Here is a 71,027-nt window from a genome sequence, read left to right on the forward strand (position 1 = left end):
ATGCATCTGTAATCCTAGAAACTACTCCATTGCCTATTTTACATGTTTTAGAGCCCGTCATCCAGAAGCACACCAACCACCTCATTACACCGAGGCAGACAAGGTGCATATAGTCCAAAGGGAACTGAGACACAAACCCTATATTTAGCCCTGCCAAGGGGGGTGGTCCTAGATGATAATCATAGTCAGACATTTCAGCAAATTGTGTGTCACTTCGAAGCTGAGCATCATTTTCAGGGAAGGTCATTTTATTCGAAATGTGTTTGGCTATCTTTATTAAATGTACTTGTAAATTTTCATCATCACTTAATTAAAGCACACAGTATTATGTCCAGGCATATAATGTTCATAAACTTATGTCCTTCATGAGCTTAAAATAATCAAGCTGCTTGTAAACTGAAATATGACCTCCTGCGACTGTTGATAGAGGTGTTCATTGTTAACTGAAAGGGCAGTTAAGTGAAACCAGGGATGTGTGTGTTGGAGGTTATAATCAACATTTGGCTTGGTTATGCCTGTTTGGGGAATCTTGGTACTAACTTGTTGCATACAATTCTGGCCTAATGATTGATTGCCAAAGACAGTCAGTTACAACAACCTGACCAATTCTTAGCTGTGACTTCTATTATGCATCCCAGATGTCAGCTCCAGTGGAAGCAGGCAACCTTGGGTACCCACAGTTAACTCAGCCTGAGTGGAAAGGTTAACTGTGCAGGTATCCATTTGCTCAGATGCTCTTGACACTGAAGTTTTCCCTCTCTGTTGCGTCACTCAGCAAAACTTGAATTTTGGGTCTGGTTCATGGACAGCCTTGTTGAGAAATTGGTTGTATAACATATTGCACCCTTATGGATTGTTGCCAGCAGTAAGAATAGTGTTTGCTGTTATTTTAAACGTAGGTCATCCACAACTTGGTCAAATAATAATTACAAGGTACTTTGTGTACAGTCATTCCATGTGATCAATTCCATTGTCAACAATTTTTGACAATGTATTATGTAATAATTACATTTTAATTCGTATTTTGTACGGTAAAATATTAAAATCCTCACTCAGGATGTGACAATATGCATCATCAGCAACATTTATATATATGTTTTTCAATGTGTTTGCAAATGTTCAACTGGTTTGGACAGCATTTTTAAAGTGAATGTTGTCAGTATGGTGGAAATAAATTGCTCATAGCTGATCCCAAGTGTTTGATGTGTCTACTTCATGGAGTCAGAAACAGAATATTGTATAAAGACCAGAAATATCTAAAAAATCCCACTATAACCAAAAATTGTACTGCACTGCGAAAGAGTGACACAAGATGGGAAACCTTGCAGAAATTCTGAAATCATGAATCTGTATAGTACATTGCATATGTACTCTTCATGTTGATCGCCAAAATGAATGCCTGAAATTGTAATGGCAACTGAAGATGTGAAATGTGAGGCTGTACTTACAGAGACTGAACCAACACTGTGACGTGGCAACACTAACAAAATTTCAAGAGGTGTGACACTGTTTGGTATGACAGTGTATACATAGTATCCAAATGAGAGCAGTGCTCTAAAGTGTACACAAATCACTGTCCGAGGGCAACCACAACCATACTTGATGCTGATGGGTTTTAAGCCATGCCCCATTATAAGAACGAGTGAGCATAAATCAGAGTACAAGTAGCAGGAGCTACAGCAGAGTAGGTGAAAAGCTCAAGGAAAGTGAACCTGGCTCTCTCAAAAATGTTTTTTGGAGGTCCAACAGGTACACACTGAGAGGTTATCCCAGACTACCTGACAGCTAGTGACTCTGAATTCTGCTTTGCCATCATTGTTGCAAGAGCAGAATATTCTCTATGAACTTGCAGTATCTCCCTTGAGACCTGTGAACTTTCTGTCTCATCAAGTAAACAGCAACCCCAAAACTGTTCACTACAACTTTTGTGAATGTGTAGTTAATATTCATGACCATTGAGTATAAACTCACACAACAAAACTGAATTTATAATGGAATACTGAAAAACTAAGAGTGTTCTTTTAAGTGTAGAATTTCTGTAGTTAATACAAACATTCAGTTCAATTCATATTCAGAGAACAGCAACTCAAAAACAGTGTTTAGGGAAGTTGAAGTGATCCTTCAGTTGTTGAATTGCTTTATTACTTTAATGTTGAATTAAAATGCTCAAACTCTGAAAGAATTCTTTTCCTGGTTTGCGGTGTGTAATAAAACACTTATGAACCGGCAAAGTTTGGTCAGTAGTGCTCGTCCATGCTTCCTCAAGCCTGAGAGTGGGTCCTATATCCCCCCCCCCAATAGGACCCTCTTCTGGTCACTCTCAGTACCTCGGGGTGCACAGATGTGGGACACTGATGACCTGAGTGCCAGTCCATACCACCCCCAAACCATGTTATATTTATAGCAACCCACAGAATGGGACGTTGAACTAAAGCAATCTGTCAATTTTCAAACCAGGTCACACTTGTACATTACTCATTATTGTGGAGCTAAAGGCTTCACCATATAACGGGACACATCGATACTTTGTGCATGGAGGAAGGACACAGAAGGAGTTTGAACTGCCCAGGCTATAACATCTGACCAATCACTGCTTTCTGGCATGCCCGGCATGTCAATAGCCAGAGCGCAGCGACTGTTTGCTATGCACCACCTGTTTCACAACTGTAAGCTCCTTTTGTACTGCATGAGCATTGCCACAATTTTTCGCTGGTAATCTGCATCCTTAAAAGGTTCTGTACTGTAGTAAAGGAAGTTGAATATTTCATGCTATCATTGGTGCTTGGTATGATCCGACATCAAATTTAGTGCTTGCACAGTTGCTTTTATTAGGCTGTGTACCCAAAATTGCATGTTATGATCATATTGCATGCTGTGATATTAAGGTTGCTTTTGCGATATGATGTTACACTTTTATATAAATAAATTAGGCATCAGAATGCCTTTAAAATGGTCAAATGACAACTGAAAAATGAGACACAAGCATTTACAACGACTGCGTTAAAAAGCACATCGCAAAGGCTCTTTAATATTCAACTCATCAAAGACTGATATAAGAAATTCCCAACTTTGTTTTCAAGCAAAATAAAAACTTAGTGATCAGTGAGACAACATTTAGGGCCTATTCATTCTTCTGGTGAAGCAAATTTGATGTCGTGAAATATTTGCAGCGATATTTGTTCGAGTTGAAATGTGTTCAACTTTTGCAAATATACAGCACAAATATGTAATCTGATTACAGGTCTGAGTTTGTTTTCATGCGAGGAGCCTGGTTCCAAAAAAGAGCAAACTTTTTTTTCAAAAATGCAAATGGTGTCTACTCACAGAGCTATACATGTATACAAAAACTAGAGCGCTGATTCGTGTACAAAGTGATGCCTGCTGGGCGCATCCATGGTTGTGTACAAACCTATGGAAACTTGAAATTTTGTATGGCTTGTGTACGGCTTTTTACATACGTGCGTCTGTATTCTAAAACGACATGTCAACAAAGATGATAAGCAAAAAACTAACACACAATCAGTAAATGAGCGTTTCATTTTGCTCTGCATAAATAATGGAAACGCATGCATGTATACACCTCAGATAATTTTGCCATGACTTTTTAAATCGGATTTTAGCAGTACACCATGCGCGTGGCATTTGGAGTCCATAATTCAATATTCATTCTGTCTGATTTCCAATATTCCACAAGCACGCACATGGATTCAAAATGTCTGCGCTCCAGTAATGTTTCTATAGCTCTGTGTCTACTCAACAAGTGACCAGTGCATGTGGCCTATTTAATGCTGAGATAAATGTTTTGATCAGCCCCCTCTAGAATGTTGAATGTTACAGCTGATGCAATGTATTTGCTGGGTCACAAGCTTGTAAATGGCACAAGCTCATATTGCGTTTTATCAAATCGACTGCAGGTGAAATGTATTGTTCTACAGGCTGGGAAGAATGTTGGACAGCCTGGGTGGAGCCTTGCTCGTGGTGCATTCAACCTTCTCTGGCCTGTAATGCCTCTCTTGACTTGAATATATGCAGGGCATTATCAGCACCTCCGCACAGCAGCAACTGTCAAGAAACGGCAGATAAAAGCATTGTTCAGAGATTGCTGAAAAATGTGGCGGAAGGGACATGCTTTCTTACATGGATTCCAACAAAATATCCCATCTAGGGCTTTCACAGCTTAAGTGTCTTCCGCTCAACTGACTGTCTGGTAAGATTGTCTCACCTCTGATTTTGACCAATCCACTGCCAGTATTTTATCTTCACATCCAGACATGTTGTACAGAGGCGCCCGTGGACTGTAAAATCAAGGGAAGCAATACATTAAGCACATCACAGCGGATGAGGTAAAAACGCAGGGATTTTTTGTGCTCTGTTCATGCATGGTCCTTCAAATGCATCTCAGCAAATGCAGTTGCCAGTAATATCTACAGGTATACTTGTCCCCATGCATGAGTGAATCCCACTGTGTTTGTACCAGTGTTGTAGTCGAGACTACTGGTACTTAAGACCTTCACAAGACCAGCACATTACCAGCACAAGACCTCCAGTCTGAATTTAAGTCACAAGCTATTCAACTGAACTGCAATAACAGCATTCCTTTGTCATTGTTTATCTCGTTACTTGTGACTGGTCTTATGCATGGTCTCAACTACGACACAGATTTGTACACATACAAGGGCTGTAACTGGTATGTGGAAGTTGAGCATGTGTGCTGCCCTCAAGTGGCTGTGTGCCACAGCTGGGTGTTGTAGTAAATATCGTCTTGGAGTTTCAAAAAGCAATGATTTGGTAAGAAATCTGGAACAAATTTTCAACAGATTACCACCAGGTCAGTATTTGAAAGTCCAAATTTGTAAAGGACTATGGTCACTGGTATTTGTTGGGATATAATACCATCCACAGGTTGTCATGACACTGCATGTCTTAAACATCACATTGAGTAGACTTTCAATAAATCAGTTTAACTATCCTATTGCATAGCAATGCTAACATTACTTTAGCATTATGGTCCAGCATATGTATACTGTACTCTCCAAATTACTATGGAATGGTTGAATATGCCTCAATACAGTGCCTCAATAAGTGCATACAAATATTACACATGCTAGGCAGTATCTATTGCTGTTAAGCTGCATTGCTCAAGCTGTGGATAACACACCTTCTAGTGTCCCATAATTTTAAAGTCTTGTCGTAAGAGCCGGATATGAGGAGATTCTCATTGTCTGGTGACCAATCCACAGATGAAACCCAGCCATGGTGATGAGTCAAGGAAGACTTCACTAATACACCATCTGTAAAGTTAGAATATACCCATCCGCTGTGTATAATGTACGGCACGTGTAAATGACTATCTTGCCAGTTGCTGTTATTATTTACTCAAATTAAGAGGAGAGACAGAGGAACAACACCTGTCATATGTTGGAGTTTTAATTAAAGGACAACATACATGAAGTATACATTAACAAAAAGATGCTCGTTTTTGTTGTACACAAGTCCTTGTTCAATATTATTTCTTACTTGTGTGTGCCATCACTGACAAAAGTCTTCCAATGACAAACCAACACATCAAGGATTTTACAAAAACAGACAACATGGCAGAGGGAAGTCACATTTCTGGAGGCATTTATCAGTTGCAATCCAGAATAAAACACGAACACCAAACATGGTAACAAATACACTGAGTGACAGAATTATTTCAAAGGAGCTTAGTCCCACAATTAACAGTGAACCAAGTTTGCTCTTCCGCAAAAAAATTCCTCAGTTACTTCATGAACAACTGCAAATGTGAGATGGCACCTTTAAAGCAGAAAGATTTCCTCATCTCTAACCTTTCTGCCTGGGGTCCCACAGTCGTATGTGTCTATCTGTGCTTCCAGTAGCTAACAGTTTGCAATGCTGTGAGTATGACACACTCAGGAACACTTTATTCCCAGTCTGTAATGAGAGAGAGGAGCACGCTCAGTTGGAATCAGTGTGCTTGCTACACCTATTGCAGCATACTGTGGCTCTCTGGATGGATGTATTAAACAGTCTTGTCTTCAGTAAGGTGTAAAACCTGCAATTTCCATTCAATGCAGTGCCACCATCTTTAAAGTACTTTATGTCTTTATTTTGGATTCCAGTAACAACAGTGTTGTAACTGGGCCAATCGCAATTCACAATGAATGATACATGTCAATATGCAGTGTTATCTGCAACGTATGACCTCCAATGGGATATTTTTTAATCAGTATAACCAAGTCACAGGTTTGTCTCAACGATGTGGTGCCAGTGGGTCTACTTGGAGGGTAACAGCAGATGTTATAATGGGTCTTAAAGGTGCACATTACCGCTGGGCGATTAGTGAATTTTGCTAATCGATTAATCACACATGAACTAACCACGATTAATTGATTAATTGAGATAATCACCCAGCGGTAGTGCACATTAATTTTGTTCAATGAAGTCAGTTGTATTACTGCTTGCTCACATGTACGTTTTCAAAAAGTTTTCAATGCTACTTGAGAAATGCCAATTTTGTTCAACCACAATACAAAAAAGACAAAACAATGAGTAATGGTCTTTAGTCTCTTGTTAGTCACATGAGTTGAACAACTCATGTGATCTTACCAAAGTAGACACCTGCTCTCCTTGCTCGATATCCCATAAGCACATGGTGTGATCCCACGATGCAGTGCAAACACTCCCTTCATCCACCCACACCACTGATGAGATGCCCTGGGTGTGTCCATCAAACGTTCTCAGCGGAGTCTGCAAAGAAATGCTGCCAAACTCTTAATCCACCTGTGACTCACAACCACAGGTGTCCTCTAAAGGGAACAGGCCACGTGAATACTCATATGTCAGCTGCTCTGTTAAAATGGGTCACAACGCCATTTTGCAGGTACAGTAAACTCTGGCTAAGTCGGCACTCTTGGGACTCAAGAAATTGTGACGACTTTAATACGCAAATGCCGACTTGTGCTGTAAGTCATCATTTTGCCGACTTAAACGTACACATGTATTGCCTATGTACATTATGATTCCTTGCACTAATTCAATGGCTTTGATTTACCTTGGTTTATTTCTACCTCCATGGTCGATCAAAGCAAATTCGTTCTCAATTATTATCCTCATGAGCTGCAAATTTGATAATTGATCAATTGCCCCTAAGGATGAAGCTATACAGCAAGCTGCTTGCATATTACATCACGACTTGACAGTGCAGTACGTACATGGGCGTAATACAGTTATACGGTACAGAAAACATACACTCATCCGCACACGCAGTGGCTAAGTTCGTTCAATTAGTATGGGCAGTATGGGGCTTGTCACTTGACACTTCTTGGCAACCACAGCCAAGGAAACTGATACCGAAGCACGATTCTTTTTCAATGCCCACTTACACAAAGGAATTTTTGCGGTTTTGTGGAAAAGGGACCGAGAAAAACATGCTGCGTGTATCCCATCCCATGTAGGCAACGTACCCAATATGGACACTAGAACATGTCGTCAAAGTGAATTGGATCACACCATTACGATGTAGGGGTGTATCCTTAGAAGTGACCAGCAATTGACGCCTGTTATAATACCTTGACAATTAAAATGAATGAAATTCGATATTTCGATAATATCGATATAAAAAACCCGATATATCGTTATGGGTCAAAATACGATATCGACGGTGCCTGTTTGGACCTTCCCCCAGAGAAGTTTTTTCAATTTTTCGTTTTTGTGTAGGAGGTCTTTCTTACCCTTGTCCGAGGTTTGTGTGTTTCTGTCTTGGCTTTCTTGTGATGAGCATCAATTTCTTCATCTTCGTCACCTGGAACTGTGGATATGAAACAAAGGAGCATGGACAGACAAGGTGCAACAAGTTTGCTACCAACTGTTTAACACGGCCAGATCCATCCACATCTACTAGGACGCAGGGAGGAGGTGGACTGCTACACTGACGACAGTGAAGCCTAGCCGCTAGTTCATAACTCAGCCAACTGGCCCTGGCATTGCAGCTTGTATTTCACTGCTCCAAATGACATTTCAGAATTGTCAGGTAGTAAACGTTGGACTTGACCACAACACTGCCAAGAAAGTTACCCGTGGAATACACTTACCTGCTGACCAGACCTTTAACATCGAGTCCATGGACCCACTGGCCATCTGCGAGAACAAATCCGAAATGCAGGGAAAGATAAAAACAAATTAAGCAAAGGGCCACACATTAATTAAGCTCATAAGAGTAAGTACACTGGTCATGTAATGGTCACTCTCTACACTTCCATCGTTAACTTTTACATAATTGGTCTATAGCCCTACTCTCTACACTGCTAGCCTTGCTTTGAGTGTAGCGGGTCTATCATTCCAACATTACCTTTCTGACTGATCTTTAGACCTGCCCTCTCCACTGCCAACATTGCTTCATGTGTGATCAATCTACAGTCAAACTCCCTACACTTGTTGAATTACCTTTGTGTGTGACTGGTCTACAGCAACACTCTCTACACTGCCAGCATGACCTCGGCATGAATGCAGACATTCATGTTTCTGGGTTTTCTCATTCCATTTCCAGATTAATAACGTCTGGTCCATGGATCCACTCACTAGAAGGCTCTCTGAATCATCTGCAAAATATAAACTTGACAGTGGATTGTGATCTACAATACAAGTCTTATTTTAATAACACATTTTAGTACACTTTTTTTTTACTCATATGTCTGCGTGAGGAATGCTATTGTAGCAATGCTGTGGTAGCTGTCGTAACAAGTCTTTCTTGTGGGCCAGTTAAAGTTGTAAAGTGATGGATGGAGTTGTTAGAAAGATCACACAGTAAGACTACTGATATTTTAGGGATGACACTGTGAGGTTGCAGAGGTGCAGTTTCTTCATGGCGTCATCCATTAATGTAGTGAGAATTAACTCTTGCCTTAAAGAGCATCTGAAAATTCAGAACGGTTGGAACGTTCCCATTGGAATGCTGTGTTCTCATCCAGGAACGGTCGGCCGTTCCATTAGGAACACGATGTTCCAGATGGAACACTGTGTTCCTTTGTGAGAGCGGTCCGACGGAAACACGCATTCCCATCGCAACGTCCCCATTCGGGTAGCTTCATATTGACCTTGTACAAATCTTAGCCCATGTCCAAAAAACGGAGCCTGCCATAACAAACGAGCGTAGGTAAACCATTTTGCTTTTATGATAGGCCTAATTTTGAATAATAATCATAAGTAAACCTGAGATGGAAATGTGATGTGGCTAAATTTGTTAATGTGATGATGGAAATTTTGTTTTTAACTGAGATACAGAAGTGAAAAATCACTACGTGCTTACTTCATGCAGAGTACATGTTTGTGTCGGTGTGAGTATCACTGGGCTATAGGCTGTAATACCAACGTCGAGCTTAATTGCCTCAGTCATAATGTTGAACCTTTCCCATGATATTTGAAGACCTCACCCCGCACCCCTTCAATTACAGGTTAGGTTTTTCAATTATTTCTGATATGATGGAATACTTATGCGTGGAAACATTGTGATGATAAATCCCTCTATCACGCAAACCCGACAACGAATAAAACACTCGCAAGTACAGATGTTAACATTAACACAATAAAATTAACGGTGTCCAGATATACTCTAAAGTCATTGGTAAGCTATGCCATGGTGAACATGGAAAAAAAAAACAGGAGAAAATTTCACCTTCATGAGGAGTAAATCACAAAATGCTACGCTCCAGCTGCCTTCCTTCAAATACAGGGTCTAGGCAATGAATGCTAAAAATCTTTCTTCCCTACTGCAGGACTGTTCCACTGGGAACACTGCTTGGAACGTGTCTGCGATGCGGGCACATTCCGATGGAACACCAGCATTCCAGTGGGAACGGTCCAACTGAATGGGAACGTTTCCGATTTTTGAGACGCTCCTTATAAAACAATGTTCGTAGCTTAGAAGTTTGTTCTATGTGACATGTCTGAATTTCTATATGCCTAAGTTTAATAAATAAATGTACTGAAACTGACCTGAACTGAAAGATACCATCAGCCAACCTTATGACTAGAAAATGCCTGATTAAGCACTCAATAGAACACTGAACAAGATCACATCTTGTACTAGGTGGCAAACAAGTCAGGTGACATGAAACACCAGGATGGGAGAAAGTTGTGTAAACAAAAATCCGAACAACTAGCCACACGAGTCAACCCTGCCAACATCATGGCAAATCATCACGGCCCCATTTGAATATGCTGTGTTCCATCTATAAAAGTACATTGCGATAATGTAAATTTCTGACCTGTTTGTATCCAAGCCACTGTTTTGACTGGGTCTGAGTGATATTGCATAACAGCAAGGTTCTCTCCTTCTTGTGTCCATATCCTGACAGCGTTGTCATAGGACCCGGTCACTAACCTGTCAAAAACAAAGAAAACAAAGGGAGAACTAAGAAAACAACATCAAGCAGATCAAGTCTTTACCATGGACACTCTCTGTCAAAACTCTGCAGGCAATGTGGCAGAGCAATGAAAACTGATTAAAAATACTGATTTTGAGTCTTCACTTGCCCAATGATTAAAGCTGGGAATTCTCTGTGCTTTCCAAGGGCCAATGTGAACAAAAATGACAAAAATCATTGAAAAGCTCATGTTGGTGGACCGTTCACTTCCTAGTGTATTTGTCTTACCTGACAAGCATTGGTTCTGAAATCAGTGACTGTTGTGTTGCAAGTTAACTGAATGAAAACAGTCCAGCTTATTAGGGGCTGGTCACTGAGAAGAAGGACACCATACTAGTAATCTAGAGGTTGTGGATTCATTGCCCACCTGGGCTAGCTTGAAATGGCTTCATAAACTCAGAAGGATTGTCTACTTGTGTACCACTGTTGCAAGCCTACTTACATGGTGTGGCAATGGAACCTTTGGAGACTGGAAGTGATGCTAAATTAGCATATTGGCAGATGGGTGCTTGTGGTGAGTCGAGTGTGCACATGTATGACACACTCATAAATGAACAAGACTGTAATCACAACAAAACCCAATATCAACCCTAACCCTCTGAATGATTGATTTTTACTGGGCTATACTGGGTTACTGGAAATGACATCCCGGAGCAAAGTGGGTGATTTCAAGTATAATCTGGGCCCAAATTTTTTGTATAGAGGAGCATTATTTATTATGCCCTCAACACCATGAGGCTCAGCCCAAGACCCTGATACAATGCAACTACCAAAGTAACCACACATGTTTACCAGAGAGCTTAAATCCTTCAAAATTCTCTGCTTTAACCATTTAGCGCTGGTTGACCCCATATGGCTTCTGATCCACACAGCCGGACGGCCTCATGTGGGGACCGGACTGACTGCTATGAGTCACCATAGGCTGTAATCCTACTAATGTGAAATACAACGGCATGAAATACCGCAGCGCTCTAGGCCAGCCTGGCTGACGAACGCGTCACCCAGCCCGCCCATTTTTTGTCCTTCTTGGCAGGGCTGAGGGTGAACAAAGAAGCCATTATGTAACACCATAATAAACATAACAATCACGTTTTTTGAAAGCGTCCAGCCACCCTTCACTGCCTTCTGACTCTCATTACATGACATGCATTTCTTGGGTGATTTTTTTCCTATAAAAGTATGGTGAATACGAATGTCAAAAATCAAAATCAGAAAACACTGCCCGGCAGCCTGTAATTCAAGGGAATTTTTACCCGGCGTTAAGTGGTTAAAATGGGAAGATTGTGGAGAATTTGGGAAAATATAAGACTACAAAACAAAGTGACTGTTCCTGAAGACAACGACAATGTGCAAGAATTGCTCGAACCACAAAACATTTTCAGAGAAATCAAAGGACAGACTGACCTGTGATTGGCTGCTTGTACGGAGCTGACCCAATCATCGTGTAGAATGCTACCAGCTGGCTGAGGGGCTGGGTGCTTCTCCAAGTACTCAATCTCAACCACGCTCTCAGTGGAGATGGATTTCTCCTCCAAGTGCTTGCCCAAGGCCACACGCAGGAACTCCCCATTGATGAGGAAGTCAAAGTCAACAGCCACGGCATCCTCAGATTCTTCTGATGAGGATCAACATTTAGGAACAAAACTTGGTCACCGATTCTCAATCTCAATTCAATTCAATTCAATTCAATTCCATTCATTTCCTCCTCATCGCAAAATACAGATACTTACAACATGAGATAAATAGGCCACCACAGGTGGCAAACCTTGAAATCAAAGCTTGTGTAAGGCATGCCAAGCTTGTGTTCTCAATCTCAAATGGTGAATTTTGAGCAAATCATGAGAAGAATTTTTAAGGAACCTTTCTGAACCTGTGTAAGAAACCAATGGCACATTCTCTGTGTTCTTCAAGGGACACTGTACTAGGCCGTAACATGGAAGTAGCTTGGCTCCACATGACCCCCTTCCCCAAATCCTGCAGAGTACCCCCAAAACTCCAGGTACATAAACTTGTAATACAGGTACATGTCGCTAGGAAGATTGGGTTGAAGTGATCAACTGAAACTGAGATAATGTAGTCTTGCAGGCCCCTACCTCGACTGAGTAGTTTATTGATGAGGGCACTCAACTCTGTTACTTCCACGGAGGCAGGTACTGAGAATGGTGAGTCACCAACAGCGTAACTGCAACAAAACAAAACAAAAACATGTCACAGTACGTGGCACAAAAAATAATACATGTAGTAGCGTACAGCTACAGAAAGGAACTTGCTTTTTGGGAATTAAAATTTTTACTCTAACAAGTTGTCGTCTGATTCCTAAATAGTTTTACTCTAGCGGTATCACTGCATACAAGTTGATCGGACCAAAATTTGAGTACTGCTCAGCCATTTGGGATTCCCATCACAAACTTATGTTGACAAAGCCAAGCTGGGTACAGTTCAAACCAGAGTGACCGGATTCCCTGTAAGTGATTAGACTACAATCCTTGCTGACCTGAAGTGGGAAATACTGACATACTCTGGAACTAAATCTTGACTGACGACTATCTACAAGAAAACCATGGGCTAATTCTAAGCAGCATCGGAAGTTACCTTTAACCGCCAAATTTAGCAAGACAGTCAGCCCAAACGAGATCAAGAGAGGGCACAGTTTTCCTAGTGACCGTGGCTCCTCTAGTATGTCTGGTGGGACCTACACCTCGCCGGTTCACAAACAATTATGAATGCATGTGTTGTGGTCACATTGTCAACACCCACCAACATGGCTCATTTCAACTGATGAGGGGGTATTTCTTCTCTAAGTAGATACACATTGAGCCAGATGAAGTGGATCTTCCAGAATATTATCACCACCAATACGACCAACAGAGAGAGACTGTTATCACTACATGTATATCAGTAGTCTGAGTAACTTGGACTCTATGCATCCCTTTTTTAATCATTTGGACATGGTCGGGCGATAGTAGAGTCCAAGTACCTTCCATAGGCTTTTCATCATGTTCATCCCATTAATTCATTTCACTCAAAACAGCTCGTACCCAGAGTCAAAATCGTCAGAATTCATCCCCCAAACAGTCCTCAAACTGTCTTTTGTGCCCACTTTGGGATTCAGTGGGAATCAAAGATTACAATGAAGGTGGTAAGGTTAAATGGGATAAAAAGAGAAATTTTCTGTTGAAATCAGAAATGCTTCTCTTCGCATTTATAAAAAAATCGTTTTTTGGGAGTTCAGTTCTACCACGAGAATGCTCAGAGTGAAAAAATGCGGCGACGAGCGCAGCAAACAAATCTATGATTTCATAATGTGGCTCTCCTTCCCCCAGAGTTTCTTGACCTTGGGGCTGTAATAGAGGTTTTATAGCACAAGAGCAGAGAGAAACAGGTACAGTACACTACTCAAAAAAAGTCAAGGACCACTTTTTATTTTGTGTATACTTTTTTATACACGTTTGAGATAATTTACGGCTGAAAATGTGCTTTGATGTTTTGAAACATTTTAAACATTTTTTGTTCCAATGAGAAAACCATCTAGACAAACATAATATGAAAGAACTAGACCCCACTCATTGCTTGGAAGAAAATTACAAGTTAAGAAAAAAGCAGTCCTTAACTTTTTTTGAGTAGTGTGAGTTAGATGTCATTCTCAGCAAATGACCGAGGCCATCTGCTGAAATTCATCAGGACCTTACTTCGGTTCAAATTGGGACAGGTTCAGTGTTGATCAACACTGTCAATGTAAAAGTAATTCCCAGTCGCTCACTTACTGTACCTCTTTCAATTCACAATTGAGTGTGAGCAAGCACAGCACTCACAGCACTCACACACCGAAATAATGTAATAATTATTAAATTGCAGAGACGTAGTGTGACACCATCGAACCAGGCATCTACTGGATGCTCCCAATGACTTTTGTTTCAAGTTTGCCTGATATTAAGGAAGACTTCAACTCATGTTTGTGATGTCAGTAGTAATCTTTAATAAATTTTTACATAATAATTGCATTCGGGCATGGTCACTGACAGTAGAGCCCAACAACCTTCCATAGGCCTTGTGTACCATTAAGTGGTTTCACTCTAAATAGCTCCGAAGCCTTCCACAGATCCAAATTCCCAGATTTCATCCTCAAAACAGTCTTGAAACAGTCAAACGCATCAACAGATACTGTAGGATTCAGTGGGAGTTTAACATTCCAGTGATGGTGGTAAGGTTTACTTACATATTCATGATATTATTAGATTAGCAGAAAAATTTCCAGCTGAAATTAGACAGGCCATTTCAAACTGTTAAAAGTGGCAATTTGTAGAGTCCTAGTCATGTACAGTTTTGATGTGATCACTGCTACCAGGCATGCGGCACTCAGGAATCAGTCGTTGTTGGTGCGCATGGCTCAGAAATCAGTCGTTGTTGGTGTGCATGTGCTGACACGGCATGCTTTTGTGAATGGTCCACTGGGCCAGCGCACTGTGCCATCGTCTCCAGGACATTAACATACCGACACACAGTTTAAATCGCTATTTGAATATGATTTGAACAAGATGGCAACATCGAACTTGTCGACAAGGCTGTTCTGATTTGAAGGGGAAATTTCTCTTTTTTTCCCTAATGTGAGTAACCTTACTAATACCATCATTGTTGGAATCTCTGATTCTCACTCGGTCCGTAGCCAGGTGCATTATACAGTTTAAGGATCGTTTTGGAGGTGAATTTGGAGGATTTTTCGGGGTAGGAGCTATTTTGAAATGAATTAATGAAACTTGAAACACTGTGAAGCAAAAGCCTATGGAAGGTACTTGGACCCTACTATCGCCCGATAAGGTGATTTGTAGGGTCCAAGTTTATACTCAGACTAGTACTAGCCACATGTCAACATGACCATGACGACAGTCATCACAGTCTTTTAGTTTTACTTTTAGCCCTACCACCTGACCACCTGCCTACTATTACTAACCATTCTTGTTTCGTAACAAACTTGGCCTGAAGGTGAGAGCCGTAGCCACTGACATCCAACTTTGTGGCCATATTTCACGTATAAAGGTCAGACGAGATGCGCCTTAATTAGCATGACCTTGAAACTACGGTGTGCATTGATCCATTTGCTTGCTCTTGATCCAACCATAGAGAAAGGACACGTACATGTAGGCCTACACCATTTGTACAACTTTAGCTCTATCCATGCATACCACGTGTATGACCTCTCACCTTGACCTCATAGGGAACGCTAGTCTAGTTCCCACATCGCGCCGCGGAACATGATAGGACGACAACACGACAACACAAACGAAAACCAGTCTAATATGCTATTATTAAAAATGTGTCACACGAGGGCGCTGTTCTCCACTGAAGATGGTTAATTTGCAGGCCAGTTAATAAACTGTCATAGCCAACAGTAATAAATACACGAAATTCAAAAAATCGGGAAAAATACTCACGAGTTTCACGGGCGTTCGAGACGTACACCAAATTAAAGGTCATTTTATGATTGTTCATTTTCTTTTCAAACTTCCATTCATTAACAGATGACTTTTGAAGATATTTTTTCCCACGGAAGGTCACCCCTAAAAAAGAAGCCGTGAAGCACCTCGCCATGATTTTGAAATATCGATGCCTACACTTCTCCAAAAGTAGACTGTTTCAGACACCGATTTCTTCCAAATCTCACTCAGACACAAGCTAGTATTCTTTTTTGCTCGCCTAAACCTGCCTTTTCTACAAATCTTCAACTTCATAGGCCACAAAATGTTCATTTCGTAGAGAATTTGATTTAGCCCGCGCACTGTACTTTTCGGCCTATTTACTGGCTTGCAACCAGATGGGGTTACGTAATTTAAGTGTCGCACACAATCTACTGTGTTTGTCTGCTAGATGATAAGTAGAGGTCAATATAATGCTCAAACTCACGGTCTTGAAATTAAAAACTCAGGCTGTGGGCATCATGGGTGGTGATATTGATGAATCAAAGATAGTATAGCGCCGCGCAGCGCTACACTATCTTTGATCTGAATGACACGGACTTGTGCGCACGTGCAGAAAGTTTTATTCCACTAGTCTTGTTTCCAGTCATCGTAAATCTAACAAAATATAATTGCAGAGTCTGAAATGTAGATTTTGCTGCTAAGTTTGAGAATATTTGTAGAATTTGCTCAGAATTTCATAATTTCCTTAGAATTTCTTAAAATTAAGGGGATGTCCTCAAAATTTCCTTAGATTTTTTCATTTCCTTAAAAAATTTCCTTCGAAAGCAAAGATTTCCTTAAAATAAGGAAATTTCCTTGAAAGTGGAAGCACTGCGTGTTCGTAGATCCATCGTTCCCTGGCTGTGCGATTTCCTCTCGGGCAGGTGACAGCAAGTACGTTATAATAATGTCCTTTCTGATTATCGGTCACTTAAAGGTGGAATTCCGTAAGGTACTAAGTTTGGCCCAGAATAATAGACAAACATATGTTATATAATCAGTGCTCTGAATTATGTAATTGCCGAGCTTTCGGTTAACCAGTTACCGCGGTAATTGTAGAGCAAAATTTACCTGTGGGGGTGAGGAGCGGAGGGAGATGGTGTTGTGGAGTATATTGTGGATCAATGGCATGAAGTACACCACGCAGTGAGCGAGAGGGTGGAATCACACGAAGGTTTGCAGGTGATGGATGGATGGGACCGCGTTTGGATACGACAGCTGATCGATGAGACAACAGACCTCTTCACTAATAGTTCATAATTATGCACGCATGCGCACAAATGGCCTTGGCGGCAAGAAGTGTGAGCGGGCCATGAAAATGTACAGGGGTACGACTTTGATGATCCTTTTCTCTCAGATTTTCTGGCTTTGTTCAATTTTTTTTCTTCAGAAAATCCCATAGAATCGTGTTTGCTATTAGTTTCCAATTATCTGAGTCGAACTTTTAGTGCTCTATAAAAAGACTTTATAATTGTCATTTTTCCTGTGCGCACGAGATCGCCGTTTTTAATAGTATGGCCCCTGCTTTGGTAAGAAGTACAAATTACATTGTAACATCAGTGACAGAAGGTGGGTAGCCACGCTAACAGAAAAATCCATATCCTTACGACGTAGTGTGTACATGTTCTCAAAGTCGGTGGAGGCGCAGAAGTTGCATTTCACGGGACAGAGAATTGTCATGAGGCAAATAAAGTGAACTGAACTGACCTGAAACTAGCTGTGCGAGTCAGTGGATTTGTTGTGGACGGATGTGGTGAGTGAGTTGCCGTTGATGGACAACTTGATGTCGAGGAAGGTGACGGTTTCATTGGAAATTTCTGAGGTGAGGTGTAAGGCTGGGTGAAGGCTATCAGCATAATCAATGAATTTCTGAACATCTTCCCTTGTAGCACCGATGATATCATCAATATACCGTTTGTACAGCAACGGTGCCGGCACTGTAAAGTTGGGCATCATCTTTTCCTCCACATAACCAACAAAAAGGCATGCATAGAATGGACCCATTCGTCAGTGTTCCCATATGGCAACGCTTTTGGTCTGCAGGTGGTGTTTCCCATTAAAGCTGAAGTTGTTAAGGGTGGTAGGACCAGTTCAGCGAGCCAGAGGAGGGTACTGGTGGCGGGGTAACAGTCCGAACGACGTTCGAGAAAGTGACGAAGCGCAATTAACTAAGCTGTCAGCGTGAGGGATGCAAGTGTAGGACTATCCGGTTCGTGACTTCGTTACAAAGGCGGACGCGCCACGATTTGCAGGCTCCCATTGGACGATCGCTGAAAGTGCGCGTGAACTTCCGTTTCCATATAAACGGCGATCAATGCATGGAACTCTATGCTATGGGTGCACCCTGGTAATTAGGTCCTAAATATGTCCGCCGAGCTCATTAATAAAAGTTATACACTCAAAATATTCTATATTTGAGAGTCCTGAGAGCCATGAAATTGAGGAATTGGAGAAATACGGCACTGAACCCCTGGCCCGGACTCTGGGCATCAAATTCTGAGTAATTTGGGTGCAGTTGGGTCCGAAAATGGCACTATTTGGCCGTTTTGCAGAGGGATGGTTTTTCAAAATGGCAACTTTTCTGGGCAGGGACATTTTCTTCATTTTAGGGGTGGTCTGCTTCTGGTGAAAATTTCTCAAAAATTCATTGGTCAACCCCCCAAAAATTGAAAGGAAAATGAAAGGGGACATGTCGATCATCGTATTTCTGTGCAGCCTGGACACCTGTGAGAGTTGTGAGTATTTTTAAAATTATTGCAAAGTGTGGGGATTTATCATTGCAGTCTATGGAAATTTATTTGTAGTGGTGCAACCCTATGTGCATGCAGTGCATGTGCAGTGGGCGTGGTTTAAACTAAAGTGACGTCACACTTACGAACTGGATAGAGACTTAACGTCCATACTATACTAGTCTTGGTCAAGACGTTGGGGGCGCGCTTCATGATGAATGCCGCTTGACATCGCGAAGCTGGTACCACGGACATGTATAATAAAATCTGGACTCGCAATGCCCTTAATCAGCTTAATCAGCCGAATACAAAGCTTTCCTGGCAATGCCCGCCTTTGTTCTTCCTGACGTCAATAGAAGGGAGCCAACCCGCTGGTTGGCTTCTTTTTCATACAAAGGCGTTGCAAGTCCATTTTTTTTAAAATATATGTCCGTGGCTGGTACGTACATAAACAATTAACGGAATTTCTTTCTGTAGGGAGGTGCACCCGCTATCATTCAGTGACAACGTTTGACGAACAAAGGTCTTGACCAAGACTAATACTGAACAGGTAGTTAGATGGGCCAGTGAATGTGAAGTCGGCGAAAGTACAGAGAACGATATTGGTGTCCTGTAGAGGGCAGCCTTCGGCAGACGATGGTCGGAAAGTTGACGCTCCGACTCCAACAGGTCTGGACAGAGATCTTTACGCCAGAGCACCGTGGCACCAGCTTTATCAATTCTTTTGATAACAAAGTCGGCATCCTTGAGTGAACGCAAGGCTTGCCGCTCCGCTTTGGAGATGTTGGACTTAGTGTAGCGGGTGCGAAAGTCGATGCGGCGCATATCAGAGCGGCAATTATCAGTGGCCCAGTCCAGAGATTTGTTGAGACCTGTGGGTGGGCACCACTTGGACAATTTAGGGACAAGTGTATCAGTGGTACTGGCACCAGGACTGTCGTCAGAATGAGGAGTAGTAGATGTAATGTCTGTGTTTTTTCATGGGAAAATGCTTTAAGGCGTAGACGACAAAAAAAACCATACCAATATCTTTGTGAGTACAAAACTTATCGATAGACGCGCTGAGAGTGACAAAATCCATACTATGCCGAAGAACAGAACTTTGGGCGGCAGTCAGGTGTAAATCCGGGGGAATGGTGACCACCAAACGTTCCGTCGCCGAAGTTAGGGGTGGACTTCCTGAAGAAGGCTGGTTGGAGTTAGGGCTTAGGGACTGCAGTTTACTCTTCTTACCACACTTAACTCAACGTTAAGCTCCCAACTCAGGTCGTGAATGATTCCTCAAATCAGATATGCATGTTGGCCAGTGGAAAGAGAGTACAGTTGTCGACGGGCATTACTAATCTGAACATCGATGGTGCTGATCTAAGCGCAGAGAGTGTCTAAAGTACATCTCACGAGTTTGAGGGAAGAGGACGTCAAGATGCGATGTACACTGTCAAGATAACAATGATCGCCGGGGCGAGGCCAGATGGGTCACAGTTCAACTCAAACCCACCTGGGATCAGCTTGCATTTGATACACGTACTAACGAAGTTCCTGTGGCTGCAGAATCTTGTTTTAGTATAGATAGCGGAGTCAAGCTCAAGCAACGCCTCAACAACGACAGTCGAAGAATCAGGCAGGCTTTCCAAACGACGTTGACGTACTGTAGATGAAGCTTGGAGATCAAACGGGTCATAACAATGAAGGGTCTTAAAAGTTTGCAGCGGAGAAAATGATGACAAGTGAATAGAAGTGCTACGTAGCACTGTAGAGCGTCAAAGAAGCGTTAGCCAAAAAATTGAAGAAGTGCCAAACAGACGGAGTGTCTCAAGACAATTTTCCTAATGTCCAACGATCCTAAACTGCCAAAATCACCACAGCATTTTGGTCCTATATACAGCGACTTTCGCTTACTTCACAACCCCAATCCTGTCAAACCTGACAAACTTGAAAATAAGTAACCCAAACGCAAACGCTCTCACCCGTACAAACGCATAGCCTACATCTATGTGTCAGTCTATAACAGAGACCATTACTGAACAGGTAAGGCCACCATTTTCCTTCACATCATACAACTACAAAACTTAATTTTCTAAAAACGAGATTGCTTGGCTGAAAACAGTGGGGTTGTTTAAAGATATCTAAGGACCAACCTCCTGGGTTGAGTACTTCCTTCTGAGAGCGGGCTTGATAAAAGTACGGTTGAGAAATAGGTCCTAATTGTCTGAGAAAGTTGAGGGATGCTATTTGGTAATGGTTGCATGGAGGCTTAAGAACAATCACTTTTCGAGAGGTGTGCTTGTATCACAGTGAATACTTGAAAATGTAATGGGATATGTTTTCGCCAATGAAGCACCCTGCTATAAAGCCTTTTTGACTGTCACGAATAATATGAGAAAAATACTGTTTCAGCCTCTCCGCAATACAGGCAGAGGCAATTTTATATAGGGTATTCAACAAGGTGACAGGTCGCCAATTTTTCAAACACTGGCCGGGTATATCCCCTTTCGGTAACAAAGTATTGACACCATTTTCTGGTCTGGGGATTGTTAGCTTGACTCTCTGGAGCCTGAACCTTAATCCCCAGGGCTGCCATTCTAATCTTTCTAGGCCAAGCCATGTAAAATGTTTCTTTTGTAAGACTCTTTGAGTGAAGAGGGAATGTGCTAAGACTCTATAAATTGGGTAGATACTCTCAAGCCGGGTTCTCTGTTGACCATACCACCACGGGCAGGCGAGACACTGATAGCACAGATGATCCAGCTACTACCGGTGTCCAAGTCAAGCTACCTTGAGTAAAAACGATTGCAGTTACACCATGGATCAATATCTTTCTTGAGTATGTGTGGTTCTGAGAAGAACCGGGGAATAACTCGACGTTTAGGACAGTGTACTCTGTCTGTCTTCAGGAGACTGCAGGATTGCGACTGGGAGTGGAGCTTATATGGTGATCTAGATGTAGGGATTAGCTCGTTGAAGCGCTGGGGGTCCTGCCGGTCCTTGTGCGAGGTGAGCAGACGTGGAGGTATCTGGCCGTGGGGTGGGCTTGCGGTAGACCGTGCGGGCTAGGCTGCCATCCTCATTTCTGGTCACCTCAACATCACGAAACGAAATGTTGCCATTACGTTCTTGTTCCATGGTGAACTAGATGCTGCTGTGAAGCCCGTTGAGGTGTTCCAGAAAGAGTCGCAGAAAGAATCTGCTGCCTGGTGACGAAAGTGTCGTCCACGTATCGGAGCCAAACTTTGGGTCTGTGGTCTATTGAGTTGATGGCGAGCTGTTCAAATTCCTCCATGAACATGTCCGCCTGAACCGGGGATATAAGAGTTCCCATGGAGGCTCCAGCTGACTGTTCGAAGAAGTTGTCCCGCCAGCGGAAGCTCGATGAGTTGACACAGGTGAGGAGCAGGTCGTGCAGCTGTTCTGGAGTGAGGTCTGTGCGGTCCTTGAGGGCAGGGTCTGCTGCTAGTCTGTCCTTGGCGATGGTGGTGGCGTCGGAGGTGGGGACATTGGTGAACAGGGAGACGACATCAAAGCTGACCATGATGTCGTCTGGCAGGAGGGTGAGGTCTTGGATGAGGGCAGCAAACGGGTTCGAGTATTTGACGTGGTGTTTGGTGTTCCCCACCAAGAAGGGGCGAAGAATTTTGGCGAGGTGCTTGGCTGTGTCGTAGGTGGGGCCTCCTCTAGACGCTACAGTGGTGCGTAGCGGAACGTCTTCCTTGTGGATCTTCGGTTGTCCGAAGAACCTTGAGCACCTGGAATTGGAAGGCCAGAGCTGTCTGTAAAGGGGCTGAGTGATGTTACCGGTGCGCTGGAGGGAGAGAAGCTTTTGTTGCAGCCTCCTCTCGATGGACGGTATGGGATCTTTTCGGAGTTCTCGGTAGGAGGCTGAGTTGAGGATGTCCAACACTTTGCTGTCGTACTCTGTCTTGTCCATGATGACGGTGGCGTTGCCCTTATCTGCACGGAGGATGTGGATGGTCTTGTCCTGACGCATTGAATTGATGGCTGCCTGTTCCTGCTTTGAGATGTTGGGTTTGGCTGGCTTGTGTTTCCGAAGGGCTTGATGGACCTGCAGGCGGATCTCATCATATGCGGACTTGTCAAGGTGGCGGAGGATCGGTTCGGTGTGCTGGATGATGTCTTCAGTGGGTGACGATTGGGGAACTAGGGCAAAGTTCATGCCTCGTGACAGAACTTTGGTCTCGTCTGCGGAGAGGGCGCGCTGACTCATGTTGACCACGGTGTGACTGGTGAAGGACTCCTTGGAGCGGAGATGGGCTTCGTTTGGTACCGGTTGATCCATGGTGTAACCGCAATCGTTTTTACTCATATAGTTCTTTCACCATGTAAGTCTTATCAAGCTACCTAAATGGACCCGCTGGGCGTGGCCGTTCTTCCCAAGCTTCAAATCATCGTGCTGGCGCTCTAGGCTACGGCTCCATTGCCCGGAACTGTACCTGCACGGGTATGACATCTATGTGTCGTGGAGCCAAGTAGCACTGCGTCGCCCTCGGGACCAGCGGTCAGTCAAGTTCCCCTAGTTGGACGTGGACCGCACCTCGCAGTAGTCCTCGCCCACAGTCAATAGAGCAACCCAGTCTTCTGTGGTTTCCTATGTTCACCGGGCAACTTCATTGTATGTATATCGGCCGATACTTCATTTATTATAATTGTATAAATTTGTACTATATTTATTTATTTGTCGTCCAAGACATGATGGATGGAGCAGGGCGAAAAGCCTTCAAAGTATTTTCTTAATTAATCTGGAGAAACACACTTTTGTTAACAAATCTATTTGTCGTATTGTTAAAGAGGAAAACTGTACTTTGACTCGAAGTGAGGATGTCCTTGTAGAAGCGAGAGAGTTTTATAAGAAGCTTTATTCTTTTCGTGAAATCAATGTCGAGGTTGACTTAATGCCGATTTTTGTTGAGGAAGGGAGTGTTACGTGTGGAAAAATCAACTAAAAAAGCCCAATCCGTCGCACACGGCAGCAAAGTAATTTAAGAGGAAAGAACCAACAAATAAACAGGACCTTTTCAACAACCAGTAATTATCAAGGAAATGAAGCGTGACTTGCATTAGAAGAACTGAAAGTGCATTAATTTTAATAATGAATCAATATCAATCAACATGGGGAGATTAAAACACCCTCCATTTTAACCTGACGCAAACTGAGAAGCACCGCCTGTTTACTATTGAGAGCTTCCACTGCCTCAAGCTTTCCTTCACACACTGTATTATGCAAATCAAATTTCGCGCTCGGGTTTACGCTACGCTTTACAAGTTTCTTTTGTTTTCCAAGCAGGAAAAGAAATAGTCTTAGAACGAATTTGTAAAAGAAGCATTTCAAAAGAAAAGCTGATCATTAATTATGAACTGAATATTTCTGGGTGAACATTTTTAAGGTCATCAGGTTGGTAAGAAAAAGCTGCATAATCTTCACCACTTCCCGTATAGTACTTTTAACTAGTCCCGCATAAGCGGGATCAGAAAGCAAAGAATTGTTGGATTTCCAATAACCATTACCTCGTTCCATATTTAAAATCGAGATGGACATCAATTAAGGAATGATCTGACCTATAACCAGGCTTAATATCGCAGCTAATCAACTTGGAATTATATTCTGCTGAAATTAAAAGAAGTCTAATCTAGAGTGCTTAAGAGAGTCATGCTGTTTCCATGTTATATCTACGGAGGTCCGGATTATGAATTCTCCACACATCAACCAAATCCAAACCATGACAAAATTCACTCTGTTTCTAGACACGAGGTTGTTAATGTGCAGATAGTTCAAACAGTCTAAATTTACATCTAAAATCAAATTCCAATCCCCACATAAAATCATATGCGTGTTATCCAAATCACTTTTAAAATCTGAAACATGATCATAAAAAGCAGGCTCATCGTTGTTAGGCCCATACAAATTAATGAGTGTTATACAAGAATCAGTAATCTCAATATCAAGGGCCAATAAATTACCGTTGTCATCTGTCTTCGATTTATGAACTTTATACTCAAAGTTATTGTTAAACAAAATTGCCACTCCTCTGGAGTTACTTGCTTACGAACTGAAAAAAAAAACAGTTGAGACCACATTCACTTCTGACACGGGCCTCCATCATCTTGTAGACAACAAATATAGGAATTCTTATTTTTCAATGCGTAATATATGCTCTTTTAGCCTTAAATTTCGGAGCTCTCAGCCAATTTACCAAGGAGTTATTTACAGTTCATAGCCCTCTAACTGAACATTAAAAGGTCTCATATAAGTTTGTTCTGGTTTCTGCTGTAACGGTAGTCGTAGGAGACGTTAGCCAATGTTTCCCTAGCGGAGTCAACCACGAATAATAAAGAAAAACGGCCAAAGATCAGGGCTTTAGATTCCGCACTCCTTTAATACACGGCGGTAAACTGCAAGGAAAAATGCAGGGAACAAACCACTTTTAAAATACGAACAACGAACAAGGGTATACATGTGGAGTAAGATAATAAAACACATGAGAAAATACATGTGGGCTACATGGAGAAAATCGAACTTGCATCAAAAGCTAAATATGAATAACAGGTTTCTACTCACACAAGTGACCAGAAAGAGCAAGAAAAATGATAATAAATGGTATCTGTGAATGGCACCCTCAAGAGGCGAGAAGAAATACCAAAACACTCCCCGCCTAAAAATTGCCAAGGAAATTTTTAAGCTTTAACCGAAGAGTTCAGTGAGTTGCTAGTCAAGTCACTGAGTCGCCTTCTCTAAGATGATGAGCTCAGACGTGGGTCTAATAGGTTCGCCGCGAGCCACTGGAACAGACTAAGATGTCCGCCTTGCAGACTTTGCCATCGTCGCTGGGGTGAGTCTTGATCACTCGTGCAAGAGGCCACTGGTTCCTGGGAGCTTCTTTCTGTCTGAGCAGCACGACATCTCCTGCGCAGATAATGGGCGTGCTCTGGGTCCACTTCTGACGAGGTTGGAGGCTTTGTAGATACTCGCTACGCCACCTTGACTAGAACTGGTCGGCGAGATACTGGGCACGTCTCCAGCGTTGTCTGCCATAAAGATCTTGTTTGAAGAACTGGTCTGGGGGCGCTTCCAAGGGTTGCGTCTTCAGAGTCAGAAGCATTGCTGGCATAAGTGCCCGGGCGTCGTTTGGGTCTTATGAAAGGGTCGTGATGGGTCTGGAATTGACTATAACCGCAGCTTCTGCCAGGAAGGTGGTAAAAACTTCATGAGTTGGTGTTTTCCTAGTTGAAAGAACAAAGAGTCCAGGATGCATCGAATTGTCCGGATCTGCCGTTCCCAGATTCCTCCAAAGTGGGAAGCCTTGGGTAGATTGAAAATCCACTAACAGTTCTTCGTAGTCAAGTACTGCGTTATCTCTTCATGGTTCAGCTTGCCCTCAGCGCCAATGAAGTTTGTTCCTCGGTCGCATCTAAGGCGGGCAACTGGACCTCGGTTTCCTACGAATCTTCTCAGTGACGAGATGAAGGCGGAGGTATACACAGCTTCAATGACCTCGATGTTTACTGCTCTAGTGCATAGGCAGGTAAAGAGGACGTCCCATCTCTTGGCCTCGGCTAGGCCACCTTGTGTTTTCCTTGCTGTGACCGTCCATGGGCCGAAAACATCCATCCCAACGTCCGTAAACGGCGGTGTTGTTTGGAGCCTGTCAACAGGTAGGTCAGCCATTATCTGTGAGAGTTGTTTGCCTCGAAGCCTGCGGCAGGTGATGCCTTGGTTTATGATGCTTCGGACGATGCCGTGAGCTCCGATGACTCATTGGCCTCCGTTTCGGACTGCTGCGAGAGTCATATGACGTCCGAAGTGTTTGGTCTCACGGTGGATGTGCTCAATGATGAGCCTGAACACATAACTATTTTTAGGGAGGAGGAGAGGGTGACGTCCTCCGAGGTCTAAGTCTGCTCGCCTGAGCCTGCCGGCCACTCGGATGAGTCCATCTTGATCCAAGAAATGGTTAAGCTGGTGCATGGGGCTTGTTTTCTTTATGTGGATCTGACGTTTGGAAGTGGATGCAGACTTTAGACATGCATTCTCTTCGATGAAATGGGACACTTGAACAGCGCGGAAGATGACTCTTTCGGCCTGCTGTAGGTCGTCTAGGGTGGCCTTGGTGCGCAGTTGCAAGCTCTGACTTCGAGGTTGGTTGGAGAGATCGTCTTTACCATGCTGGCCTTTGTAGGTCCCTGCCCTTGCCACCAGAGTCGCCATGGCCCTTTTGAGGGAAAACCAAGTCGAAAAGCGTGAAACCTCTCACATGTCAGGCTTTGTGGATTGGCAGTGATGGATTTATGCAGTCGGTCGTCAGGGATACTTGTGGCAAAGACACTGGCTTGCTTCTTGATTTCAGGGTCGTCTTCGCTGAGCTGGGACCTTTCCTTGGGAAAGATTTCAATCACTTCTTTCGGGGTCGGGTCCATTCGCCAGAGAAACTCAGGTCCTTGAAACCAACGAGTGCTGCTTAGGCAGTTGGCAGGGACAGATCTTGACGCGATATCAGCAGGATTTTCGTCTGCCCCAATGTGGCGCCACTGGCTGGGTTGGGAAACCTTGTGTATGCTCTGGACCCTTTTAGCGACGTACACATGAAAGCGTTTGTGGACTCGTTTCCAATGTACCCAAGTACGACCTTGCTGTCTGTGTAGTACTTTGTGTCGTCAAAGGCTACTCTCTTGTTCAGTTCAGTGGTCACCGTCTGCACAGTCCCAAGTACTGATGCACAGAGTTCCAGTCGTGGCACAAACACGGCGTGGGAGGGGTGACCTTTGTCTTGGCCATCAGGAAGGAGACATGGGGCTTGCCGTCTTCGTTGACAAGGCGTTAGTAGGCGACGGCGCCGATAGCACGTTGGCTGGCATCGGAAAAGACATGGAGCTCCCTCATCTTGACTTGCCCAAAGTCTGGTGATTGGTAGCACCGTGGTATCTGGATGCTGTCCAAGAGATGAAGAGAGTTTCGCCAGCTTAGCCACATAGGTAGGTACTCTTCAGGAAGGGGCTTGTCCCATGTGTCCCGTGAGGTGTTGTTTTCTCCTTTGATTGCTGCGTTGATCTCGCAGAGTATGATCTTGCCCTTGATGGTGACGGGAGCTATGAAGCCCAGGGGATCAACAATAGAGCTGGCTATGGACAAGACTCCCCGCCGTAACAATGGCCTCTCGTGTAGGTTAACTTTGACAGTGAAATGGTCTGCTTCTAGGGACCAGGACACTCTGAGGGATCTCTGGGTAGGCAATTCCTCGTTGCTAAGGTCAAAGTTTTGGAGATCCTTGGCCGTGGCTTCTTCTGGCAGGGTGTTCATCATTCCTCTGTCATTGGAGGCTATCTTGTGGAAACGGAGGTTCTTTGTGGATAGAGCCTGTCTGGTGCATCAAATGAGGCTCAGCGCTGTACTGCTCTCTGGTACAGAAGTCAGGCCGTCGTCAAAATAGAAATCGTGGTGGATTAACTCTCTGACGTCTTCACCCTGGCTCGGGGCAGACTCATCAGCGATCATCCGAAGGCCGAAGGTGGCTACTGCCGGGAATGACACTTTACCCAAAAGGTGTACGTTCATTCGGTACCCGGTGATTGGCTTCTCCGGGTTGTTACCCTCAAACCACAAGAAGCGCAGGGAACAAACTTTAAAATACTTTAAAAATACGAACAACGACCAAGGGTAAACATGTGGAGTAAGATTATAAAATACATGAGAAAATACATGTAGGCTACATGGAGAAAATCTAACTTGCATCAAAAGCTAAATATGAATAACAGGTTTCTAATCAGAATTTTTCTCACATAAGTGACCAGAAAGAGCAAGAAAAAATGATAATAAAAATATAAGCAAACCATAAAATCACAAGTCAGAAGAAGTCCTACATGGACAAAAGTGTATAGAGTCTAAATCTGGGTATTAAAATAACATCAAAAGGCAAGTTCAAATGATCAGAAAATTACTTTAAATTTACTCACTTGACTGTGGTTCAGGTAATGGAAAATCTCGAACAGAGGGAGTAATGATGGCTTACACAGGGAGCAAAGAGTGTAGCAATGGGCTTTGAGAACAAAGGATTGGTGATCTTTAAAACTGCCCAAAACTAAACATGGTCTGCAAGTGTCGAAAATAGAGGGAGCATGATCCTACTATCCTTCGTCTTCTGGTCTCTGTGAATGGCGCTCTCAAGAGGCGAGAAGAAATACCAAAACAAAGTTAATGCCTCCCCATACAAAGTGTTACTTCTTGAATCCTTTGAATATAAAGTGTCCAAGATAATCATGAATAATTTGAATAGTACAAAACAAGATTTGCATGACTGCCATTTTGGCAGTCCAGTTCTTTTCTTCCTCTGAATGGACTTCTGTTTTCAGGACGCATGTTGTGATTTTTTGAGCGCCCTAATTTCATCGCACTCATTAGAAGAATACGCTTTCATGAGCAAATGTTATGCACATTATGTTTATAAGTATGAATTATTCACATTGATTTCAGGAGCAAGTAACCACAGTGTTTGCGCTTTTTTGACCTGTAGGCTTTCACAAAATTTTCGAGAGGGATTTGCCAATTTCTAGCAGCCGTTAGAGTGTTGGGGACGTGCAAATACAAATAAGTCCAACGATGCCTGTGCTATTCTTCCTAAACGGAAATTTCCTCTAGGACCGACCCCTCTTCCACCACTCTGTCCTGCCCCTCCGTCTGTATGTCGCCCTCTGGCTCCTCCTCTACGTGAGAAGGAAACAGCCATGCAAGAAACATGCAGGCAAAAGACAGGAACCCAATTCCCAGGGCGCCACCGTTATATGAGTAGCGATACCAGACATTGTCGTAGAGAGTGCATGCTCCCGGGCCATTACACGTCTGTTTCCACATCAAACAGGCCGAATCGATGATGGCGCCAAACAGGTAACCAGCTGGGAGAGTCACTGATGAAGAAACAATGGGAAAGTAGCTTACAAAAACAAGCTTCTAGTGGAGAGACAGAGCTCAGGACCCTAGCCACTACATTTTAATATAATAACTGTGCCCTTCAACCTTCAAGAACGAAACTAGGTCAAAGTTTGTAAGAGCTGCTGATTTCTCGGTATGTGGAGGTGAATACTGCTTTTCTTTCTCCAGATGTTCAGTTGGCGAAATGGTACAAGCAAAATTTTTGTTTTCGATTCCCATCAACTGTTGAATAAACTTCTGTCTCGCAGCCCATAACTGTTCGTATGGAAATATACAGAAATATTTTCCTCGTTAATTGGTAACAGGCTTTACCTCAAAATGCATATTGCATTGCCCAATTAGTTTTAAAAATAGTAATATGTATTGTTTGGTGTTTTTATAGCTGAGTAAGAAGTTTTAAAAGCCTTCATGAATAATATTGTTCTTTTGCTTTGGACGACAGTTGGCCGTATAGAAAACACCGAGAAAACAAATGAACAAAATGGCATAGGCCTATAAAAGTAAGGTATTAGTTTACCAATGAGGCCCGTCAAATGAAGAATCCCTAAAGCTACAGGCCTGTCTTCTGATGTGACGCATCTAAAAAGAAAACAGTAAAAATAACAAAACCAACCTCTTTAGTCGAGTCTAATCCTTTGTCGACACAGGGCTACCACTTCTATGCAGATGGATATAGACATGAATGCAAAGCAGGTTTTGCTACCCAAATAGCGCACTCTTGAAAAATGTTTCCGTAAACCAGCCTCTGGAGAGGATCACGTTGGTTTGGCTATGCGAGAAGGCTTTGTCTTGGCGCCAAGGCAGTGCGGTCGGGTGGGAGAGTGTAAGTTTCTATACTGCAAGCGGAATACTGAACGACACGTAACACTCAGACGGTTACATTCCTTAGAGTTGTAATGACTCCAGTAGATAACCAAACTCGATCCCGACTCGAGTCACAATTTTTGGCGAATCGACTCGACTCCTGAAGGGCAAATGACTTGACCGTAGCGTCACTGCGAGTAAAGGAGTCAAATCGAATCGTGTCTCTCATTAGATGATTTGACTCGAGTGAAAGTTAATAAAACTCGAGTGCAAAAAATAAATTTTTAACAAACTTCTTGCAAAAACAATTTGCATTGTCACACCTCTGTCTTAGATACTGTTCGTTTATTGGCCATGAACGATCACATGACAGGGCGATACTATACAAACACAGCATGGTTTGAGGGGTTCGCGGAGGGAGGTAGTCAAACTGACCTAAACCGAGGGACCAGTTATTCCCACTATTTTCCCAAAATAAACCATGTTGTATTTGTTTTACTACACTTCATAAATATTCCAACAGAAATCTCACGTTATTTGTACTCACAGACACCATTGCCGTTTCTCAGCTGCTAAATTTCCATGTTATGATAGTGGAGTGCAGATGTGCAGGGCTTCAACTGTCCGGTGCTGACATACGTTTTTGGTTTTACTGTAATAGTTATTAGGATACAACTCCACACTGGTTCTGTAAAGATTACATAACACATACCACATATTTACGCAGCGGGTTCCAGAGGTTTTTTTGATGCTATCAGAAAAAACTTCCGCACGGCAGCGAGGTGGATACTCACCGCTATGACGTCACCTGGTTGCGTATCATTTCTACTTCCCAGACGCTAGGTGGAATCGGCCATTGCAATGACGCGCTCCGATTTGCTCATTAATATTTTTGTGAGGTGTAGTACATTCGCATATTGCACTCACTGTGAGATACTTCTTTCTGCCGATAGTGCGTGCACGCGCACGCGCGCGAGACAGAAGAGCCTGGGCAAGTTCAAGAGCGAACATTTCGTCCCCTTTCGTCAGTTTTGCGTGGTACCATGATACGTTTTAATCGAATTCCCTGGTAGCCGATGTGCATGTGCATAGGCTACTAGGGAATTCGATCGATGATCGCGCTTGTATAACAGACTCGTTCCCGTCCCCGCAGGGTATAAGGTAATGCAGAGACCGCTAACCAGACCATATGTACTCACTGGTACCCCCACTAGTTTCACGTAAAAGATTACACAATTAAAGAAGGTCAGGGAACTGTTCATTTGCAGACAATATCGTTGAAGTCTGTTTATAGCTTAATTGTACAGTTTGACAGTAGGCCTACCGTCTACTGAAATCCAGAGCTTGTTTCTTTAGATAAAGTCTTTACGACAGAGGTATGACAAAACAATTGTTGACCACTTTGGTGTGGGATATTACGTTTTGAACACACTCGGGCACACATAGCACCCTCGGCTTCGCCTCGGTGCGCTATATATGCGTCCCCTGGGTGTTCAAATTATTTCCAGTGCCGGTATATAATGTTCACGTCATGTGTTGTTATCGTCAAGAGTAAGAAGTAGTGTGACCAAATGTAGAAATCAATAGGTAATTTTGAAAATGCCTCAAAGTGGCTTTTCTCTTGTTTTTATTAATCGCATTGTGTTCAAATATTGATGACTTGAATTGACTTGAGCAAAATATTTTAGTCAACTCGACTCGAGTCACTACGTTACAATGACTCGACTCGACTCAGGTCACAGAAATAAGTGACTCGTTACGACTCTGATCCTTCTTTGCTTGATAGGTTTGGGGAAACCTGTATCTTCTTCCTGTATCTACTTCCCTTTCAAACGTTGGGCGAAACTAGGAAAACAAATGATGAATCTTTACGAGGTCTACACTATACTATCTGTCAAAAAGCCTCGTGGACTCTGCTCAAAGATAAACTCAGGTATAAAGGTAAGTTGAAACGTACCTAATGACGACATTCAGACGGAGAAGTTGAGCAAACTGGGCAAGCAGTAACACAATGGTCAACACCACCAGGTACAGTGCACCGGAAATGCAGTGGGTATCACAAGCGCCCTGTACGGTCAGGAGTGTTCCATTTCTGATCAATTCGTCAGTTACGTTACCTGTCTGTGTTGCTAAGCAGGAGCAGTCTTCATAGCCCTGAAAATATAACGAAGCCCATGTGCCTGTCAAGCACAACAACAGCACGGAAATACCTTTTCCCGTGTTCATTAAACTATTTGGGAATATCGACTTTTACATCGATTAACAACTGAAAGGAGTTGGTAGAGTTTTCACTAAATGTCATGAGTGTGCCTAAACGATTTCAAATTAGGGGGCTCATCATGAATTTGCCGACAGACCATCGGCAAAATTTCATGAATGTAATGGTGGTCCGATTCCCCAACTTGACATTTACGTGTTCCCCCTTCCTTTCCCCATGCTTGCCGACAGCACCATGATTTGGTCGGCAAAACTGACTAATATAGGGGATGTGACACCCCCACTTTCCCCCTTTTGAAATGTCTCAAAACTCTCGGATTGTAAAGTTCACAGTGCTCTGTGGTTCGTAGCCTCTGATAAGGTTTCATCGAAATCTTGTGTTTTTTCTTAAACATGTCTTTAATTTCCTTAACAACTTAATGTGTGCTAATTCTGCGTTGATGACACGTTGAGTTGGGGTTTTAATGAAGAGGTGTTAGTTGGAATTCGTCCTCCTATACTGTCGTCAGTATTGCCTCGCGTTACATTAAGCTCACGTACCTATACTTCAATAAATTAACAGGTATAATGAAAATTTGAACTCAGTAAAAACTACCCAAAGTGTAATAAGTTGTGTTTTGACAAATACGCCGACACGAGTATGTACTTTGTTCAACATTATTTTCTTCGTAAACGTCGATATAATATACATTTAACTGTCGTTAATGACTACACAAGAGTATATGTATACCCGATCAGTGACGAGACGGCATCCAGCATGGCAAGCTGAGAAATAGGTGGTTCCATTGCCATCGCATACAGGCGCGTACATAGATAATGAGCATGCGCAGTCTGCGTTGCAGGGAGATTCCAAATCAGCACGACTGAAAAAGAACAACCGTCTGGGTCATTTTCCCTCACAGATTTCAGGACACAGGCTAAAACAACTTGTTGGCTTACGGGAGTCTTTACATAGGTACTAGGTACTACATCAACAGAGACAGGGTGTGAAGTTGTACCAGCCCTTGTTACCATGTGTGGCCATCCATTCATTTTTACCATGTGTGAAGGTAGTTTTCTTCAGGGTGGTGATGAGCATAAAGCCCCCCCCCAAGTGACGAAATTAAAGCACCTGGGCTTTAAGTAATTTCTGTATACTTTTCATGATATTATTTCCCCTCAATCCATTTCCTCTCAATGAACGAACCTTTCATTCTGTGGCTATCCTTGGCAGTCAGACCAATACACAGGCAAACTATTCCGCACATTTGTCAAATTCTGTTTTTCTTGTGTAAGTCAGCAGTGCTCCCCCCTCCCAAAGCTGAGATGTTATTTAATTAAGTTAGCTGGACCACCTCGCATTTGCGGGGAAACCCTAGCGAAAACCACCAAGAGCTTACTCATTTTCAGATCAAAAATTACTATATGTATTCTGTGTCATGAGTAAGTGCGGAAACAAGCGCGCATTCGCAACTTGTCGGCCTTTGTAGTCACCTCCGTTATGTAAGGACCTCCCAAATGGCAATGTCCAAACCAAAGCTGGGGCAATGGCGGCGTAGCAACAGCAGTGTAAATACACCTTTTCACTTATAAATTCATAACCTGTGTATGAAAACGCACTGATGTAGTTGTACGCATTCGATTCGCTGCTTCCTGCACTTGGGAAATCCGAAGCACCAGATCCCTTTCTCTTTAGATCTGCACAAACACGACAACCGGCTACCATTACTTTCGGTATTACTCCAAGCTATGGCCAGGTTCAAGGGTAAGCTATTACCGTTTTGTACAGTATTGTACATTGAACAACCGTACGTGTTTACAAATGCACAGGTTGGCTCCAAGAACACTAATGATGTAATTTATACTACTTAGGATGGATTGGATTGAATGGGATTTTTCTGAAGAAAAAAATTAACCAAGCCAGAAAACTTGAGAGAAAATGATCATCATAGTCGCTTACACCTCTTGCCGCCAAGTCCATTTGTGCGCATGCGTGCTTAATTACGAATTTATTAGTGAAAAGGTCTGTTACGTATAAAGTCATAATTTAGTGTCGTGTTTGGCTTTTGGCATTTCTGCTCTTTTCGTTTTGGTGTGTTAAGGTCAACAGGAGGGAGTCATTGCCTATAAGGTTAGTCTTATATTGGATTTCCTACTGCGCAGAACTCGGCAGCTTTACATTTTTGACACGTGCGCGAGATAAATTTACAAGGCTTTATTGAACTTTTCCTAATGTATGATTTGTGTAAAAATTGCCAAAAATACACAGCAAACAAAAATAACAACGAAGTATGGAGGCATACGTGTGCGGCAAATAAACGTCGTTGAGTTTTGAAAAGACTGTATCAAATGATACTTTCATTAGCATTTTGTTTCAGTCGCTTGTTGAAGCCGAAAGGATTTTTCTTTTACTGCATTAAACGTCCATCTTATTACACTAGACCGACGTTTTATAAACGAAAATTTTACAACTGTCTGCGGCTTGGACAGCCTGAATGTGTACTAGTTCTAGGAATGAGGAATAAGCTCTTTAGTTAAGCCGTATCCAAATTACTTCGCTGTGGCTAGAAGTTACACACGAGTCTATGATGGTGGCAACAGCCAGTGTCTATAGTCGGTGGTAATTTCAAGCCGCAGCCAAGTAACTTGGACGCTGCCAAATATTCAATATAATGTAGCTTTGAGCTCCAGTCGTCCATCGCAAATACAACCTATCGTGGCGAATTCACAACAAACCTTTGTTCCAAGTATGGCTTGAAAATGCCTGCAACACTATGATTCGGGCATCCAACGAACAAATTTGCGATGAAGCCGATGATGCAAATGGCGAGTGCAATGCACGAGAGGGAAACTAGACCTCGGTACTGAATGTTGAATCGTTTGACGAGTGATCCAGCCAGAATGTAGCCAACTGCGTATGCAGGAGCGAGAAGACAACCTGGATATGGAAGGAGGCAAAGTTTCAAAATGTCCAGCAACACGGGTTGGACTTAGGTATGGTCTTGGACCAAGACCACAATTATATACGAATATCTGTGTAGGCGTTAAAATCATGCAACTCCAGTCTCAGACCAAGACTAGGACTTTGCAAGAAACCAAAATGTAAATGAAACTGATATAGAAATATTTCTTCATTGTATTATGCTGTCTTAATTTGATTGTGGGTAAGCTTTCCTCCATACCTTATTTCCTTTCCTCCCACCTCTGTGGGCTCTATAAGAAAACCATTGTTTCTTGATGTTAACAAAATTCTATTCAGCACTTTTATTTTGTCATATCCCGTAAACTTGCTGGCGTATAAACCTTTCCGGATCTTGAGATTAACTTCGGAAAACGTTACGTAGATAGTAGGAAAAAAGGTCCAGCAATTTGTCTTACTTTACAACTGTCAGATTATACATTCTCCTAAACCTTGCAAGGTGAGCAAGCTAGGTGAACCTTATCACGACTCAATTAAATTCATCCCTGACAGAGAATACCCTCAGATGTTATACTTTTGACCGGGACATGACTAGACTTGGCCTCTCCATTTTGTACTTACACTACTTTCCTAGCCAACGCTGGAGTCATGGCCCAAAGGTGGCCCAGGGATGGCTACACCAGACTGAAACGGTTGGCCCAACCAAGGCTTGCCACAGCTGGCCCAATTTTAGCCAGCCTTGGGCCGAGTGCTGCCGGAACTGGGCCAGGTCAGTTATTGTTCACCCGGGCCAGATCTCTGCCAGATGTGGTATGTCAGTGGTGGCCCAGAGCTGGCAGCTGGTTGTCTAAGAGCTGGTTCATATCATTTCAGCTTGGCTAATATGCCACTATTTGATGAGTTCACATGTACATTTGTTACTTGTGATATCTATGACGAGCCAACAAAATTTCTCAGTATTTGGCCCGCTAACATTCCTTGCAGAACTCTATGTCCACCCAATTCAAACACTGCTTCAGCAGTCACTGAGTGCCTTAAAATAACTTAGTTTGCTCGGACATCGATCCTAAATCGTGAATGGAAGACAAATTGAGACCTAAAATAATGTTTACTCTGTGAAATGACAACATAAATGTGGTACAATTTTAGGTGGTCATTTCTACGTATTATGGTTATACATGTATAGCTCCATTTTGTAAAGGATAAGGAGGGATCCACCCCCTTCCATCTCTTTCTTACCGTCTACAATGCCTAGACTGGCCCAACCCTGACCAAAAGGTGACACCAGCTTCTATTTTATATGAAACGCTGTCAGCAGTGGGCCATCAATGGTCCAGGGCTGTCACAGCTGAGCCAACCCTTGCCGGATCATCCCAACTCTGGGCCAGGCCTGGGCCAACAGTTTGATGTTTGCTGGGCTATACTCAGGTTGAGGAGTCGAAATGCAACACCACTTCTTACCTGTCAGAAGATCGGCAAGCTGGGTTTCCATCTGAAACTGCACCTCCAAATACTTTGGAACGAAGAAACCATAGCCATAGATAACTAGAATCGCGCCTGCTTGGGACAGACATGCAAGGACGCAGTCACGGTTTTTTATAACTTTCCAAAACGTCTTAATACTGTCTGTTGGGAAAATGTAGCAATTGAAAGAAACTATAAGTATTAAAATATAACTTGTGATTGATTCAGCAGGAGAGCTATAATATTTAAAAAACCACTAGGTTCAGCCGTCATGTCGGTATGGGTCATTACAAAGCCTGACTGATTATTTTGAGACAACTCACCCAAATGGACAGAATTCAGCTGCTACTGAAATGAAAAAGGATTGCATTGTTTTTTGAGTGTTTGAGCCAATTGAGAGCCACTAAACTACCAAATCAGTGTATACAGATGGACCACACTACAATACTTGCATGACCGAGGCTGACAGAAAAAACTGTACAGGTCTAACAATTTTGTTACCTCTGACATTTTGTTACCTCTGACATTCACTGTCATCGGACCCTTTGTGACTTTTTCAGTTTCTTGGTCGTCATTGTTGTTACCACTGACAAGTGTTACGCCTTCGGCGTTTGTACGAGACCTTCTCAGTGCCTTCGGAAATCCAAGAAAAGGCACTGCGGGTAGACTATATAAGACTGCACAGAAGATGTACCCCAGCCACCAAGCCCCCACCCAGGCCCGGTCCCCTGGTGCCAGATCAATGGCGGAGGGGAGTCTGTAGAAGTCTACCCAAAGACCAAGGCATGCTGCTGCCACGAAGATGCCCACAACGGGTGAGAGACCACTCATGGCACCGAATATTCCTGTGGAGAAAACAATATACTCCAATGTCAGAGCACGAAGTACATACCTTCGTCAAAAATATAATTAAGTAACTTTACTGCAGCATAGGGACCATAACGGAGAAACAACTAGTTAGTTATTTGCTTCAGGCCCGTCTAAAGTTTAGTTGGGATAAAAAATATGTTTTTCCTGTTTCCCTAATCTACCCTATTTTGTTTCCGAGACAGTAGTTTTTGGGGGGCAAAATTACGAAAAAGTGTCATACTTGGAATAAAGAAGAGTTAGTTCGAATGTGGTGCAAACAAAATTCAATGGACTAATTCGTAAGCGCAAGTGCTGCGCCTAAAAGGCGCCTTTCCATAATTTTGTACATTTTTGGTGCGTTGGGTACACGATGCGATCATGTCTTTCACTTTCACGGACACAAACATCGACTCCATTAACAAAACACATGTGTGCGTTGCGTTCAGCCTTCAAAATCACCCGGGAGCGATTTTGACGGATACGCAACGCTTTGCGCAAGTCTTAGCGCACATATGGAAAGGCACCCTAAACATTTGCTTGAAACTAATAAGCATTGTGCAATTTAAATTTGAATAAAATAAGGTACCCTGAGGGATCTGATTGCACATAAACATATCGACTTGAATTCTCCACATATGACGCTGATGTTATACCTTGTGATTCGGGGCAAGTATTGACATAGCGGCCATCATTTCTAGGACGGGCTGGTTCCTTTGTGCCTTTCTTATACATTGAAAACAGTGTATTGGTTCAAGGCGTCTCTTATGTACCTAAGAAAAAGCTTGCCCCGAATCACGAGGTATAGCAACAGTGTCTTTGGTATGGAGAATTCACATTGTTGTGTTCACGTGAATTCAAGGAACCCATTGCAGGTTTTGTTCCAATTTAACTCGCAAAAAGCTTATTTAACTCGATACCTCTGCATGTTGTTTTAACCAGTTACTGCACACTGAATCGGTTTGCAAAATGTGAAAAGAGTCCCCAGATGCCATGTAAGAGGAAGTGAATTATTTTGCCTTTAGGGAAACTAGATTGTTAGCGTCATGGAATTGAAACATACCTGTGTAAAATGCGGTGGCTCTTCGGGATGCACAATCTGAGATGTATGTTTGGGCTAAAGGAATCTCGATCATTACGAATATGCCTTGAAACATCGCGGAAAACAGGAGTATGAAGTAAGCAACCCGATTCGGAGACAAACTCTCAACGGTTTTCTCATTAAGGCACGGTTCTGCCTCTAACGCTTCTGACAAACACACCAGCTGTAACTGTCGGAATTGATTTGTGGTGTCGTTGCTAGACTCAAATCCTTCAGGAATGTAAGGATCTTGAATGAACTGCGGGATGGTTTGGGTGAAAATTGCCAGGCTGCACATTAACGCACCGATCCCAAGGATACGGGGTCGATTGGTGTCCGGTCTGCTAGCGAATAAGATCAGCAAGCCAATTCCGATTATGCCGCCTACGCAGAAGGCTCCAAGAAGCATGCCTGCCTGACTAAGGGTTAACTGGTAGCGATGTTCAAGGGAGGTCAGTGTTCCCTGGATCACACCGACCGTGAAACTGTCGGCAAAGAAGAACACACTAGCAACAACTACGAAGATGCCTGGCCGGGCAAAGCGTTGAAGACACGGTGGGCTGATGGAGAAATAACTGCACGAAGGAGCATCATCTTTGTCAGTAGTATCCTTCTGTTCAGAATCCTCGGCAACCTCGGTCAAGTCTTTGTATTTGTTAGAGACCAGTGTTGACGCCATCTGTAAGAAACGTTGAAAATATAATGTGGAGATGTTTTCAGAGACAAAGGCTTTGAGGGATCTGTACATGAACATCGTGAGGGCGAGGGTGAGTGCTTCCAATCCTCTGAACAGAATTACGAAGAATGTTAAGAAGGGGGAAGGAAAAAGGAGAGAAACAGAGCAAGGAGACGAGGAAGAAAACTGGCCATTTCCACGCAAAAATGCCTTAGAATGCACCCATCCGATGTTGTAGGTGTTAGTCTGATTGAATGCTTAGTCCTCCACCATGGTGATAGCAATGTCCACTTCCTGGTAATATCCATAGTCCTAAATACCCCCTCACTTTGCACAAAATAAAACTGATGACACAAAATATCACAATCAATCCATATGAGGTTAACATAACCTAGCTATGCTCTCATGCACTGACAACGAGCTATCTACCAAGTAATTAGTGTCCATACAGCTCCTCAACCAAAGGGTCACATTCACAACTCCCACTCAATGCATGCTGGTCAAACACTAATCTGGATTTACCGATTCCTACACACCGCTACGACTCTGAAGACGCTGTCACAGCGACCATTAGCCTCTATAGCTTCCAATGCATCTAGCGGCTACTTGCCGTACCAGTTCTCAATAGATACAAGTTTCGGGAAAGGTAGCCACACGCATTTTCTTGGCTGGAGGCCCAACTTCTGCCATAGTGACGTCCTCTTCTTCTGGGTCTTGCGTAGCTTCTGTGCCAGTTGGTTTTACCAGTACCACACAGGGAATTTATGTCTCCTCTGGGTTATCTTCTGAGGAACTCTTCTGGACTATAACTCCCCCTTTATTTACAATACTTTTTGGACGATAAGTTCGGCCATCAGGAAGCTTCTCTTTTTCCCTTGATTCTTCAGTCGCTCTCTCATCCAGAACGTCAACATAGTCTGAGTCTCTAGCGGCTCCTGTACCAATGATACTTCAGCCATCTTATGCCAACACTTAAGAGATTTTAAGGTCTTGCAGTCTATGGTTTTAGCATATTCTGATGCATATTAAAAAAATCCTTACTTTTAGGCTTCCCTTAAATCTCGTACGTCTCATTTGAAAGTCTCTTGAACACTAAGAATGGCCCTTCCCAAACAAAACTCTAGCTTTGGGGAATTCTTTGTTTTGTTGAGCAGTCAGTCAAAGTGGTTTCCTCTGGGTTTATGGCCTAATGTGTAGCATTTATGACTTCCAATCAAGGGACGAGGGCTTCGAAAAGAGCGATGAGCATATGTTGTGACCTTAGGCAAGTCACTTTTACCCATTTGCTTGTTTATACCTAAGACAACATCATTAAATAAATTACTCGGGAGAAGGGAACGGAATAAAGTTTCTACGGGTGGTAGACTCCTGAGAAAAATGCCTAAGCTTACATCAATATTTTGGCACAATGACCTTTGCAGCTTTGGCTCCTGTACTTAGGTAACTGCGTCTGCCTGTTCGCCCTGGGTCAGCATTTTGTCAGCAACTCAACCACCTGGTCTATTTTCCTTGACCGAGGACCTGTATTTTCCTCTAGCTTCTTAAGACGACATTTATTCTCAAAGTCGACAATCCTTGCAAATTTTGTAGGCATTCTTTAGGTGCTCCACTCAATCTCAAGTTTCTCAAAATATTTGGTCTCTAAATTGGCCTATATCTCTTTATCCGAGTCATGTGTTTTCGCAACCTGACTAATTACTGTATCTACAAAGTGGTTTGCCCCACGGCCCTCTTGTGCCTTTTCTAGGGGTTTCAGGGTTACAGTAGGCCTTCACGTCAAACCACGGACTGCCTGGCCTAACTCCTATAGAGGTAGGTTTCTGTGGTACATAATTACTGCCTGTTTGGCAACATTACCGTAAAATATTCGGTTGATCTTCCCTCACACGCCTGTACCAGTTGAACGTGCACAAACTTATCTAAGTGTATTAAAGTAGAGACAAATAGCTATCAAGAATTTAACTGACTGATCCTCACGCCCAGGCGTAATCATATGAAGATTACCAAAAATGAGGTTTTTTTCAGAAACGTCACCCAGCAACCACGACCTCATATGAGTGGCCAAGGGTCTTCTCTGAGCAAGTCTATCTCACTTAACAATGTAAATCGATTTCTCTGCATGGCAGTGCAAAACTGAGCAACCTCATTCCTAATCAAAATCAACGTCACTGTTCACAATGGGGTTTGTTCAAGGACTTGGTAACCGAGTTAACCTCTCGAGAGATGTACTTCCCGGATGCTTACTCTATCTCTGAACCAACTAAGGTGAGGTATCAACATTGGGACGTTCCTGTACGAGGTGCATTTTGAGACTTTGTCAGGAGAGATATTTATGTATTTCAAAAAGTGTGAAACTCTAGTCTCCTTTAAAGTAGGATCCTCCAGCTTCAATGCACTTGCATCACTCCAACAACTTCCTGAAGGCTCCCTGGAAGTCATCAAAAGTGAAGGTGTCTAGAATCCTTGTCACAGCCTCTTTCATCTCTTCATTTTCTTCATAATGATGGCCCCTGAGGCTCTCTCTCGGCTTTGGAAACAACTTAAAGTCACATGGAGCAAGGCCTGGGCTGTAGGGAGGGAGTGGGATAGTTTTGATGCCCGTCTTGGTCAGTCAGCTGGTCACCATGATGGCATTAGGGACAGGTGCATTGTCCTGGTGCAGGTGCCATTGCCCAGACTGGAAGAGTTCTGTACTCTTTCGACGAAATCTGGAGCCTTGTGCATGTTCAGATCTTCACAAATAATTCTGTGTACAGTTGCTACACCAACTTCAAACTGTATAGTCGTCTCTATAGGTACACGACGATCCTCATCCAGGAAATTGCGAACTTTCTCCACCAGGTCCGGCGTTCTGATGGCCCTCTCTCTTCCGGACCTCTCATCATCCCTCACTGCCTCCCTGTCGTCATTGAACCTTTTGTGCCACCGGAATACAGATGCTCAGCTCACACGGGCTTGTCCATAAGCAGTCTGGAGCATTTCAAAGGTTTCTATGGCAGCTTTTCCCAATTTGACAGGAAAAGTAATGGCATAACGAGCTTCCAAATTGCCCTTACGTCTAGATTGCATTTTGAACCTTTTAAAATAGCTGTAACAAGGGGCATGTAGAGGGGTATATTCAATGGGCTATTCCATTCGTCTCCTTCTACCTGGAATAAAATTGGCACGTGAGCTCATAAGAGGTATAGTTAAAATATATTATGATTACAAGAATACAGGACAAGTATGGACGTAGGTGCCTCTCCTGACAAAGTGTCAAAACGTCTGGAATGCACCTCGTATCTTTTATGAGACATACTTTGAGGTGTCCGCCAGCGATCTTCGAATCGATTTGAACAAGAGGGATCCGTGCCCGTTGGAACGCACTCATACTACCTGTCTGAGAACTTTATTTGAAAGCCCGCAACTAAAAGGAAAAACGACCCCGCTCCTGCTGCAAGAAATGAATCTCCATTCTAGAGCGACTCGCTCCAAACGGGCAGAGGCCTTGTCAACGTCAACATTTGAGGGTGCATAGAGCTTTCGTTACACGCACAGGCACCGATATTTACTCTTTGCAAGGAGCCTCAGCGCTGAAAAAATCACTACATGTACTTGAATTGCCACTGGCCATCTGGTAGTAGTGGTATCGGCTTAAAATGGAGGCAGTGGATTTCACCGTCTAATACTTTCCAACTTTACCTAGCTAGCTATGATACGTTGGACCGACGTCGGCAATCGTTGGAGCCGTCGAAGTAGTACTTCCGGCGTTACTGTTAGTAAACGGTCAAAATTTTGACTTGAGTCTAGCAACGTTCAGTCGACATTAGTGATTGGTTTATATATTTGACGTCGAGTTACCGACGTTGCGCCGATATTAACGTATAGTATGCATTTGGACGTCGGCCTGGAGCGTTCAGTCGACGTTGGCGATTGGTTTATGTATTTGACGTCACGTTGCCGACGTTGCACCGACGTTAATTGCATATAGTATGCCTTTTGATGTCGGCATGCCAACCGTGTCAGTTTGTGAAAAAGAAAGCAGTCTTGCGTTATTTCCAATGTGCGCGCACTACCAGGTGTTTATAATAGGTCGTGAAACTGAAGTTGTTGATAACGCAGTTTTCATGAACTGACACCCGGTAGTGCGTGCTCACATCGGGCGCTGACGCGAAATAGACTGGTACCAGTATTTGTTTCACAAACTGACACCCAAGCTTGTTGCAGCAATACAGCGAGGAGAAAAATGCTTTGAAGGGTTTGACATGAATGTAATATATCTGTATACTTGTTACCTTACCCAAAAAAATTAATTGAAAGTCGTTATAACTGGTGAAATTATGATTGGAATCAGTTCTTGAAAATGAAAATGCACGGAGTGCGCGCTAGAGCTGCCGCACTGTATCGGGTACCAGTACATAAACACGAATTTAACTCTGTTTTCTAAAATGCCTGCGAATGAGCACACTTCGCGCATGACCAAGTGTCAGATCTTGGTGTCGGTGACGAATCATCAATCCGTACTTTGCGTGTCGCTTAAAGGGTAGCAGCAACTTTTCTTTGAGGATAAATGTATTGAGAAGTGCACTTTTCAACCATTCAGAATTGTCTATGTTCTCCTAGCCAATTGAGATCTCTGTTGCAGTCATCTAGAGAAGACATCACTCTAAAAAGAGTGATTAGCTTTTAAACACTATTTTGCTCTTACTTTACAAACATGTTTGCATGCTAAACATTTAGTGTTCAAGTCCTTAGCATCAACGTCCAGTGGCTACATACAATCCCTTACAAATCCAACGCGCTTAGCATTCGAACACGTTTTAAAAACTAATACCAAAAATAAAGTTTAGAAAAGTGTTCACTGGCTTAACACAGTTTTTGCAGCAGGTCTGAGCATAGATTTCTCCGTTCAAATTGTGAAGCAAGAATTTATTCTCTAAAAATATGGGGTTGGTCACAGGTTTATTGCGTCGTAGTTGTACAACAATGAATCGCCGAAGCAAAGAAATTTTAAGCCAGCATTTTTGATGCACCAACCAATGTAATATTGAGGTTTTCTTCTCAGGATGACATCACAGTTTTGCTGAATATGAAAATACTCATTAACAGAACTACAAAAATGCAGCAAAGTAACCTCCAAAATATTGAAACAAAATTTCAACCGAGGTTAATCGAAACCAAACGGTGCATTTTGAAGGTTCGCATCTTAAAAATACATTGCAGTGACAAGAATCAGCAAGTCCATATGCAATCTGTGATGTGTATTTTCACCCAAGACCTTGTGGATCAAGTCGATAATGACCCTTGAGGCCCCACAGGAAATCACAGCGCTGCAGCCACTGAACTCAATGGGCAAACAAGTATAATGACTGCTTATGGACGGCAAGCAACCCACCCAATAATTGAAGATCAACCAGTTCCCTTTCAGAGTTGTACCTGTTCAATAATGTTTCCACACTAATCCCGACCCAGTTTCTCCAACTCAGCTGTGACTACGACTTCATCTACGGTCGACGGCTTTCGCAAAGCCCAACACTCATCCTGGCAACTTTTGATCGTTGCCAATCAATGCCAACTGCATTCGCAACACATACTACACCCCTGAGCCTCAATCGCGCAGATTCTTTACAAACGTGACTTTTTCTGCAATTATGAACAGGTTTTTAGTGTCATTTTTTATGCACAAACACAAAAACTTTCACGAAGAGAAACTATTTCGTTTACGTTCGGAAGAACAGTAATATCCAGCCCTGTACATAAACTAAATAGTTTATTGCACCTAAGGGTAGAAAGCGTGAAGAAAGAAATTATGTGATGTCATTTCAAGGCCTTAGTAAAAAAAACAACTGACGGAAAAACGCTCTCCCAAACTCCCCTAAAAGTTATTCTACAATTCAATGGCTGTGTCAACAACTAGGGTGCTTGACCTGCTGTATTTTTAGCGATTGCTCTGAAAGATTAGCTGAAATCGTAAACCCTGACGAAGAGAGAGAGAGATTCTTGTAGAACTAATGAATACATTCAGTAGAGAATGTGCCCAGGGCCAATGTGATTTTAGGGTCCCACAAGAAATTCAGGGACCTTCAACAACCGCTTTGCTGTAAATCACGTGATTCACTCCTGAAAATACGAACACAAAGATGCGTTATAGCGTCTTTCTTTGATTTTGTTTACTTTAGGGGGAGATTTAAACCAACAAGCCACCAATATAGCTCAGCAAAGTTTAGCATCAAGCTAAAAAAAAACAACAAAAAACAAACAAACATGGCTCCAATGCTTAAACTACAAGTGGTACTGTGGCATTGGAAGTGGTGCTTACGCCGGAGAAAAGGTCAATTGAATACATACCTGTGATTTAGACGAATGCAGCCCTGCATAAGGTCCGGTGACAGTGGCTGTCAAAATGGCTATCGTTGGAGTGGAAATCCAATTGACATTAAAATCTCAGAGGAGGGTAATATTTATGCCAATTTTCTGTAGTAGATGTTTTCTTTTTCAAAATTCAAGAAGACCAGATATTTTCAAATGGCCAGGTCATTGGAAGACTCTGGCGCACAATAACTCCCACTGACCTACAATTGCAGGAATATGACTTCCTATGCCATGAAGCAATTGCTTCATAACACGCATCTTTACATGAGTTTTAAAAAGCGGTGCATGCAAGAGAAAGAGGGGAAAGAGCATGACCACTCCAACACGATAAGAATAGCACTGATAACACAAAGTCATGTTTACAATAAAGACATTTCTAGATTTTGTTTGTTTTCTATGACTGATAATACAAGGTACCTGTTACAACATGGTAATTTGTAAAGTCCAAAGGACCTTATTTTGACAGTGTTCCACTGTACTTACCTACAGAAACGCTTTAGATGAAAGAAAAGTTTATATTAAAACATGCTGATGAGTGATTTGAACATTTGAAGTACAATGATGATTTCTGCCCATATATGGTGCTACAGTGAATAGGCTGAAAATGTGGAAATAACAGGTAAATTTAACGAAACATTAAGCAGGACAGAGTGACGCGATAGAGTCTAACATGACAAGCTCTATTTACACTCAAACTCCTGAAAGAATAGGCACACCAACAAAGCAGTTTAATTGTGTGTATGTGTCTCTCGCCACAGCTTCAATTTTAACCAACGTTTAGCTGTTCAGCCGGAATACCAATACCACAGATTTAGGGCAAACCGGATTAAGAAGTCAAGCAATCTCAACAAAGATCACTATAGGCGGTACCCATGACCAACAACATCATATGCAGCAAGGTATGAGACGGAGAGAACCCCCCCTGCTTTGTGTTGGTCATTGTCTCGCAGGAATCAGGGGAATTCCTTTCAGACATCTTGGGGAGGGTGTTAAGTAACAATAGTCTGGAATGTGTATAGGGATTGGACATGTTGGGGGGGGGTACCCTTCGGTCTCATTTCTTGCTGGGTATAACCAACATATCAACAGTGGTTGTGATACCCAAGACCACAACTCAGATATAGTGATACCCAGTGACCACTATTCACCAACACACCAACGGCTGTTGTGTAATCATCTTAGAGCAAACAATCAAAATGCAACAGAACTATTAAGGTGCACAGCACATGCAACCCGTCTAAAATAATGAAGCTGTACAAAATCACATGGCAATTGTGGTAAATTCTAGTTCCCTCCACTGCATGGTACCAGTAGAGGGGAATAGCCCGTGTGGTACATCGCTGGCCATGAATCTACGGCAAAATATATGGACTATATTCAATAAACCTGAATCTGCTTGTGTGGCCAAGGCATCGAGGAGGAATGACAGGGGAGGAGGCGGGAAAATAATGCAACAGTTCAACGTTGATGTTTCTTGATTGAAGCTGTGACAAAAAATGAGGCAACCCGAGCTGTCTGCATCGCTTGGTTGCTATTTCCCGCTATGACCAGAGACTCTTGCTTTGATTGGCTGCCGGAGGATCCTCCCTCGGCCTCGACTGATGTTTTTTACAAGTTTGATTACTCCTACCACGTCAGCAATGCATGTAAGGCCTAAAATTTGGCGTGCGACACATCCATGATGCTTCCCATATGTATACAGTACCTCAACCGCATGATAGTGCCACACGCACCGCGAACAGCGCGCGGCTACTCTGTGCCGATCCTGCAGGTTCACCCTTCGGGTCACTCCCCACTGACCTATCCGTTGAGTATAAGAAATTTTACCTGCTATGCGGTAAAATGTGTTAGATGACCGGCTAGACGGTAATAACACGGTGCATTGGAAGTTGGTATCAAAACTGAGCGAGCATAATGGGAACCTACCTCAATCGAGGGACTAAATTATAGTACAATCGACTCTCGTTATTACAAAATCCGCAGGACTAAGTAGAAACGTTGGTTGTGTATCCGAAATTCGTTGCAGGCGGAAAGCAGTGCAGCGGCTTCGCTGCATTGCATGAATATAATAGGTCCAATGCGTACAATGCCATGTACAGAGTGTCCACAAAAAGGGTATACCGACATAAAAATGCCCTCTTTGCAATGGTATACAGCTTGTGATGACACAGATGAGTGAACAAACTAGACCGATGTTAAGGGTACTGAAATCGACACTCTGACAAGTTTGCATTGTGATTAACAAGGCTTGACCATGCAAGTACCTTCCAATGTCAAAATTGCTAAATGCACATGTATTTAATAAAAAAGGATTTGTGTCTCTTTTCTCCCTTCACTCTACATCTATTTTTATTCATAACGTAAATGTTTTCTTAAAGTTAAGCTCCTCGTTGAAACTTGAGGGGGAAGTAAAAATGAAAGGTTACTTACATTACAGCTTTGTCTGACTTGCATATCTCCCCAACGCAAAAAAATACATCTTGAAAATAGTTCGCGATACCCGCTGCTTCACCTGACTCGGACCGGCCAGCCGACCCCGGCAAGCTCGGGTCGTTGAGTGGTTAAGACGTCTGCACTGGTAAGCAGGAGGTCGTGGGTTCGAGTCCTACCAGAGTAAGCTTGTGACTTTTTTCACAAGCTCTCAGACAAGCACTGAGCGTACAGTGTTTATTAATGTATACGTTGGGTAAGGGCAAAACCCGTTATATAAAGTTAACATCTCCTCAACGCAAAAAAAAAAAATCTTGAAAACCCTAGACATTCTTTGTACATAGTGATTGCCACCGCCGGATAGCTGGTAACCCACAAAGTCATTGTGTTTCTCTGCGGCATACTGGAGTAAATAAATGGCGGGAAGATGCGCGAAGAAGATGCGCAGTTCTCTTCGGTAGTCCTCAGGAGTCAGTGAGTGATCCCCACAGATGCGCTCGAAATTCCGAATTGACGGTGGCAATTCGGACGTTATGATATTTTGCGGTTCCAGCGGCGGTAGAGAACAAATACCTAAAATATGAACTATGAACTACAATATTTATATCATAAGTTGCAATCCTTGTGGTTTCTACGGTTAAAAGTGTAACGTTTTCCGCACAATTACTTGAATTATTTGCATTTATTTCTTTTAGTGAATTTAGCATTTACAATCTTCATTTTTAACTTTGATAACTTTTTCATTTCCTATATATATCCTGTTTGCCATTTCTTATACACGTTGCTCACTGCATTTTCCTTGTGAAAGTACACCCCCTCGGTGTCTTGTACAGTGTATATTGCTTCTGCCTATTTGACCTTGTTAGCCCAGAGGCTGTGGCACACTTCAGCATGCTTCATTTAAGCTTGTACTATCATCCACCAAGGACTTTTTAAAGGTGAAATTATTCATTCACAGTCATTGTTCTAAGAATCCAGCTAAGACATGTGACTAAGACTTTCCTTTCCTAAGTTTTGTGACTTTAACTACATCCTGTTTCTAACCGTATATAAGTCCTGCATCATTGTACAGCTCCTCAGTATCCCGTATTCAGTATCCAGATATAGTATCCAGTATCCCGTATCCAGTATGCAGTATTAATCTGCTTTTCAATTCTCCAATTCAGTCAACAGTTAGCTTACAATTCTATTGCAACCTTCTTAGTCGTTCTTGCAAATAAAGTTGGTAACAACACAGAATCAATATTGACTCTCATGACGACCCTATAAAAGAAGATGGAAAAATGCCACAGGGATGCATTTGACGAAGTGGTGAGGTTTCATGCCGAGACAGTTGTGGACAATGACAGAAAGGACAACGAATATTCCCATGTTTTTGTGTGTATGTGTGCCTTTTTATTTTCCTCTGGACCACCTAGTACATTCTTTCAGTTTTCTTGTTGCGTATGTTTGGAGAATTCGTGTCAGTTAGTCTGTTTTTGTTAAGAGAGACATTTTGGGGAGGTAAAGACGTATTACACCAGACTTTCATAATCATTGGAATATCAGAACAATCACTAGAATTATCAAAATTAAGTCTCCGATGACGGTGGTTTTAGTTATGGCGACCATGTTGAACATGTGGAAGTGTTACGGACACGCATGCCCGGTACCCACAATCCTTTGCAAATGCAGCTCTGAACTTGCGGTGGCCATCATTGACCCTTTTGATCTCTGTACGTGCTTACTCCTTGTGCATAATAGCTCCATGATCCAATTTGTAGCAAAAAATAATGGAATAAATGTCGGAATTAATCTGCATGCCCCAAGGCCAGTTGGACCTACTACTTGTATATTTTGAATACTACTTGAACCTAATGAATAACATAGAGCAGTTGGAGGTAAACTTGTCTCAAGTCGGAATCTCTGTGACCTATTCGTTTATGCTTTGGATACATATCAAGACCACGCGCCGTTACTTGCTTTGCGCCCTCTTGTTTCCACATATTGCCAGGGCCGAGGGGCCTGACTCGTCACCCTGCAGTCGGCTCGGCTTTCCGGTGTTTGTTCGTCGTTACCTGCAGGGGTTTTCCGGTGGGCCGCTTCGAGTATCGAGCAACGTGTCTCCCCCGCTCACGCTGCCCAACTGTTGGAGCGCGTTCGAGTCGTCCCTTACGCCGACAAATAGGGACTGATCACAGCGCATAACAGTGGTAGTCTACTGCGTGAGAGAACGCTGTTCGTCACAGTACCTTGCACGTGGTTGCTGCCAGGTCTTCACCGCTTTAGCCGTGAAGTTTCAATTCTTCACCGTCGAGTTTGACCGGGCGTGGCCTGCTCGACGTGGTAGATTGTTCTCACGTAGTGTTCTTTATCCTTCACGGTTGGTTGGCTTTGGACAATGGCTTTTCGCCCAACAACTGTGACTAACAGGACGGCTGCCATTGCCCGTTCCCGTCGAGATCCAAATCTAGTTTTAGTGTCTGGGCCCGGGCCCGCTTTGGCCTCTCCAGCCCGCTTTTCACCCTTTGGGACACCGAGCCTTCCGGCTTACTACCCTCGGGCTTTTGGCCTCCCCCTATCGCTGATCCCTTTTCACAGGTTGTGGTATCCGCTGGTTGTTCTCCGGCTTCGGTGCAGCGGGATGAGCCCACAGCCCCGTCTCCTGTGCAAGATTCTTCTCAATTAACAGAAACAGGGCGGAAGCGTAAATTTTCCAGTCAGTCTTCGTCTTCCGTCCACTGTTCCATGTAGAAAAAGTCAAGAGATCGTCGGGATCTCCGTCTACCAAGATACACTGCGAGCCCTGACGGAGTCTATCTCGACGCTTATTCAGCATTATGCTCATTATGCGGCCGCTAAGCATTCCAATCCGAATCCTTACTCCCCGCCCCCGGCCCGTTCTGTGTTTCCTGCCGGGCAATAGGATCTTTCTCTGTCTCTTCGGCCTTCTCAACCGGCGTTCGTTGAGGCCCGTTCCCTTGATCTCTATGCTGGTCCTGACCCACCGTTGCTTGTCTCTGATTCGGGTCAGTTGCAGGATGAGGAAGAGCCTGTTTCGGTAAACGATCTGTTTCCTTCGGAGTCCCGTTTTCGCCTGCTCCAACGTGAAATGATTCAGGTCTTGGGACTTCCGCCTTCTGCTTCTCCTACGGAAGATCACAGTCGCCCCTCGTTCAAGCGTCACACACCAGGGTCGTCTTTCTCCTCTCATCCAATCTTTCCTGAGCTTCCTCTGAACTGCGCATGCGTGGAAGCCATGGATAAGCTCGCGAAGGCTAAGACGTGGTATTGCGGCAACCGTTCTCGCTCGTACTTCAGCTTTCCAGCGGGCAATTTTGATACTTATAGGTACCCGATCCGCCTGAGGCTGTTAAGGACAAGGTGTACCCAACTAGGCGCAAATCCAGTAATGTCTTCAGTGACAAGACTCTGCAACATTTTGAGGTAGCACTTCGGGATGTTGACCGTGCTCCCCTGATTGGCATCCGCTGTACGGCTTTTCTACTCCTCCTGACCGAGTTTCTGTCCCAAGCAGGTGAGGAGGGCTTGGATATATCTCCCGAGTTTGTCGCTATGGCGTTTGATAGCCTCGACGATACCCTGATAACGGGCTTGGAACAGTTCACACGGGTCCCTCTTCGAGCCACGGCGGCCCGCCGTGAGTCTTTCATCGACGCTATGAATATTTCTGTATGAATCAGTGAAATAAGCTTTTCGAAGACTTGCTCTTTTGGCTAAGGATCTTTTTGCAGACCAGTATGTTAGCCTTCTGGAGAGTGGGTTAAGCGTCTCGACAGCGCCCGGGAGATGTCCTTCGGCCAGTCAACTGAACCTCGGCGTGGTGCAGTACGTACGACGTCCCAGAGATCACCCCGTCTGGTTTATCCTCTACCGGCCCGCTGCCGACAGCTACAGACTATAAAACATTGCTAGCCTCTTTCTTCAGGCGGAGGACGACCACGCTCGATTCCTTTCAGTGTTTCGAGACCTCAGCCTGGTACGATCCGACGCCCCCAGCGATATGCTGGGGCGCCGGTGACTACTCCGTTTCTCCCGCGGCCCCAAATCTCGAACCCGTTGGCGGCCGCCTACTCGACTTCGCAGGGTTCTGGCGAGAAATTACTTCAGACGAATGGGTGCTCGCTTCATTTACCAAGGGCTATTGTCTGGAATTTACGAGTCCCCTCCGCCCGACGTTTCTTTCCGGCCGACTCCAGTTCCAAAAGATCGATCCTAGTGACAGGCTCTGGAGTCGGTGATCTCGGCACTGCTGCAGAAGTGCGTCATTGCTCTGGTGCAGCAGGGCTTCATGTCGACGTTCGTTCTGACCCCAAAGAAGGAACCTGGGAAGTCGCGACCGATTCTGAACTTAAAGCCACTCAACGTTTACATAATACTAAAGAAGTTTAGAATGGAGACGCTGCGTACTGTCCTACGATCACTACCCGTCCCGGCTTGGGCGTCGTTCATAGACTAACAGGACGCCTACCTTCACATCCCTATTTATGTACAAGACCGCATATTCCTGCGCTTTTTTATATCGTCACCTGGTTTACGAGTTCTGCACCCTACCTTTCGGCCTGTCCACCGCTCCCAGAGTCTTTATAAGGGTGGTCCGAGCGGTGGCAGTCCATCGACGCTCAGACGTGCTCATATTTCAGTACCTCGACGACTGGTTGATAGTCGGACGCTCCGAGGTCGAAGCTGCTTTGGCGGCCAAGACAACGTACGACGTTGCATCTCGCCTGAGTTTCGTAATCAACCCCAAGGTCTGATGGCCAGCCTTGTCGACCCCGTCCTGCGGTGTTAGCTTTACATGCGGCCTCTACAGCTCCACCTTCTATCTTACTCCAGGCCGAGCAAAGATTCCGTCGTCTTCCAAGTTCCGCTATCGAGCCTGATTTACCGTCACCTGTCATGGTGGTCAGTCAGGGCCAACCTCAATGCCGGTCTTTCTTTCGTTCCACCTCAACACGAGATAGTTATCACCATCGACGCTTTCAATCTCGATTGGGGTGCCAGTCTCCAGTCTTACCAGATTTCCAGCCAGTGGAACTCGTCCCTAGTGGGTTCCCACATAAGTTTTCTCGAACTTCAGGTGATTTTCGAAGCCCTCAGCCTCTTCCGGCCCATGATTACAGGCAAAACGGTCTTGGTTCGATCAGACAATGCGACGGCCATTGCCTACATCAATCGTCAGGGAGGCACACATTCTCCAACTCTCTGTGTCCTCGCCTGGCGCCTACTACAATGGACCATGCAATTTTCCATTCTGGTTCGAGCCGAAAACATTCCAAGAGTACAGAACGTCCTTGCCGACACCCTCTCACGGGGCACAGTTCGCCCGACAGAGTGGACCCTACAACCAGTGATCGTTCAAGCTCTTTTTCGGGCGATAAACAGACCTCAAGTGGACCTCTTTGTATCGCATCTGAACGCTCAGCTGCTGACATTTTTGCAGCCGCTATCCACATCCCAAGGCATGGGCGTTCGATGCCCTAAGCATTTCTTGGGAGGGCCTTCTCGCTTACGCTTTCCCTCCGATATCACTCATTCCATTGGTACTGACTAAGACTGAGCAATTGCCGCATCCTTATCATCGCCCCGTTCTGGCCGAGACCAGTGTAGTTCTTCCGGTTAGTCAGGCTTCTGGCCGTTGTTCCCCTACTACTGCCTCCATTTCTGGATTTGCTGTTTCAACCCAGGTCTCGTCTACTGCATCCGGACCCCACTCACCTACACTTAACGTGTTGGACGTTGTCAAGCTATCCTTCGACCAGAAAGGCCTTTCTCAAGACGCTGCCGCCTTGGCTGATAAGGATTGACGAGAGTCCACAAGAAAGATTTACGACTGCCGACTACGACATTTTGACTCATGCAAAGGATGCAAAGGACGTTCGGCGGATCTGACTGTTGCACCTCTTTCAGTCGTGACCGATTTTTTTGTTCATCTTTTCCTCTCTGGTCTCCTTGTCTCCACAATTTGAAATTACCGCTTGGCGATCGCTAAGGTGCACGGTGGCTTCGCTGATGGCTCTTCGATATCTAACCCTCCAATGAAGCGTCTTGTTCCTGCGTGGTGTCTCGGTGATGTCCTCCGACTTCTGTCTCAACCCCCTTTGAGCCGGCAGGCCGTGCCTCCCTCCTGCACCTCAGCATCAAACGGGCACTCTTACTCGCTGTGGTGACTTCTCGTCGAGGGGTTTCGAAATTAAGGCTCTCTCCATAGCTGAGGGTCAGCCGAGGGAGCCTTTGGGGGTACGTCTTGTTCCGAAGTTAGGCTTCCCTACTAAGAATCAAACTCCGTCCTTCCATCCCCCGATATCTCCGTTCCGGCAATCCAGTCCTGGGCGTCATCATCATCGGATAAACTTTGCTGTCCTGTCCGCATGCTGAAATGGTATCTTGATAGGACAAAGGACATTCGGGGGCCAATTACACAGCTATTCATCACTTCTACCCGACTTCATCGTCCAGCCTCCAGAGATACGATTGCAAGGTGGGTCGTTTCGGCTTTTAAATTTTGGTAACGTGGACTGGCCTTCTGGCTCAGATGACCAAAGTATATATTCGTGCCTATGATGTCCGTGCCATTTCATCCTCATGGGCCTATTTCAAAGCGATTCCCGTGATGGACATTTGTAAAGCTGCTTGTTGGAAAACCCCTTCCACATGTTATCTCAGTGATGTTTTGCACGGGGAACATTCACATGGACTGGCTGTGCTCCGGACGGCATCGCAGTAGCTCAACTGCCGGCCGTCCTTTGCTTGTTCAGGAGGAGACAATCTCACATTTGTCATAGTGAGTTAGTTTGTGCTCTCCTCATAACGATATGTCAGTTGCTGTGTCTCATATAGTTATAATTAATATTTGTATTAACCTGCTTGCTTCCTCAGTGATACATAGATGTGGTTAGTAGTGCGCCCTCGCCTTCCCACCGTCCACAGGTTTGGTGCTATTCTGCATATGTATTGGTAATCTGCATAGGTTGCGGGCAGTAGACTCTCCCCCACACCTAATGTGGGTTGAGTCTACTACTACTGCATACCTTCCAGATTACCAGTTTCCCTCCCTCCTCCCACATTGCTTCGGTGCACTTCTTGCATCGAAGAAGAGGACGAACATGGCTGACACCTTCGCGGGGGGCGAGTGAGTGGGGGCGCACTATTAGTAATCGAGATTTTAGCTAATAGAAGTAATGGACGTTAAGGAGGAACGACAAAAAAGTGGGGATTCTTTGGTTCGAATGGGCGAGGACCCAAAGCACGTCCCTCCCTCCACTATTGTACAAAAGAACGAAAAAAGGCCTTACTGACGCTTTGAGATGAATCCATCATTTGTCCAGCGTTGGCTAGCAATGTATATCTGCATGTACATAAAAGCTTCATTCCTGTCCCAATTAAGCCATTGAGTCTCTCTTCAGCTGGTTGCACGACTATTTTCCATTCACAGGCAGAGTACATGCTTTACACGAAGTTAAACGCAGACATGCAGTCGACACCGTGGATTTATATTAATAAATTATGCCAGTTGCAGAAAATTGATACGCTACATTAACGTTTAAAAAGGCTATCGTTATGACTGTATGGAGCTGGGGACCTTTCACACCACCAACAAGCAAGTTTCCTGAGTGACTGATTTGAGAACTACAGTTTACTGTCTCTTCAAATGAAAATTACGTTTATAACTTGGAAGTACATGCTTACTCTTTGAATCCCCCAGTCGCCAAAGGAAATTCTTCCGTTTGGAAAATACATGCATTTGGAATATCATCTCATTCATCTGGGAAGTATCATACGTAAGTTTCTAAACGATTAATATGTTTTGCAAATTGTACATGAATTGTGATTGCTGAAGTTGTATTTAAAAGTTGTTTAATAACAGCGAAAGAGGTAAAACTGAGGTTTAACCGAAAGTAAGTTGCGACATGTGAATTTTAAAATAAATACACAAAGAAAAAGGATAAAAATAATAAAAAATTATACGTTAGAATAAATATCTAAATTAAAACGAAAAAAGATTAAATAAAACTAAAATGGAAGGGATATGTAAAAATGAAACTGAAACTCAAAAGGTATGTAAAAATGACGGAGACGCATTAAAAACATTATATTGTGCAACGTAAGGAAAGATTCGCTTTAATTGAAAATCGGTAATCTCAACAAAAAACTTTGCCGGTACCGCGTCAAATCTAAAAATTTGAGTGTTAACTGTCTAAAACAATCTGCTTTATTGTTGAGAGCATTTCTTACGGTGTTTGACGTTGTAATTTAATGTCTCAAGTGCTTTTTCGTTGTATGTCTAGTCGCTTTTGAAGAATGTCCACACTCTACATTCTTTAAGAATGTACTGTTAACTGTACATTCTTAACAATAATCGACACTTTACTGAACAGGGTGACGTCACAAGAGTGGTTTAATAGGAAATAATGCATATGTATTGGTAATCTGGTAGGTATGCAGTAGTAGACTCAACCCACATTACATGAGGGAGAGTTTGGGTGCAGTGCTGGCGGCCGTAACCGTTTAATTTTTGCCACGTGCTTGCCGCTACAGTTGCTTTCCCCATGCTTATACTATAGCAGTGTTAGAGCGGCATAGATAAGAGGTGCTCTGAACTCTCCAACGCCTTACCAACTGCCGAGTGATGTAAGTTTTTTTTTCAATAGATCTCATGACCAGCAAGTCCTGGTCAATGGGCAGACATCCTCTCTAACACCAGTTACATCTGGTGTTAGGGGACTGTTAAATAAGTTTGTTTGTGTTCTGTGCGGGCCAATTGGGGGCGCTCTTGATTCGGACCATTCTAAAAACTTCTAAAAACCAAAGATCGTACGGTATATAGCTTTGCTAAGCCCACCAACGTACACCATTAGGCGCCGGGCCTACATGTGTACTTAGCTGAGACGTTAAGGTCTGAGAAGCAACTTCGAGGTATTGCTTGTCAAAGTTCGATATCTTTGACATTTGTAAAATGTTTTAAGATACAGTTTGAGTGATAAGGCTTCTATTAAGATTTTAGTGATTCGGATAGTTGTGTAGAGGAGCCATTCTGGTTTTGTACGTCGCTTATTTTGGCTTGCTGATCTCCACGTCATAAATTAACGTTGCATGCATAGGCTTATAACTAGCCTACGTGTACATAGGCCATGTATCACAAATACTGCATGGGTGATTTTACACAATGGTAGAACTTCGGGGCATTGTTTAAAATCACCCAGTAATCATGCGGTATTTGCGATAAGGCTTACATGTGTACATATGTTCGTACATGGTTCATACACTTCTTGTGACCGATTGCTATCGTGATTGGACTTTAGTGTTTACTCATTTTAACATTGTTTAAATAGTTGAGTGCATCGTTTGGACTGTTCATCACACAACACATAACTACTTTTGTATAAGCAAGTCATCTACAAAGTGTCTTCAGGACTATAGTACAGCAAAGACTAAGTTGAGGAAATCAAACTCTTGCAGTGTATGACTCTGGAGGCTTGTGCTTGTTTACATTGTGAGAACTATCTTATTCCAGAGACCAGACAAGTGACATGTAAATAGTTGAATCTGTATTGCTGATCTGCTGTAGTGAATTGAGATTACTTACATTTGTCACAGTCAAGTGGGAAACAGGTGAGCGTGTGTCCATTCAAGCTAATTTCATGAATTTAGGCGTAAACAGCGGACAGTTTGAACCCTACACAACGAAATCCATTACGCGGGCATTTGACACTCTGGGCACAAACTAGGCCTATCATCAGAGTTTTTTGATAGGGTAGGCCTTTTAAAAAAATTTTGGAAAATTTTTATTATGAGGCCTACATGTATTTCATTATTTTCTTAAAAATTAGAGACCAGATAGCTCAGGCCCATCCGCTCCGAGCAGGAACAAAAGAGGGCATATTTTGCTAGTGAAATGAAATTGACAGTCATGTTCAGTGCATACATGGCATAGGGGCCTAGGGCTAGGTGCGCAAGCTTTATGCGCAATTGGTGTGGAAAACGCTGAGTATGTACAACGAATTTAGTCTGGAATGTATGGACTTTGCGTGCATGCTGAACACTTGCGAGAACCCGGTTGGAAAAACTTACAGTAGTCCCATCTGTGTTTTCTTCACCGGTGAAGGAACACTCCAACTTGGGGCGGATGCATGTATCTATTCAAAAGCAAGCTGCATGTAATTGACTTTTCTTTCCTTTTTTTTTAAAGTGAACAAATTTGTTGGAAAACGATCAAGAAATTTGATTAAAATGACAGACCACCTTAAACAAGGGAATAAATATGGCTGGTCTTAAACGTGCGTTTAAGACCTGCTTAGGAGAATAGACATGACTAACATGCTCTCGCCTGCGACTTGGGCATTATCAGCGTTCGTTCTCCTCAGTCTTAAACGCTCATTTTAAACCGGCCAAGCACATATTGATTCCCATTCATTAACACGTTTTCATTTAGAGAGTCATAAGAAGTCAATATCTGAGCGATTTCCAACGATTTTATTAAAGAATGTTACTTTCATTTTCTTGAACACCCCCGTCCATTTTATGGTATATTCCTTTCGAAAGTTGTCCAATAGAATCCCCTTCAATGAACTTGGTGCGCGCGTGGCGTGTCGCGTGCACACAGACTCCTGACCAATCAGACCTGGTCTTGTATCCATGTGCCAGTACCTGATTTACGCAGCTGGCATTACAAATGTTAATACACGGTCATGCGACGCGTTTCAATCAACAGGAATAGAAAAAGTATTTTTGACTATTGTTGTGGTTAATTTTACTGATCCCTCAAATGAATTGAATGTTTTAATCCTGACAAATGACATTCCTTGTATGCAGAGTGTACATTGAAGAACCCACAATCAGGCCTGCCAACCCAGCCGTACTCCTTCCTGAGGTCAGGAATTACCACACAATAGATTAAAAGGTATTTAAATGAGCCTTCACTTCATTTAAAAGGTCTGCACAATTATACATGTATGTCTAGAATGCAGAGGAACATTGGACATCACTATCATGTCCGTTGCAGTACTTAATTAGCCATCAGAAAATGATTACATGTCCTAAAAAATTTAGCTGTGAAAATGTTGAACCAACACTTTTCAGACCAGTTTGAAAGGGTCTGTGCACAGGGTGTCAAGTGGTATCTAGAAATGGAACTCTTTCTGTCTCGGAGTCCCCTAATGGGGTGTGGACAACTTGACAGTTTGCCAACACAACAATTGAGGCAACTCGAAAATTGAGACAACTCGACCAATGGAAAATCTTGACCATGTAACGGTACAATTGAAACAAAATCATCCAAAGAGACAAGTTGACTCAAAATGAATACGTTTGTACTTTACTTTAACATTACAGTCACATCGCCCACATCTTGTCTTTAAATTAAAATAGAGAAAGGATTAGGGGACAGATTTACCGTCTTCCACTCTTGAAGACTGCATACATGTATGTACAACTGATCCTCGGTGCTGCTGAGGCACCTGTGCACTTCAGATGTTTCTTGCCGATGAGACTGTGAGATAATTCTCATTACTTCACATCTTGGTATTTGGCACCTGTTGGTGTGTGACATCTATCCCATTTCTTCACCCATCACTCAAATCCAACATTTGTAGTTTCTGATTTGATGCAAATCAGCATTGCCAATGTTAGACTAAGATTGAAACTCTGCATTTTATTTGTTTATAATGTGTAGCATTCTCGACTTGCATAATTTTCGCTACATAATTTTGGTGTAGTTTGCAGTTGAAACCAGCTGCAAGTAAGGGTTCCACTCAGCAGTGAAGTCAAGGAACTGGAGTTTCAGAATGCCGTCATTTGCAGGGAAAGTTATCCTTATCACAGGTACGAACTTACGTTTACAGTAAGCATGCTCATACTTTTCCACAATGCCTCCATTTACCCCAGTCAAACCCACTTTTGGTTGCTTAATTACACATATCTTAGTTGTTGCATCCATCAGTTTCTGCCCTGTGGCAGGTGCATGTATTTATATGCTGGGCTCTGGTGGTCATACCATGAGCTCATGTGGGTCAGTGATTTTTTTTTACTTCAGAAATGAAAATCCCCTGCCGCATCTTGGGCAGGAAAACCTCCTCAGTGGAAGGGAGAAATGAATAAACATACACTTTGGGTACTTGGAATGTAGTACACATCCGAGGGAATGAACCCTCCAAATGCCAAATACAAACATGGACAGACATCTTTTCATAATGCCAAAAACAAGTTAGTTTCAAATGCTCCAGAAAAAGAATTTTTTTCTTCCTCACATGTAAGTTGTAAAGACGCACGCCCTTGGTGTATGTGAATTGTGGCACACCCATGATTTGTCCCTAGGGGAGGGGCTTTCCTCCTTAAGTTGTAAAGACGCACGCCCTTGGTGTATATGAATTGTGGCACACCCATGATTTGTCCCCAGGGGAGGGGCTTTCCTCCTCCTTAACCACTTGCTGTCAGGTGGATTTTTCTTGAGCAAGACAAGATGCCGGGTCCTTTTCAAGATTTTCCGTTTTCAAAATTCTTCAAAAATCCATCATTTCATTTAATGGCCGTTTATACCCACGTGAAAGACTCTTTGGGCATTACTCTAAAGCTGACAGGTAAACTTCATTAACTCCTGAATATTTCAGCCAGGTCTGCAGCCTTGGAAAAAGAGCCAAGATTTTGCAGTGTTACGTAAGATTCTTTTGTTCCCGAAACCGGCACAGTGCACTGCTGACCTCTTTTCAATAGGGGCCAGATTAGTGTGCAGCAGTGCTGTGGCTCATCGCTGTGGTGGTGGAGAGCTTTTGTTGCTGGTGGTAATCCGCTCGTTCTAAATGCCTCAAACCGTGGTATACTGTTTCAAGAAAAAGCTGGATTATCTCCACTATTGAGAGCCAAAAAATGTCGGTAATGCCCAGCAGCTCAGTCTTTTGTGTTGAGCATGGTCTTTTGTTATAAGGCCCAACTCTTTTGTCCCAGTTCTGCATATAAAGCCTATGTACCTGAAAACGGGTCGCCCGGCAGGAAGTGGTTAAGTTGTCAAGACGAATGCCCTTGTGAATTGTGGCACACCCATGATTTGTTCCTAAGGGAGGTACTTGGACTGGATTTTATCCCGAAACAGCTCGTGTTGTTCAAGTCCCCCTACCCTGTTATGCCACAGGGGAGTGGGATTTATAGCTACATCAGAGCTACAGGTAGCAGTTTAAGATGTAGGTACATGTATACACTGTACCTTCGTTTTTCAGAAAGTAAAAAAAAGAAAAGGAAAACGTATAGGGGGAGGGCTTAAGTCCCTTATCCCCAAGCCCCCCCCCGGTGCATCCCTGGAACAGTGGTCACTGTAGTGTTGCTTTGTGCATTAAAGTCATGTTAGAATCAATTGTGCCCTTCCCTTCAAGGGGCTAGCTCTGGCATTGGTGCAGAGACTGCCGTTGAGTTTGCTGAATCGGGATGTGGTGGTCTGGCGCTAGTCGGACGCAACAAAGAAAACCTGGATGCAGTGTGTCAACAGTGCCAGGATAAAGGCGTCCCAAAAGAGAAGGTTAGGCATCAGGTTGGATGGCTCAAAGTCAGAACATTGTCGTGGACTCCCTTTCTGATTCATGAGCTATATTTGGAGTTATAGAGTCTGTGACTTGAATTCTACTTTGGTACTTATTTTGTGCAGTTTCCTCCTGTCTTGTATGAGTAGTCTGCTTGGTTAGTCTGTAATTTGAGAAGTCGACTTCTGTAAACAGTAACATTTTTCATGCTTTTGGATAAATGAGGGTGCTGTTGCTGTCATTGAAGGAGGATACCGTTCAGTTTAGAGCTTTTCTATTTAAATTGGGAATTCAATCATTGCTCCCAATTGAATACATGTACATCATTGGTGAAGAACCTCTCTACTGCTGTGTGCTTTACATATAATGTACCTGTAAATTAGCAATGAATCTCTAAATATTGAAGACAGCAGGATGTATGAAATGACAAAGATCTTTTTGCCGTGATTCCAGTTGATGATGCCAAAGTGAAAATTCATCCCCAGTGAGGAACCATGTTGAGCAGTTTTTCTTTCTGCTGGAGAATGGCAATTTTTTTGAAGCTGTTTTGACGAATCACACAAAAGTGTCCTGCAATAAGCCAGTTCGCTATTCCAACAGTGCATGCCTACATGTAGTACGAGGCTATTTTGGAACAGCTATGTGTGTGTGCGTGATCGTCTGTCCTACCAGCACAGCCATTATGTTGACTCATGCGTGCTTTGTTTTCAAAAGATTTTGGCTTCTTCGAATACTGAACTAGTTCATTTCTCTGGCATATCAGTAGCCCTCAACCTGCCTTATGAACCATTTTCTGATGTTTGCCTTGCATGAAGAGGCCCTGCCCCGTTGTGTTCTAACCAATTACAGACATGATTTTTGTCTGACACATATTCATCAAAGTCTGACATGCATGCGCATACAATGCGCTGGGCTGGTAACCGCAGTATGTGTAAAGTGTCCACATGCGCAGTGGGCGGTGGTGCTTACTAGATCGGTCAGTTGTAGTTATATGAATTTGCCTTTGTTTCCTCCTGTGCATCTTTGAAGGTGCTGGGCATCATTGCTGACATGGCCAAAGACGAAGATGTACAGCGCATTATGGACAGTACTATTCAGCAGTTTGGCCGGCTGGACATATTGGTAGGAACCCTTTCCTGGCTGGGTTAAAATGTGGTCACTCAGTTCCTGACCGGCTAGTGAATGAAGTTTTGTGTTAAACTGTAAACCAGGGTTGTTGATTTTTTTTAATTTGTTTTTTAAGAAAAAAAATTGGATTTTTAAAATTTAAATCAGATTTTTATGATTTAAATCAGATTTTTTAATTTTTATGAAAATTTGAGACAAGTTGGCTCAAAGGTCTATTCAAAAGCAAGCAAATTACATGTAGCTGCATGTGTAATACTTTTCTTTTATTTATTTGTTTTGTGACAAAATAAAATAAGTTTGGATTTAAATTAAGAAATTTAAATCAAGTAATTTGATAAAATTCTCAAATCATTATGTCTTAGCCTTAGTGGAATTCTTGCAGTAAAACACCTACCAGTACATGTATCGGCAGAGAAGACACTTCCTTCAGAGACAAGTACGTGTACATGCACATATACCAGGGGTAAAGTGCATATCAGGTTTTAAACCGAACTGCTATGTTTTGACAAAAGTACATTTAGAATTCACAGGAATTTGTTAACAGGGTACTTATACATGCATCAAATGATTCATGAGTCAGAAACATACCATGAACAACATTTACATGCGTGTATTTTGCATGCTACATGTGTAGATACAAAATGCTGGTATTTTACCTTGCTCTGTGGGCAAAAAGCAATCTCATTTTGTTTGTGATCCAGCTCCACAGAGCAATGACTAAGGCTTGAGTAAAAATCACTTTACTAAAGGCAACATTAAGGACTAATGTTTCTAATCTCAATAAAATACATGTGTACTTGTAGAGATGTAAAAGGTTGATGTGCACTGATATTTTAGCATGTTAAACCATAGAGGAAGGACACAGGAGTTTGAACTGCCCGGGCTGTAACATCTGGCCAATTACCGCTTTCTGGCATGCCTGGTATGTCCATAGCCAGAGCGCAGCGAACGCTTGCTACACACCACCTGATTTACAACCACAAAACCCCTTTGTACCCTGTGATCATCTCCGCAATTTCTTGCTGGTAATCTGCATCCTGAAAATGTTGTACACTGCAGTATAGGAAGATGAATATTCATTCATCGATGGTGCTTGGTATCACCTACAAAAAACAACATCAAATTTAATGCTTGCGCAGTTGCTTGTATTAGGCTGTGTGCCCTTAGTGTTCATGTGCAGCCATTGCCCTTATCAAACACTTTCTTCTGGAGTTGTTTTGGGAATGAATAGCCAAGTTGTTTAGAAGATAATGTGTTTTATTTGAATCATTATCATTATGGCATTTATACAAAAAGGTATTTCATAACATCTCTTGAGCACTCCTTGTGATGAAATAGTGCATTTTGTTTGTTATGAACTTAACTGTCTAGTGATGGTCAACATGTTGGTCAGTCTTAGCCAAATTTGTACAAAGACTTGGAAAACTGATGTTTGGGAAAGACAAAATAAAATTACAAACATTGCAATTGGAAAACTGTGTACAATTGTACACGGTTTACTAAGTGTGGATCCTCACCCATCCTTGGACCCTGATTTGAATATATTTATACACATACCTTTACTTGTTAGGTAGTTATGAGGACTACACATGTATCTTTTTTTACACACAACTCCATCTTGACGTCACCAGTGAATGGAGTTGTCCTTCCATGCATGAAGTGAAGACTTTTCAGCGCAGACCCACACACCCGTTTGTTTCATAGTATGGGCATTCCATTATTCCTGTATGGTTCAGAAAACTCGCGGGAAATGCCCCTTTTTCTCCCTCAGTCATGTGCATGGTAACATTTTGGCTGATGATTCCCTGAACTGTGCCTATTTATTTCTTCACAAATTATCCTGACCTCTAATACCTCTGGAGTAGTTTTTGATTGAAGGGAAAACACTGTGTGGATGTGTGTGAGTCCACACATCTTTTAACCCTACATTATTTGGACTTCTTTTGTGTGAAGGTCCACACCACATGTAAGTATGCCACACACCAAACGGAAATTGTCAAACCACCCTGAAATCACTGTTGCATCCTTTGCAAGGGTGCACTGTCATCTTTTGACGTGCATCTTCCTCACACCTACAGGTGAACAATGCGGGAATCGGTGGCGTGAAGTACTTAGGCGAGGAAGGCATCATGAACGTCTATGACGACATCATACGAGTCAACGTTCGGGCAGTGCTGCAGCTGACCCATCTTGCTGTTCCACACCTTGCTCAATCCAAAGGTCAGATGGGCAGATTTTATCTCTCCAGTAATTTCAGATGATTGATGAGTGGCCCATATAGAGAAGCCAGTAAAGGACACTTTGCATGCATATATGCACATGTAGAGGGCTGTGGGTGTGTACATGTAACTGACCAATTATCGTATCAATGCGCACAACGTATACATGTACAGGCATATGTGTTCAGTGTACTCACTGGTGGTAGGAAGTGCACTACGGAAATACCATGCAAGTGACCTTTGGCAGTGGTTATGTTTTGTCCAAAGATGCGTTTGCTTGTGACATCCTGACATCATGACCTGGGTTTCAAAAGTTTATTCAGAAAATACCAGTGCTGCAGTTTTGTCCTTTAAAAGTTATGACCTACTCATCTAAGTTTGCCTAGTCTCAACTCCAGTCACAAGTTTCAGAAACCAGGCCATCATGCCATTCCTCATTCCTTGTTGCTGTTGACCACACCTCTGGGTCTTCCTTCAGCTTGACTTACGTTAGACTCAAGACTACAGCTGTGGAAATGTTTGAAGTGATATAAAATTCACAATGGTGTTGTGAGTAATTTTATTTTATTTGTAAGTTGGAAGAGTTGAGAAGTCTACTTCAAACACACATTGTTTTGTGCCAGCTAGCATTAGTGATGTGTCAGCAGTGCTGTAGTCGAGTCACCAATGTTGAGTCCGAATCCCGAGTCTCAAGCCTCCAGTCCAAGTCTTGAGTCACAAACCTTGAGTCTGAGTCGTGTCACTAACCTCGAGTCCTTTTTTGCTTATGAAAATCATCCTCCATTCAAACTTTAACTTCCAGTATCTTCATTTATTTCTATTTAGTGGAACAAAATTAATTTAAGGAGAATATGTTGGCCAAAGATGAGGATATTTAAAACCATTTACAGTCACGCCCAGTGCAGGCCACACACGATTTACACACGAGCCTGGCCATTTCACTAAAATTGTTCCTATTTCATGTATTTGCAACTGGTTCTGGAGACTGTGAGGCTGAATATGTATGTCGGTACTCACCTGTAAATAACAAAATGTGCGCCCAGTGAATAGTCTGATTACTGCTGCACAGTTTGTAGATGTGGAATATGACGCGTCTGGTTGACTCATCAGTTGATATTTAGCCAAACATAAATGGGCGAAGTGGAAAATGTGCAATGTGTCAATGCTCCAGGCATGCAAACCAGCGATAGCACGGGTGCATACAAATTAATTTTCGACGGCGTATATGGTAAATATGTTTAATGAAAATACATGACTCGAGTCACAAGTCACCAAGCTCAAGTCAGAGTCATTGTGGTTGAGTCCGAGTCATTATTTAATGTGACTCCAGTCGAATCCAAGTCATGAAAAATGTGACTCGAGTCTGACTCGAGTCTGAGTCCTGGACTCGAGTCATACAACACTGATGTTCTGCATCTTGTGCACCACACTGGGGATATGTGCACCACACTGGGGGTTATGTTCCCCTGACAGTTATCTGCATTGTTATATTTTAACAACAGCATATTAAACAATAATCAAACATCTAAAATTAATAATTTGTTTTTTCTCCACAGGGAATATTGTCAACGTTTCCAGCGTTTGCGCCACTAGAACTGTAAGTAACCAGCTCACTATACTAAGCACTATTGAGTACAGTATATTTGTCAAAGAAAATTTCCCAAGGAAAATGTTGGAAGTAAGGCTTTCTTTCTATTTATCTCATTTATTTGAAGTCTGCGTGCGAAACCTTAGCCTAGATCAATATAGCAATGCTTATTAACATAAGCAGAATTGGCTCACAAGTAATGAATCATTGCGTGACACTTCATGTATGGCGAAATACTTCTGTTAATTACCTTTATTAGCTGCCCATCCAAAATACTGTGACATTAGTAAAGTTTTGCTCATAAGGTCAATGCACCTGTGACAGAGAAAGGGTTCATAATCATGAGAAACTTAATAATGCCTAATAAAAAATGATCACCAAGAAGTCAGTGGGAGTGCCAGTAATGCACTTTAATAACCAGCTTGATCGTTCAAGTTGTACGAATGTGCAAAATTTCATCCTCTTGTTTTCTGTGCAGCATTGAAGGTTGATGGAGTTGGAAAACATTCCTACAGTACACTCGGGAACGTAAAGGGTTTTCAGCAAATTCACAAGCTAGATTTGTGTGCGTGATATTATGGCAGTGTATATATATCCTGAAACCTTACTGTACAAAGGAAACTTGCATTGTTGGATCCATGACAAATTTGAAAGCATTTTCCTATTGCATACATTGCAGCTTCCTATGATGATCACATACAATATGTCCAAGGCAGCCATCATGCAGTTCACTAAATGCTGTGCACTTGGTAAGTACTCATTGCACCATAAATATGTAGAGAAACAAAGCACATGAAATACCAACCTTGATTCTCTCTGCAACAAGGTGTTGAGGTGCTGTGGTTTGATCTGTACCATTCAAAGTTACAATCTGTGGAGACAGTTATGGAATATCCAACTGTGATTATTAGAGAGCGCCCACTGTAATAATGGAAGTGTGTATAGCGGAAAAATCATCAGACAAAAGTCTTGAAAATTAGAAATTGCTTGAAATTTTTCTAGAGCTTCACGACTAAACTCTGCCTTTTGGTTCTACTTATTACATTGACTGCCAGCTGTACAGTTTTGCCGTTGCATCTGATGCATTCGTTCTTTCTTTGTGTTTTGTACTTTTCTTTACTACTTGGTACTTGGTTGGTTTCCTCCTGAAACATTCTCTAGGGATTTGACTAGGAGGTCAAGATGTTTTCTTCAACTTTTCTATTCCATGTTGTGAGTTGTAGTTCTCACTTACCAGTTCAATTATAATCTGTGCTCTGAAGGCTTTCTTCCCTTTTTAATCCATCCCATGATGTTTGTGGGAAAACAGTAGGACAGATTCTGGCCCGTAACTAGGACTTTTCGTGGGCTGTGTGCTTTTTCTTCAACAAAGCCGACCAAGCATAGATATTTTGCTTTTTATTTTGAAAAACAGTGGGATTCATGAGGTCGTACCAATTGTTTTAGGGGGGGTTACAAGTAAACTTCTGAAGAGGGCATTGACCGAGGCAAAAATTACTGAAGCGTGCAGCATTTTGCTTTTGCACAAAATGTTCTAATATAGCTCAAAATCTTTTCTTGCCTTAAAAGTGGACCTTTTAGTTGGGGGGGGTGCAGACACATCCCCTGCACCTCTCCCAAGTTATGGGCCTGAGATGGTCCCGCGTGACAACTCCAATATTTGGACACACTGCATGCATACACTAGATCTTGTGCACTGTGGAAGTAGGCAGAGCTACATATGTACATTGTATGTGGACATATTGGAATTGTCTTTGCATTTGTCCTAATTGTAAATGCATGCACACAACAGCACTGACCAGCAGTAATCTGTCTCTCTGTTGCCCTTCAGAGGTTCTTGCACACTAGAGTAGAACTTTGGAAGTGGGTTTCTTCAGTTTGGTCCAGATGGAAATGTTCAGTTTATTGTTTCTAACAATATTTACTTCAATAGTTCCTGCACTGCCCCATATTAACGCCAGCAGTGGACAGCAGATAGTTACTTAATTTTTGACGTGTTCTTGTTTTCTTTGCTGTTGACAGAATTAGCTGCAAAGCAAGTTCGCGTCAATGCTGTCAAGTGAGTTTTGTTGAGATTTGATGAGCTATTATATGAGATGCATTCCGATGGATACAGGGTCTGTTCCTCATAATAGGACGTCTCAACAATCAAAATGTTCCCAGTGAAATGCTCCTTTTAGAACACTGCCTATTTGTGGTATGAACTAACTTCATTCCGATTCAGGAGACAGACGTCTCCTGACGACGGACAGAGCACACTGTCCGAAACGTTGAGCCTCTCCGGTTCTTATCAGAACCATACAGACTCAAAAAGAGATATTGCATGGTGCTTACTGCAAGCTTTCCCTCTTAGTCGTCTGTCACCATGAATAGCTTGAAATCCCATCAGAAAATATTGTTCAGAAGTCAGTTTGCACATGTACAGGCCAGTGTATCCATTTATGAACATTGTCCCGGATTGGAATACTGACACCAGGCAAACACTGACGCGAGGCGGTTTGAATGTGGACTTGTCTGCATTCAAACGACTAGTCCCCCACAGCTCTGATGAAGGCCCATTAGGGCTGAAAATTCATCACCTTAGCACACCCTTGAGCACTGGTTTTTTCTTACTTTGCCCCTACATCATTCATGAACATGTTGTTTTCAATGAGGAACAGCCAGGATGCTTAACTGAAGCAAGCAATGTTCTTCCTGCGACGTTCTTTCGCCATCCAACTTTCACGACCCTCCCTAACTTATTTGCCTTGGAAGAGTTTGATGTTTCCCTAGTGTTCAGTTCTCATTTTTGGAGTTTGCGTTACTAGTGGTAATGAATGCAAGACTATTGTGATCATTTGTTTGTTTGCATTCCTTCCTCTGCAGTCCTGGCACAATTATGACCCAAGTGCATGAGAGGTCTGGTCGGGCTGACTCAGTTGTTGAGGTATTTTGACTAAATCTTAATATCTCTGTTCACTGAAAGAAAAAGGATTCTACCAAAGTTGTTTCATTTTTGTATTTGGAGCTCATCTTACTGTCAGTAAAATTAGTGCCAGTCAGCTGAGTGAATTCTCCAAATCACCTTCTAAGTGATTGAAATATAATCCAAGTCGACCATGAGTAAGATACAGTGCAACAGGGACCTTAACAGAAGAATTTCAAACCACGCAGTGATCTTAGAGTGAACATTTCTACTAAACAAAAAGCTTGATTTTGACAGTGTCAATGTTTCTGTCTCCTATTAATTGTTGAAACAATGCAAGAAACGAGGGCGGTGGAGAATAAGAAAAATGAGAAGAGCGGAAGGCTTTGCACTCATTTTCCAGGAAATCTGCCGAGACAAAACCAGTCTTAATGTTGATTAAGGTTGAGGCTAAGGGGTGTATCATGTATGATTTTTGCCCTCTTCCTGGTTTCAGACAGCTAAGAAGGTGCATGCCATGGGGCGGATAGGACAGAGCAGCGAGGTTGCTAAGGCCATCTTGTTCCTTGCATCTGATGATGCCTCCTTTATGACCGGGACAAACCTACCCATCGACGGGGGCCGGCATGCCATGTGTCCACGTTGATTCAGCTGGATGAGAAAGTTTACCTGTGGTGCTGTCTTCACACGTTGGACAACTTGCTCGTGATACCAACATTGAGATTATTGAAAGAATCTGATTGGCATCTTATTAGATCAAGCTCGTCTGTTGGAATGCCTCAGGAAAATTGTTCATTCATTTTGGCAGGGATGGCTGGTATGATCCTGACTGATTCATCTTCGCTATTTTTGAGTTGGTATGCGTGTGAAATTATCATACATGCATGTTCCCATGCACATCGGTGATCCTAGGCTGACCCAAGGTTTGAGATCCTCTCTAATCTGGATTGAGCTTGAATTTACCCAGTTCACATTTACCACTTTGACCACTTGCTGCCGGATGCTTTTAAAAATGTAGGGCACATATACAGGAGATTTTCAAGATTTTCAGTTTTCAAAATTCTTCAAAAATTCATTTCATTTAATGGATGTTTACACCCACACAAATGACTGTTTGGTGGCTACTCTAAGCTGACAGGAAACCTTCATTGACTACTGAGTATTTCAGCCGGGCCTGCCGCCCTGCAAAGAGAACCCAGAATTGTGAGGTGTTGCATAATTTCCATTATCCCCAGTGAATGCGAGTGGCGTCTTTTCAAACGCGGTTGGATTAGCATGCAGTGGTGCTGTGTCGCTCATCAATGGTGCCCTGGAGCACTTTTGTCTGCGGTGCTAATCCGTGGGCGCGCGCTATGGCCAAAACAATGGTATACTC

General features: G+C 43.0%; 4 protein-coding genes across 10 annotated transcripts in view; 1 reads left to right on the forward strand and 3 right to left on the reverse strand.

Moving 5' to 3' along the window:
* Positions 1-2,996: 2,996 nt before the first annotated feature.
* On the reverse strand, positions 2,997-15,649 carry wdr12 (WD repeat domain 12). 2 transcript variants are annotated; one of them, XM_022246618.2, is made up of 12 exons: positions 15,624-15,649; positions 12,518-12,606; positions 11,829-12,039; positions 10,266-10,381; positions 8,446-8,600; positions 8,094-8,139; positions 7,734-7,810; positions 6,610-6,750; positions 5,829-5,934; positions 5,159-5,291; positions 4,223-4,295; positions 2,997-4,062 (listed from the first exon to the last, which is right to left on the reverse strand). In XM_022246618.2, exons 1-12 carry the CDS (start codon positions 15,632-15,634, stop codon positions 3,985-3,987), a joined length of 1,236 nt encoding a protein of 411 aa, XP_022102310.2. In that variant the 5' UTR covers positions 15,635-15,649; the 3' UTR covers positions 2,997-3,984. The 2 variants fall into 2 exon arrangements, with proteins under 2 accessions (XP_022102310.2, XP_022102309.2); XM_022246617.2 differs by lacking the exon at positions 15,624-15,649 and adding an exon at positions 15,373-15,617.
* A 5,894-nt stretch (positions 15,650-21,543) lies between these two features.
* Positions 21,544-22,900, reverse strand: LOC147796328 (uncharacterized). Its single transcript, XM_087148223.1, has 2 exons — positions 21,836-22,900; positions 21,544-21,684 (listed from the first exon to the last, which is right to left on the reverse strand). Exons 1-2 carry the CDS (start codon positions 22,898-22,900, stop codon positions 21,544-21,546), a joined length of 1,206 nt encoding a protein of 401 aa, XP_087004349.1.
* Positions 22,901-24,975: 2,075 nt separating this feature from the next.
* Positions 24,976-48,079, reverse strand: LOC110985565 (solute carrier organic anion transporter family member 2A1-like). 4 transcript variants are annotated; one of them, XM_087148127.1, is made up of 10 exons: positions 47,804-48,079; positions 45,854-45,912; positions 38,833-39,529; positions 37,442-37,768; positions 36,921-37,085; positions 35,276-35,477; positions 33,291-33,423; positions 32,301-32,497; positions 30,057-30,118; positions 24,976-29,514 (listed from the first exon to the last, which is right to left on the reverse strand). In XM_087148127.1, the coding sequence occupies exons 3-10, from the start codon at positions 39,527-39,529 to the stop codon at positions 29,228-29,230; spliced, it is 2,070 nt and encodes a 689-aa protein (XP_087004253.1). In that variant the 5' UTR covers positions 45,854-45,912; positions 47,804-48,079; the 3' UTR covers positions 24,976-29,227. The 4 variants fall into 4 exon arrangements, 3 of the variants coding, with proteins under 3 accessions (XP_087004253.1, XP_087004252.1, XP_022102364.1); XR_015428181.1 differs by lacking the exon at positions 47,804-48,079 and adding an exon at positions 30,891-31,031 and having other exon boundaries at positions 29,444-29,514; positions 45,854-46,776; XM_087148126.1 differs by lacking the exon at positions 45,854-45,912.
* An 8,989-nt stretch (positions 48,080-57,068) lies between these two features.
* Positions 57,069-71,027, forward strand: part of LOC110990888 (uncharacterized) — a 15,665-nt gene continuing 1,706 nt past the window's right edge. The window contains exons 1-11 of one of the 3 annotated variants that reach the window (XM_087148137.1): positions 57,069-57,223; positions 59,120-59,207; positions 60,022-60,127; positions 61,669-61,811; positions 62,842-62,934; positions 65,019-65,160; positions 66,716-66,756; positions 67,427-67,496; positions 68,770-68,806; positions 69,613-69,673; positions 70,149-71,027. The exon at positions 70,149-71,027 is cut by the window's right edge and continues 1,706 nt beyond it. In XM_087148137.1, coding sequence (XP_087004263.1) covers positions 60,091-60,127; positions 61,669-61,811; positions 62,842-62,934; positions 65,019-65,160; positions 66,716-66,756; positions 67,427-67,496; positions 68,770-68,806; positions 69,613-69,673; positions 70,149-70,298 — 774 coding nt within the window. In that variant the 5' untranslated portion in view covers positions 57,069-57,223; positions 59,120-59,207; positions 60,022-60,090 and the 3' untranslated portion in view covers positions 70,299-71,027. Of the gene's footprint in view, positions 57,224-57,661; positions 57,920-59,119; positions 59,208-60,021; positions 60,128-61,668; positions 61,812-62,841; positions 62,935-65,018; positions 65,161-66,715; positions 66,757-67,426; positions 67,497-68,769; positions 68,807-69,612; positions 69,674-70,148 lie in introns of those variants that run through there. The other 2 variants (XM_087148138.1, XM_087148139.1) reach the window with 2 other exon arrangements.

This window comes from Acanthaster planci, linkage group LG17, assembly GCF_054643075.1.
Source record: "Acanthaster planci isolate LZ-2023a linkage group LG17, COTS_SCS, whole genome shotgun sequence".
Classification (NCBI taxonomy): Eukaryota; Metazoa; Echinodermata; class Asteroidea; order Valvatida; family Acanthasteridae; genus Acanthaster; species Acanthaster planci.

What these genes read in the sequence shown, in the direction of transcription:
- wdr12 (XM_022246617.2), bottom strand. Translation starts at nt 15,443, where the DNA reads ATGGCCACAAAGTTGGATGTCAGTGGCTACGGCTCTCACCTTCAGGCC. An exon ending in TTTGTTACGAAACAAGAATG is followed by an intron (nt 12,607 to 15,372) that starts GTTAGTAATAGT and finishes GTTTTGTTGCAG; the next exon opens with TTACGCTGTTGGTGACTCAC. An exon ending in TAGACCAGTCACACACAAAG is followed by an intron (nt 8,140 to 8,445) that starts GTAATTCAACAA and finishes TTGTTCTCGCAG; the next exon opens with ATGGCCAGTGGGTCCATGGA.
- LOC147796328 (XM_087148223.1), bottom strand. Translation starts at nt 22,900, where the DNA reads ATGGATCAACCGGTACCAAACGAAGCCCATCTCCGCTCCAAGGAGTCC. An exon ending in CAATAGACCACAGACCCAAA is followed by an intron (nt 21,685 to 21,835) that starts GTTTGGCTCCGA and finishes CGTGATGTTGAG; the next exon opens with GTGACCAGAAATGAGGATGG.
- LOC110985565 (XM_087148126.1), bottom strand. Translation starts at nt 39,529, where the DNA reads ATGGCGTCAACACTGGTCTCTAACAAATACAAAGACTTGACCGAGGTT. An exon ending in GATGACAGTGAATGTCAGAG is followed by an intron (nt 37,086 to 37,441) that starts GTAACAAAATGT and finishes TTTTCCCAACAG; the next exon opens with ACAGTATTAAGACGTTTTGG. An exon ending in AAGCCATACTTGGAACAAAG is followed by an intron (nt 33,424 to 35,275) that starts GTTTGTTGTGAA and finishes GTTCTTTTTCAG; the next exon opens with TCGTGCTGATTTGGAATCTC.